Below are 72,089 nucleotides of genomic sequence, written 5' to 3' on the forward strand. Positions count from 1 at the left end.
TTTTTCATACAAACCATAGAACCTCAGCTGATAAGTCAGGTAAGAAAATTGTTCCTGAACAAATAACGTAGGCTATTTTGAGGGAGTTGTTTTGGCTTCTACTAATTTAATGAGGGTTATTTTGAAGGACATATTTTTTTATTTATTTGGTTACATCATAATTGAACTGTGTATAAAATCCATGGAGGTTTTTTCTCAAGTTCTATGTTTGCCTTTTGTATTCAGAAACCAATGATCATTTCTCTATACTTCCCCTTCCTTTTTCTGCAAATCTTGTAGCAACTTTGTACATAAAATCAATTTCAACATAATACTATAAATGTTCCATCTCCCCAAAGCAGGCCCAAGTAAGCTGGCAGGTTTTTTTTCCTACCACCCAGAAGTCAGAGGTTGCAGATCATTGACCCATAGTCTGGGACAACTTCTTTGCTATAGTGTAGGGTGAAATCAGATTAGACCAAGGTGACTTGTTTTCCCTCATTGTTAATAAGATTCACTAGGAGTAAGGTTTAAAGACTTAAATGTCCATGTCTTCTGAAGAATCTTTGTAGAAGTGGTTAAATTCTATTCCCTGTGTGGCTATTTTAAACCTGGGGAGATTGTGAGGAAGCGTGGATCTTACAGGATCTCTAGGGTGTGGTTTGGAAGGTTCAGGAAGGCATTAGAACCAATTGGCACATATAGAAGTCAGTTCTTCTAGTTCAGGGTCTGGTTTACTATCCCTTAGAGAGTGACCTATAAAAAGCTTGCCAGAGTCTAAACTGAAATCTTCCAGATAGATGCAGATCTTTTACTGAATATTTGTGTTTTTTCATTGATGATTGTTATGAGGGTTTATTTAGCAATTAATTAAGTAATAGTGTTGGACCTAGCAGGAAGGGCTGGAGGATTCCAAGATGGAATGAAGGAGCAGGAAGTGGGGCTTGTGCTGAGAGAGACTCCATTAGTGGTTGGACATAACTGTTGCTAACCCTGGGAGATCTCAGAGTTAGGGAAAAACTGCATCCAGATTCCCTGGGATCCTGAGAGGTGAAGGCTTTCAGCAAGTGGACAACTGACCTGCAGAGCTGCACCAAGTGGGGAAGTGGTTTGGGATCTGGTGGACAGAATTGCAAACTCACTCTCCCTACCTGGGTACCTTGGATCACCTGGTGGAGTTGGCTCTTGGCATTCTGTGACTATCCTTGGATTTACTGTGAGACACCAAAGCCACCCTCAGGCCCTTTAGCTGAGCTGACCTAACCCGGCTGGAACCAGGTTTGAAGGAGCTTTCTCTGTGACTTCAGTACTGCTTCCTTTGGGCCCTGCCTGGCTTAGGTCAATAGGATAGTGTAGTTAAGTCCTTCCCTGCCCCCTGTGGTTTGCCCTTAGGTTTCAAGTGTAGAATCCCCTATCCCATCCTTTATTTAGTTACCCTCGATTAAATTGTTATAAACTTTTACCTTTGCCTGCTGGTTCCATAGACCCTGGCCTAGGGTGAGCTGGGTGACCGTTGGGCCAACTGCCATTCCTGTGTCAGTTAAAACAGTGAACCCTGGTCTCCCTCTCCTGGTTGGTCCTCTCTCTCCTTCAACCCAGTGTGTGTACCCACAAACCATTTAGGTTATATTTTAATAATAATTAACATCCCTGGTGCCTCACGTTTACATGATTGAGCCCAGGTTCACAGGATTTATATTTTTGTGTTGCATTTTTACTTCTTTTGTGCCTCAAAATATATTATTCCAGTCCTTTATACAATTTCTTTTTTTTTTTTTTTTGGTAGAGATTTTAAAAAATTAATATATAGGTTTGTTGATTACATTAAAATTCCCATGTAGCTTACCCCTTCCCCACCCCCACCATAGAAGGCATCACCCAATAAAAAATTTGGTATATAGGTTGTCTTTCATGTTTCTGTTTATCATTTCTTTCTCTGAAGGCAGATATGCACAAGTTATTCTTCAACTATTAATTCTGTAGCTGTATATAATGTTCTCATACATTTTTCTGCTTGTGTCACTCTTCAGAATTTCATGTTGGACTTTGCAAGTTTTAAAAACATTATTTTATTATTATTATTATTATTATTATTTTAAAAAATGTTCTTCATTTCATATGGTGCTATACTATTCCATCACAATCATACATTACAACTTGTTCAGCCATTCCCCAGCCCCCTCAATTTCCAGTTCTGTGCTGCCACAAAGACAGCTGCCATAAATATAAAAAGACTCTTTCTTTTTCCCTGATTACCCTGCAAAACAGATCTAACAATGGTATTGCTGGGTCTAATGGTATATACAATTTTATAACTCTTTGAGCCTAAGTCCAAATTGCTATCCAAAATGATTGGATCATTTCACAGTTCCACTAACAGTGTCTTATTTTCCACATCCCCTCCAATATTTATCATTTTGCCCTTTTATCATTTTAGCCAGTCTGATAGGTGTGAGATGTTGTTTATCTCCAAGTTGTTTGGATTTGCCTTTCTCTAATCAATAAATATCTAGTGTTTTTTCCAGGTAATTATATATATATATATCTTCATCCAAAAACAGTCTCTTCATATCTTTTGACCATTTACAATTGGGGAATGGCTGATATTCTTATAAATTTGACAAAGTTCTCTATATAATTGAGATGTCCATAAAAAATTTTTTCCCAGTTTTCTATTTCCTTCTTAGTTATATTAGTTTTATTTGTACAAAAACTTTTCAATTTCAATAATCAAATTTATCCATTTCATATCTCACAGTGCTCTTGATCTCCTGTTTATTCATAAATTTTCTCTTATCTGTAAATATGATAGGTAATATATTCCCTGTTGTTCTCATTTGCTTAGGATATCTCCCTTTATGTCTAGGTCATGTATCTGTTTTGATTAGTGAACAGTGTAAGATATTGGTCTATACCTAGTTTTTGCCAAACTACTTTGTACTTATCCCAGGAATTTTTGCCAAATAGTGAATTTTTATCCCAAAAGCTGGATCTATACTTTTGTCAAATACAAGGTCACTATAATCTTTTACAACTGTTTGTTTTATATCTATTCTGTTCCACTGATGTACTTTCCTATTTCTTTGCCAGTACCAGATAGTTTTGATAACTACAACTTTATAATACAGTTTAAAATCTGGTACTACTAGACTTCCTTTACTTTTTTTATTAATTCTTTTTTGATGTTCTTGACCTTTTGTTTTTCCAACTGAATTGTGTCATTATTTTTTTCTAGCTCAACAAAATAATTTTCTTATAATTTAATTTGGATGACATTGAATAAGTACAACTTTCTACATTTTCTTCTGGATGCAAAATAGTCTTATGTCATTTGAATTTCCTTTATATTTAAAGGTCTTTTTTCTAGCCACTTGCAAAATTTGTTGTGATTAGAAGTGCTACATTTATGCCACTATATTTCTTGGCATTTGATTCTTAGGGTCTTTTTCCAAAGACAATTATTCTATGGATTCTTCTGATTTATGTTTTTAGTTTTTTTTTTATTCATGGGTTTTTTTTAACTCATGGAATCAGGCAGGTTTTTTTTTTCTGCACAATAGTGCTCAGATTTTGCAATTTGTTATCTTCTCCTAGGATATTTGTGATCTTTAAACTATCTCTAGGCAGTCTGTGTTTGAGAACAATGATATAAAAATGTTCTAGAAAAAGTACAGATCATTATACAAACCAAGGTTTAATTTGCAGGAAATAAAGCTGGTTATAGGAGTGTATAGTTGGTTCTTTTTATGTTGAATATTGTGAAAAATACCCAATATATTTATATAAATATCTTAAAATTTTTATGATTGGGGCCACATGAAATCCGTATTTACTAGAAGTATTTCTGTCACAAAGGGATTTTTTCTGCAAGAGGATTTACCTCCTGCATTCATTTAAATACCATATTCCATTAGTATATTTAATATATTTTATTTATAACAGTTCAGTGATACACATTTTAGAAGCTGTATACAAGTGGCATACATGTATTGTTTAAATTTAAATTAATCTAAGTAAATAAATCTAAAATTTAAATAAGTATCCTTTAACTTTATGTCTGACTTCACAAAACAGATGGTACAGTTAGAATTGATTGTTTTCAAGTCTTGGGTGGTCTGTGATATGTATACCATTTAAGGTTTTAAAATGTAAACATTATTAGATCTTTTTTTTTTTTTAAAGGTAGTAACTCTGCAGACTTCTCTACTTAAATTGGATCCTCCTGACCATGTTCGTTTGGCAGTTCTTGATTTTGTGTCTTCTTTAGGGAAAATTTTTATTCCACAAGCTATCCAGGTAATACTCTATAGCTCTATTATTTTCTTTGTTGTTCAAATTTAAATTTCATGTCTCTTAAAAGAATGATGCCTATAGAAGAGAGAAGTTTGGAGTAGAGTTTGTATTATTAAAATCTTATGGATTTAATGAATATGTTGGAGAAAGAAAACTATCTTGTTATTAATTTTCATATTTTTTAAATTAACAAACATTGATTTCTCTTTCTCCCATTCTCTTTGAACAACAACCAAAAAAAAAAAACCAAAACCTTCATAATAAAATAGTATAATGAAGCAAAGTAGATTCCCTCATTGGCCATGTCCAGAAATGTATGTCATATTCAAAATTTTGAATCCATCACTTCTTAGAAGAGGTGGATAGCATGCTTCATTTTCAGTTTTCTAGATTTGTGATTTGTTGTTGCATTAATTGGTGCTCAAAAGTCTTTCAAAGAAGCAAATATATTTTTAAGAGATGTTAAAATTTAAGCCAAATCAGCAAGAATGTAATAAAAATTTAACGCATGCCAAGCCCTATGCTTAAGTAGAATACATGCAAAGGAAAGCCTAGATAAGTAGGCAGGAGAATCATTTACATAGAGTTAAAGATTTTATCCATCTATGAGAGCTGATGAAAGATGGCTAAATGACATAGTGGAGAGGGGAAAGAGAAGAGAGCCAGGCATTATCTGAATGAAGGTCCAGCAAAGGAGACTGAGAGGAGCAGGCTGACAGGTAGAAGTTGAATCAGGAGACAGGAATGGCATGAAAATACACAGAGAAGGGAGTGTCAAGGAGAATCAGGTGATTGAGGGTGTCAAAATATGAAGAAAATTTTAAAAGGATGAAGATTTTGTCAATCATTAGTACTTTTGGAGAAAGCAGTTTCAGTTGAATGAGGTCAGAAGGCAAACTGCTTAATTAAGAAGAGAGTGAGAAGATGGGAATCGGAAACAGATCTTCTCAAGTTTAACCACAAAAGTGATGACAAGTATGGTGTGGTAGCTAGTGGGAATGGGTGGGTCAAGGAGGGGATACTTTTAAGGATGAGAGAAACATGAACATGTTAATAATAATGAGAATTACAGCTAGCATTTTCATAGCACTTTAAGGTTTGCAAAGAATTTAAAAAATATTATCATATTTGGTCCTCCCAGTAACTGTGGTGGTAGGTACTTTTATTCTCATTTCATAAATGAGAAAACTGAGGTGGACAGAGTTTAAGTGATTTGCCCAGAGTTACAGAAGGTCTGGGGCTGGGTTTGAATTCCAGTTTAACTCCAGATCCAATGATCTATCAACTGCACCACAGCTACTTCTTAGCTATTTGTAGTCAGTAGGGATTTAGCTAGTAGACAGGGAGAGACTAAAGATTATTAAGAGAGTGATTTTGATAGTAGTATTGGGTGGCTGGAGAAGAGGGGATGGGATGGGATCACGTGTGCCTCTAAAGGAGTTTACCTTTAAGAAGGGACGCCTTTTCCCATCATGGGTGAAGGATGAGATGTCGCATAAGGCATGTGAATGAGGAGGGAATGAGAGGGGGCTCTCAGTAATGGCCTGAATGTTTTCAATCAAATATGAGACGAGGTTCTCAGCTAAGAGAGTGGGGTAAGGGAAAGCTAAGGTTTGAAGAAGACATTGTAGTTAGTGGAATAATAAGTTAATTGGGGAGCTATGTAAGGATTAGTGGTATTGCTTGGTCAAAGGGTATGCATACTCTATATATTTTCTTTTTTTTTTCCTCCAATATAATTTAGTAGAAGGTTAGTAGAAACAAAGGAGGCAGATTGTGGGAGTAGGCTCAGCAGTAGATAAGTTCAGCAGTAGATTAAGAATAAGGAATTCAAGAAAAGCAGAGAGTTGTAAGGTTGAATTAGATCACCACTGGGTCAAGATGGGGAAGGGAAGAGTTCAGCCAGTGTAATGGTGATGGCTTGGGAAAGAACCAGAGGTAACAGTTATCTTCTTAGTATAGAAAGGATCTAAAAGCATGAATAATTTAACAGTGTCTACTAACCTTAATTTCTAGGACCTTCTCTACCATATTCTGGCCTTTGGATAATAAAATGCATTTTTGGATGTAAAAGAGTCATTTATTGGAATAAAGTAAATTCCTTTTTCTGAAGCATAATGCGTAAAATCAACTGAACAAGCATTTATTAAGTGCCTTCTATATGCTACATCCTGAACTAAGCACTGGAACTACAAAGACAGGCAAAAAAAACCCCCAAACAAAATAGTTTTTGCTTTCAAGGAGCTCAGTCTAATGAGAGAAGACAGTGTACCAACAAGTGTAGAAATCGAAACAGGTACAGGATGAATTTGAAGTCAGCACAAAAGGAAACCACTAGCATGAAGGAGGATTGTGGAAGCCTTCTTTGTAGAAGCTAGGAGGAAGGCAATTCTTGCATGGGAGAATAGCCAGCTTGTGAAAATGCCCATATAAGACATGGAGTGTCTTATGGAAAGAAAAGAAAGAAGGCTAGTGTCACTGGATCACAGAGTACTCGGAGGGGTCTAAGCTACAAAGAGAATGGACTAAGAAGGGCCATAGAAGAGAAACAAAGGTTTGTACATTTGTTCCTGGAAGGATCCACTGGAGCTGATTGAATGTGGTGATGATCTGTGTTTTAGAAAGACCAGTTTGACAGCTGAGTGGACAGTGGCCTGGAGTGTGGACAGACAGGGTAGGGAGATGACCTGAAAGCAACTGGAGCTGTTCAGGTGGAAGGAGAGGGCCTTTACCTAGGTGGTGACAGCATCAGAGGAGAGAAGGGGGCAAATACGGGAGCTTATGAAGGTAAATCCACAAACCTTCGTGCTAGATTGGCTATGGATAGAAGGAGGAAGGTGTCAATGATAACATCTACTTGTAAGCCTGGGGAACACAGCAGATGCTGGTGCTTCAACAGCCTGTTTTTTTGTCTTTTTTTTTTTTTTTTTTTGGAGGTCCTTAGAGATAAAACTGGGCCAAAGAGGCTGTGTGGGATGCAAACCTTATTCTCACCTTTTCTTGATTTAATTTCATGTTTATTTAACCAGAGTTAAGATCTTCATCAATCTTTAAGACTAGAATAAAAAAGACACAAATTCCAAAGTTTATAGCTATACATTGCTGTCAGCAAATTTGACTAAAAAAGTTTTTTGTTTTGCCCTTAATCCAAGTGCACTACAGGTTTAAATAAGAGCATATGTGTGTGTATTTATATGTAAAATCTTAAAATTTACTATAAAATGTGAGCTATTCTTTTTTTTTTAAACCCTTTCCTTCCGCTTTAGAATCAATACTGTGCATTGGTTCCAAGGCAGAAAAGTGATAAGGGCAAGGCAATGGGGGTTAAGTGACTTGCCCAAGGTCACACAGCTAGAAAGTATCTGAGCCAGATTTGAACCTAGGACCTCCCATCTCTAGGCCTGGCTCTCAATCCACTGAGCTATCCTGCTGCCGCCCCTCCCCCCTCCTCCCCCCCAGCTATTCTTTTTAAAGAAAACAGATTTGAGGTTGAGGTTCTGGGGGCCTGTTTCTAATGTCATGTACATTTAAGTGGACCTTAAAATATCATCTAAGGCAGTTGTATATAATTATAACTGAAAAAACACCATTTCCCCTAAAAAACTACAAATTTTCCCCCCAATTTTTTATTTTGCCTAAATTGTTTCTAGTGAATATAAGGATTCAACCAAGTGCAAAATTCATTATGATCCTGGGTTATCAAATGTTTATGTTAAAAATTTGGAATACTGAAAAAATTGAATATTAGAACATCTTAAAAGATTTTTTTTTGACCAACATAAGGATTAAGCTTGTAAAGTATAATTAATTACATATTTAAGCGGCAACTTTTTCGCAATGTATGGTGTTTCCTCCAGAGATTCAGATCACAAGGCTTCAGTGTCTGTGCAACTTTTGGCCTTGCAAAGTAAGTTGTAAGTTAATCACTAGGAGTCTACCAAAAAGATCTGAAGACTGTCCTTAATTTCTCTAGATATTATAAGAATACCGATGGTACACTTAGCCTTTTCAAAGGTTATCCTTATAACATGGACCAGTAATAGGCAGCTAGGTGGCTTAGTGGATAGAGAGCCAGGCTTGGAGATGGGAGGTTCTGGGTTCAAATATGTCCTCAAACACTTATGTGTGACTCTGAGGAAGTAACTTAACCCCAGATGCCTAGCCCTTATCATTCTTCTACCTTGGAACCTATTTTTTTTTTTTTTTTATCCTGGGACTCCATTCTAGGAGCATAGGGCCACAACCAGTAGGCAATGGGTCGCTCAGGGTCACCCAGCTGGGAAGTGTCTGAGCCCGGATTTGAACCTAGGACCTTTCGTCTCTAGGCCTGGCTCTCAATCCACTGAGCTACCCAGCTGCCCCTACTTTAGTAGATGTAGTTTTTACAGGGTGGGGTTGCTAGCCCCACGCCCAACCCTCCTCCTTTTTCATCCGGGCTAGGGACCGTCCTTAGCCCAGGAGTGGTAAGGGTGAGCAATGGGGGTCAAGTGACTTGCCCAAGGTCACACAGCTGGAAGTGTCCGAGGCCGGACTTGAACCTAGGACCTCCAGTCTCTAGGCCTGACTCTCACTCCACTGAGCCACCCAGCTGCCCCTCTTGGAACTATACTTAGTATCAATTCTAAGACAGAGGGCAAGGGTTTTTAAAAAAAGACAGAAAAAATAACATGCCCACTCCATCTTTTTCTTATATACATTTCTTTGATGACATCCTTTGCTCTGCTCTTTGATAATCTCTCGTTTGAAAATGTTAGCATTTACTCTGGTCTTCTGTGTCTTTTGAAAATAAGAGTGATAAAACAATACATTGTTGAACTTACATTAACTGAAGTCTTTTTTCCTTTTGTGTAACAAAGTTCTTTTCTCTTTACAGGAAAAAGTTTTACCTAGTTTGCCTTGCATTTTTACCTTGCTGCTAAATGACAAGAGTTGGCTGATAGAACAGCATACCTTAGAGGCATTTACTGAGTTTGCAGAGGTAAACAAAAGACTGATATAATTGATTGATTTCATTAGTAAACCAGTAAATAATTATGATGTAGTTTGAGAACCATCTGTTTTCATTAATTACTTGGGTTATATATGAACCTCAGCAGTACCAGTTTCAGTTCTTTTATTTAGAATATAGCACTAAGTAGAACAAGGTCATTAGTTAGGTCTTTTTCGTTTCCTCATATAAATATTGTTCCACAGCCACAGATTGTAAGCCTTCTTATATATAAATATACTCGGCCATAAAGGCTGTTAGAGGTGTGAGTATGATTAGCCAATAGCAACCTCATCCCTTTAAGTAGAAAAAAAAAAAAATTTAAAGAGTATGTTCTGATGGGGCAGAACCAAGATAGCTGAGTAAAGGAAGCATTTTTCCCAGGCTTTCCTTGCATTCCCCTCTAAATTACTTTAAAAGGCATGTCAAATTAAATTCTAAGTAGTACAATGAACAAAAAGTGAGAGCAAGCCATTTTCCCAACCAGGACAGTTTAGAAGAGTAGAGAGGTCTGCATAACTGAGTGGAAGGCTGGCTAGGAGTATAATGTAGTGGAAGGAGTGCTCAGTGTCCAGAGATGGTAAAGGGATTGAACTCCTTACAGAAAGAGATTACAAGGGATTCCTGTGCTAGCACTCCATTGACCATTATCCAGTTCTTGGTTGTAAATACAAGACTGGCTGCTTGTCTAGCTCAAAAAAAAAAAAAAAAAATTAATGTTGTGTTAAGTGTCATAATGAGTTAATGTTGTGAGGGAACAGGGACTCTATCTGGATAAGGGCCAGAACTCAAACCAGGAGAGTAGTGGCCATAACTCCTTGGATCATACCAACCAAAAATGCATCAAAAGTTTACAGTCCCCCAGAACTAGCTCTGAAAATAGTAGGACATAAAAGCCTGAAGCTCAGGACAGTTAATACCACTTTACTCTCTCACCTCAGATAGAAGCAGAGCTTAACCTGGCAAATTCCAAAGTCAAGAAATAGACGGGGAAAATGAGCAAATGACAAAATAAGATCCTGACTATAAGTAGCTACTATAGTGACAGGGAAACTCAGAACATAACCTCAAAAGACAACAATAAGCAAAGCCTTAAAGAAAAATGCAAATCAGACACAAGCCAACAGGAATTCCTTAGAAGAGCGAAAGAAAGAAAAATAATTAAATCAAATGGATGGTAGAGAAAATATTAGAAAAAGAAATGCTAGTGAAAGAAAATTATGAAAGAATTAACAGCTTGGTAGAAGAGGCACAAAAAGATTGAGGAAAATAACTTTTCAAAAAACAGAATTGAAAATAATTCCTTAAAAATTAAGGCTGGGCAAATGGAAGCTAATGATTTCATGAGACATTAAGGAACAATAAAACAAAGTCAAAAGTGTGGGGGGAAAATAGAATAAAAAACCCTAAGGGGGAAAAAACTGACCTGGAAAATAGTTTGAGAAAAGATAATTTATGAATTCTGGAAATTCCTGAAAGCCATGATTTAAAAAAAAAAAAATAAGAGCCTAGACATTGTATTTGAAGAAATTAGAAGGGAAATCTACCTAGAAATCTTAGAAGCAGAGGAACAAATAGAAATTTAAAGAATTTCCTGATCACCTCCTGAAAGAGATCCCAAAATGAAAATTCCCAGGAATATTATATCCAAATTCCAGAGGTTCAAGGTTAAGGAGAAAACACTGAAAGCAGCCAGAAAAGAAATTTCAAATGCCATAAAGCCACAATCAGAATAACACAACATTTAGCAACCACCACAATAAAGGAACTGAGGACTTAGAATATGATATTCTGAAAGCATAGAAACTAGGTTACAACCAAGAATAGCATCAACCTAACAAAATTAAGTATAATTCTATAGGGGGAAAACATGGAGATTTCATGAAATAGAACTTCCAAACATTCCTGATGAAAGGAGCTAAATAGAAAATTTGATATTCAAGCATAAGACTTAAGAAAAACATAAAAAGATACACAAGTGAGAAAACATAAAAAACTTATTGAGGTTAAATTGTTTATATTCCCAAGTGAAAAGATGATTGTGATAATCCCTAAGAACTAGTTCATCATTGGGCACGTAGGAATCTGCTTATATGGCATGAGTGTGAGTCCATTATATTGAGATAATTTCAAATGAAAAAAGGGGGGTGAGAAAGGGGGTACACTAGGAAAAGGGGGAAGAGGAGGAAGAATGTGGAAGTTTATTTTATATAAAAGAGGCACTTGAAGATTTTATAGTGGAGGGGGAAATGGGAGGGAGTAGACAATGTTTGAACCTCACTTTAATCTGAATTGATTCAAAGATAAAAGAATATGTGTGTGTGTGTGTATACTAGAAATGCTAGCTATAGCAGCAAGACAAGAAAAAGAAATTGAAGGAATAAGAATAGACGATGGAAACAAAAGATCACAAATCAAAGGATTTGCTTAGCACCTTGAATCCTGATGGTATTAATTGTCCCGTGTGTCAGTCTGCTTATTTTGTTTCTGGCCCTTCCTAAAAAACTGACCCCTGTAACATTACTTCCTTGATGTGCTTTTATTTCTCCAGTGAATGCTGTTAGGCTGGCTTTCCTATATATCAGGGTCATACAAGTAGTCTACATCAGAGGCAAGACTTGAGCCCTGGTTTTCCTGAATCCAAAGCTAATAACCCTTTAATAGATAATATTACTCCATACTTTTTATGACTTGCAACATAATGAAAAAAACAGTACTAACAACTTGTTTAAAATATTTGTCAACAGGGAACGAACCATGAAGATATAGTTCCACAGTGCCTTAATTCTGAAGAAACGAAGAACAAAGTTATATGCTTTCTAGAAAAGGTATTTTATTTATAAAGAGCCAAAATAAAGCCTATTTTGTGTTCACTTTTATATAACCTTTCTGTGAAATACTATAAATGTAATAGCTCGAATGTTTCCTTTTAGTTAAAATTTTTTTTTGCATAATGCATGCCTGCTTAACACATTATTTGTATTCTATTTTACAGGACAACATAAAAGGCAAACAAAAACTTGCTATTTTTCTTTGAAATCCCTAAATATTAGACTCTTCTTTGTTCTCAATCTCTTCTTATATTTTTTCCACTTTCTTAGAGTCACAGGAATTATATTTTTTCTGGAAAACAATTAATCCATAGTCTCCCTCTCCAGGGTCATTTGTTCCTTCTTTCAACAAGACACAGCAGCTGATTGGATGTTGGGGCTGAATGATAGGGAAGAGAGAAGGATGCCCCAAAGGTTACAGAATTGGGTGCCTAGTCAGATGGGCTTCAGTTCTCTGCCAATCAGATGGCTCATCCCTATGTATATAGCCCTAATCTTTTTCCTTCATTCTTACATTGCTAAATAGCCTGTTGGAACACTTCATCTATATTTCTTATAAATATTTCAAGTGGCTTACTTGCTAAAAGATAACCTCCCCTACATTTCCCTCTAAAAAAGCAACCAACCAAAACAAAAACACTTACCTTCCATCTTAAAATCAGTATTAAGTATTGGTTCCAAGGTAGAAGGATAAGGGCTAGGCACTCAGGGTGAAGTGACTTGTCCAGGGTCACACAGTTGGGAAGTATCTGAAGCCAAATTTGAACCTAGTACCCCCAATCTCTAGAGCCACCCACCTTCCTCCATTTCCCTTTTTGTTGAGAGTATCATCATCTTTCTCTTTACCCCAGTTTATAGTCATAATTACATGACTGATGACTCCTCTCTCCCTCACCCCCCTGATCCAATCAGCTGCCAGGTATGCTCAGTTCTGCTTCCACAGTATCTCTTGTGCCTTTCTGCTTCTTTCGACTTACATAGCCCCTCCCTTGGGGCGGGAGCGTATTGCCTCCTGCTGGTGCTATTGGAGTAGCTTTCTATTCCGTCTCTCCTCCCCGGATATTTCCCCTTTCTGATTAGTCTTCTATTTAGTTTTCAATATAGTCTTCCTAAGGCAATGGTTAGATTAGAAAAGGCCAGTGTCTCTCGCTGACTCCCAGCCCACCATTCTAGGCTTATTTCACCCTCACCTTCATACACTTCTCCTTTGAGATGGTGCTTCTGGGCACCAACAGAGGCCCCACCCTTGTTCATTCTTCTCAGCTCTGGTCAAACTCAGAGAAATACTGTCTCCTCAGTGAGCCTTTCCTTGATCCCTGCCATGTTCTTCCCATCCAGTTGTTAATCTTCTTTTCCTCTTAAGAGTCAAATTCCCTTGTAATATTTTTATGTAGAGTTTTTTCCTCCTTAGGAAGCCATAAGGCCCTTAAAGTCACAGACGGTTTCATCTGTGTCTGTATACCCGAGGCCTAGCATGGTTTCTTGTACATAGTAGACACTTGGCAAATTATTCGTTGAGTTTAAATTCTTATGAAACTTGAGGTTACCGGTTAGATTTTAAAGCTGAGTGCCATGAAAGAATGGCTTTCATGTAATTTGTGCTTGGATTGTCCTGAAAACTTTTCAGGTTGGGGGCGTGCTCTTTTTTTTTTTAATACATTTTTATTTAATTAATTTAGAGCATTTTTCCATGGTTATAGGATTCATGTTCTATCTCTCCCCTCCTCCCACCCCCTCCCATAGCTGACACACAATTCCACTGGGTTTTACATGTGTCCTTGATCAAGACCTATTTCCATATTATTGATATTTGCGCTAGAGTGATCATTTAGAGTCTACATCCCCAATCATGTCCCCATCAGACCACGGGATCAAGCAGTTTTTCTTCTGTGTTTCTACTCCCACAGTTCTTCCTCTGAATGTGGGTAGCATTCTTTTCCATAAAACCCTCAGAATTGTCCTGGATCATTGCATTGCTGCTAGTAAAGAAGCCCATTACATTCAATTGTGTCACAATGTATCCGTCTCTGTGTACAACGTTCTTCTGGCTCTGCTCCTTTCACTCTGCATCACTTCCTGGAGGTCTTTCCAGTTCACATGGAATTCCTCCAGTTCTTTATTCCTTTGAGCGCAATAGTATTCCATCACCAGCAGATACCACAATTTGTTCAGCCATTCCCTAATTGAAGGGCATACCCTTCTTTCCAGTTTTAGGGGGGTGGCAAACTCTTTAAAAGTTGTGTAATACTATAATTTAGTGGATAAGCATTAAAGACGAATAAGTATGAAAAGATAATCCTTTTTACTTGTGTCCTGAATGTGACTTGGGCCTAGTTCTTTTCTTTTGAACCACTATGTCTGCTTTTTTTAAAGGCTGTATTGTATAAAATGTATTAATTTATATAGTTTCTTAATTCAGTTTTAGAATAAATTATTGAAAATCATTTGGTCAGGATTTCTAGAATATCAGATCTTCTTATTTCTCTGGTAATCCATTAACATACATGATATACCCCCTATCTCTTCTGTATTCTTCTTTATCCAACTATGCCCAATAATGCTCATTTTTCCCATCCTTATACATTTTTACAAATCTTAATTCAGCCCAGGCTTTCATCTTCCTGATATTATTTTTGCCCATCTACCACTTTTCTTTTAACCATAGCTCCATTATATGTGCTACTCCTTTTGTATATAACGTTTTAATTGCAGCTCATCAGCGATTTCTCAGTTTTAGATGCCTCCTTTTTCTCTTCCTCTTCAGCATTATTAACAGTTTTCAAATTTTCATTTTTGAGAACTTCACATCTCTCTTGATCTGTTTTCCCCTTTTGGTGTTTTCCATGAGATCATCTTTTTAATTCTTCCGAACTTAGAGACATCCATTTTTCTAAGATTTAAGGAATGTTAAATCTATGTTAGGAAGGACCTCAAAGTCATCTAATATTATCTATTTAATAAGACATCAGTCTAATCTGCCACTCTAACAAATGGTCATCTAGTCATTGCTAAAAATTTTAAGTGATGAGAAATTTAACTTTGTGAGGCAGACCATTCCATTTCTAAACAGTCCTTAACATTTAGAGTTTTCCCCCAGATTGAGTCAAAATATGTTTCCCTGAACCACTGGCTATTCAGCCATTAAGGATAGAGCGAGACATGTTTGAGTATTCTTTCACATGACAACCCTACCTTCTACCTTAACATCAGAACAACAAAGTTGGAAGGGACTTTGGATCATCAAGTCTTAACATTTTCCTCCAACTTGACTCACCCATACATCCCCGACAGGGTGATACCAAGTACTTGCTATGAGCAACGTAATGCAAAGATATGTGATAACATATCTTCTTGCCTTCTTTGTCATTTCATTAGGCATCATTAAAAGTAAATATATGAATGTCTATTAAAATGTTGAATGACTCCAAATAACAGGATGTACATGTTTATGCTGGGTTTTTGTGGTCTTCCTCACAGACTAGATTGGTAGATGAAACTGCATGTGCTAGAGTGGCCCGGGCCAAGCTTGAAAAGGGGGTCTTCAACGGACATTTTGTTAAAGTGAAGGTTGAAAGAGAAAGCTCTCGGTCAGCTTCACAGGTATGTGCCTTTTCATTGGTCAGAGAATGTAAAAATTACAAATAAAGGAGCATTAAGTATTATTAATGGTGTCAAACAATAAAAAATATCAGATAGATACTTTTCACAAGCCACAAACTTTTTCAAAAGTGTGGCTTTCACTACTTTTTTTCACACTAGAGCCTTTTTGTACAACTCAGCAAAATAAACCTTCTTAAGCATGAATTAGCAACAGTTTAGGCTATGGTTTTCTTTAAAAATGAGTTGTAATATTGGAATTTTTTGCCATGATTCCTTCCCATCAAGCATTAAAAAGTTGGATCTTTGTACTTCATATCTATATACATTTTTATCTCTAGTGATGCAAGTACAGAACATGAAATTTTCCCACAAACTCACTTCAGCAAATAATTTCTTTTGCATATTGACTTCATTTATATTTAAAATTTAGAACATCAGTCTGCCATCATTCTAACTAAAATTTTGTCCAATGCTTTGGAAAAATGTGTCTCATAGAAAAAAATTTTCATTTTGAGGGGGTTTCAAGTATATAATTTTACATATTGCTGCTCCACATGCTTAGTATATAAGAGGGAAGGGGCACAGCGCACTTCCACCCCACCCCTAGGTCTGGAAAATCTACATAAAATTTTTGGACTCCCTTTGTAACATTTTTTCATTTATGGGGTGTTTACGGTACCTTGTTATAAAATTTGGGTTAAGTATTTGGTCATGGGCTCTATGTAGTTCTGTGTTAACTCTATGTGTTAACATTTCTAGTATATTTGTGCCATCTGTTAGTTTTCACATTCCTTTCCCAAACTAATTTTTTATTTTAACTTTAAAAAAGAGATCGTGTATATTTATGATATTAAAAGCTAAAATGTTGACATTATACAATACTATACATATATTTTATGCAATTCTCAGTTTCTAAACTTTTTCTCTGTTGGCCTGTATATGTTGTCTGTGGCTTCAGCAAAATTTCCCTAAAATTCTCATTTAATTTCTTATGCCAAACTATGATATATTGAAGCCAGAATGGCTAAAGTTGGGATGTGAAAGAGATATCTGTATATTACTTCTTGTTTCTCACTCTCAGCCTTTATGAATTTAATTATAAATATAATTAATACAGCTTTTATTGATTTAATGACAGCTTTTATGAATTAAATTTTAATACTTTTTTAAAAAATCATCATCATTGAGGCCAAATCTGGTAAGGCTGTTAAAAATAAGATGATCCAGTTGGTTGTGCTCCTTTTGGTTAAAAGTGATGTGCTATTATGAAGTGATTTTTCTCTCTTGACACAAATTCCTAGTAAATTATCAAAAATTATTGTGTACAATAGTATTGCTGAAATAAATGTATAACTGCTCCCAGGGCAACACCCTTCCCTCCTTACCCCTTTCTCTTTTTTTCCTTCCTCAACCTCCCTCCAGGTCACCAACCCCTTTCTGAATGGGTTCACCATATAACTACTAAGTTAACTAGGCCCCCCCATTCAGCTTAGTCTCCCATGGCTCCTAACTCCCCACTTCAGAGCCCCTCCCAGGAGCAGTGACACAGGCATGTCACTACCAGCATAAGGTGGCAGAGGGACACACCCACCAGCTGTGTGCTTGCTTAGAGATGTTGGCAGCCATTTAGGGGTCTTTGTACCATCTTCCCTTCTGTTTTAATATCTTTATGATTTATTTGCTTGTGTTCTGAGTTGTCTTCTTTTTGAGATTTTTGGGGGTTTGTCTTTTTTCCTGTGACCCACTTTCTGACTCTCTTTCCATTTTTTGATCTAAATCCATCTCTGTTTCCCTCTGGGAGAACAAGCCTGAAACCCAGAGGGTAGCCAGCCCCCTTTCCTTCAGACCTGGGGCAGCTTCACACTCACATTAGCATCCTGACCCAATTAACCAGTAATCTGAACAGTCTTGTCCTCCCCTACTTTCCCCTTGTAAACAATCCTCCAAAAAGGTGACATTCTCTTGTAGGTCAAACTTTGTCTCACAGATCTTGCTCATTAGCAATATGGCTTCTAGAGGTAATGATGTGAGAAAAAAGGTATGCTTTGTTACAAAAAACCCTCAGTATCTAATAATGGAACTCAGTTCTCTTGTGTCTAAGAGAAATTAAATTAAAGAGAAAGAAATGGCTTTACAAACAAACTGCTTCTGTGTTCCTTGGTACACTTTATATAAGGTTAGCCATGTGACCAGGTCTTCCTCCAGCAAAAGACAGCTAAAAAAGTTGAATTATCTGTCATACTCATCCCATTCAGCTTAAATAAGAGGACTATTTAGTTTCTTCACAATAAGGAACAAAAGAAAGCAATAGGGATGACTGCTCTGAACTTTATTATAATAAAAGTCAAAGCCTATTTATTAATGGTACAGAAGAGAGAGAACTTCCTTGTTTATCTGTACATTATAAAGCTATAACAGTTAAATAAATCATTTGTAAAAGCACTGAAAAGACTTTGGCTCATCATTCTTAACTTGGTAGCTGCTATGCTATTCCAGAGTAAGGTGAATAATTATTTAAGTACTCTGTTTTTAGAAATCAAACTTGAACACAAAGAAGCTAGGAGAATTTCATGAGGTGAAATCATTTCAAAATCCTATTTAGTGGGGGCAGCTGGGGGGGGTTTAGTGGACTGAGAGCCAAGCCTAAAGACAGGTGGTCCTGGGTTTAAATTTGGCCTTGGAAACTTCCTAGCTGTGTGACCCTCACCAAGTCACTTACCCCTATTTGTCTAGCCCATAGCGTTCTCGGTCTTGGAACCAATATATATTATATGTATGTATATATATATATATATATATCCAGTAATCCTGGTCTGCCTGTCCCTCAGGCACTCTGGCCCCTGTAGAGATTGGTGCTCTTTCTCTCTTTAGAATGTAAAGTCCCTGAGGGCAGGAACATGATTTTCTTATTTATGGCTTCAAAGAATTGAATCATTGGCTGAAATCTGAAAGACATTTTTGTTGTAATGATAAAGCATTTAAGATAGGGAATTCCCTTTACTTAGGCAGGTTGGCACCTTCTCTGCATCTTAGTTTTTGCCTGGATCACTTAGCCAGTATTTGGCAGTGTCAGACTTAAATCCAGGCCTTCCTGGCTCCAAGGAAGTTCTCTCTCTTCTGTACCATTAATAAATAGGCTTTGACTTTTACTATAATAAAGTTGCATTCTAAACCAAACAGGAGTATGTATGATATATTATTCCTCAAATTCACAGCCTTGTGCCAAGAGAATACGGCAGGAGTTTCCCCTGGAGGAAGAGTACAGATCAACATTGCAAACAGCAGAAGGGGCCTTAGAAGCAATCCACTTATTGCTACAGAGATCTCCTGCACCTGGTTGGCTAACAGTGAAACTAGAGGAGCTACAAACAAAGATAGATACATTAAAAAGTTGTGTACAGGTAGGACTTTAGCATTAAGATCATGGAAAATAAGTGTTATCATGTCTTCATTCTATTTTTTTATTGAGATGTGGGTATAATTATTTATCTATGTTTTATAACAAGCAGTTGAGAATAGACTTGAAAATAATTTTTATTGGACATGTTTAAAGAATAGAAGTGATGTTCTCATTAAGAAGAACTTTGGTGTCTTTTAGAACAGTTCACAAAAGGGCCACGTTCACATGGGACCTCATCATACAGTTGCACATATAAATAAATAAATAAATTTGCCCAATCATCTGAGATATCTCATTCAAGCCCTCAGTGAGCCATTAGCAGTGGGACTTAATTCTTCTGGCTACAGGGGAAAAAATGGCACAAATTAAGTTAGTCAGAAACTAAAATTTTTGTATTTATTATCTTCAGTTTGCTAGAATTGTCCTGGAAAAATAAAAAATACAACCTTTACTTTCCACAGCCACTTGTTCTTTATGGAATCTGGCCTCACATACAAATAGGTCCTTTCTTCTAGAATCCAGTGGTTGAACTTTATTTCCACCTATGGCTTTTAGCATAGGTCTCAGTTACTCACAGCAATTGGCACAGACTGGGAAAAAAAGCTTCCTGGTACAGGAAAAATAGACTCTGTTTGGGTCATCATGACCTCTCTGCTAGGTGCCTGCTGTTGAGGTAATAATTTGTAAAACCAATATAGAAAATATTTCTGGGGTCTGCATCATGCTAGTTGTCACCAGCTACTATCATCTTCTTCCCAATTTAATTCCTCTTCTTCTCCCCAGCCTTCAGCTTCTCCCTGCAATGAGAATACATGAAAAAAAGTACTTTAAGAAGAAGTGAATGGGTCACACTTTTATATTTTGGTGCCAAAATATAATTTGATTTTCTGTAAAGCCAGAACAACTATGATCGAAACTGAACTCCGTGTCTTTCCAAAGTTCAAACCACTAAAGATCTGAAGCAATAACAAGGTATGGAAACTTATTTATAGGGACTGGTTTTATTTTCTCTACAACTTAACTCAAGCACATCAACAAAGGAATTGTTCTAAACTCACCAATGACAAAACCATATCTATTTCATTATCAGTCCTCTCCTTGCCTAGTTTGAATCAACAAACATTGTTCTCATTGACCAGCTGATCTGCAAAAAAAGTTAACTATCATTCAGTGAGTGTCTTTTCATGCAAATACTTATGGATCCCAAAGAAAGTCTGGCTTGAGCTACTTTGTACATGATGAATGAACAAGTTGTTCTTACAAACTCTATTAAAATAATGAAATTTATACCAGGATGTTTAAAAATTATTGCATTGTGGAAACGGAATTAAAAAATGTTGATAACCCCTTCCATATTTTAAGGCTTCCATCTTCCTTCTCTCACTCCTAAATTCAATTTGTTTTCTCCATTAATCTAAAAAGTGAATTTCTACCCACTTAGCTCAAAGCAGTGTTGATAACAAAGTTGGTTTAAATCCATGTGGAAAACCTTGGTTGAAAATCCTGGATCAGTAAAAATGAGTACAGCTTGTTTTACTAAAATAAGAGGTGAATTTCCCTCTAGCACCTTATATAATTTAAGAATAAATAATCCTTACCTCTGTAGCTTCTGTTGCAGCAAATTTTGACGAAAATTGCAAAGTAGTCGAGGTTTCTTCTTTGGAGACCACCCTTTCTGTCCTCAATTCAGGTAAGATTAGGAAAGCTTCTGAAGGTTTAATTTCTGGGATCATATCAGCAAACCAGTCCAACTCTGGATCTTGTATTGGTTTTCTTTTCACCTGAATAGTATATTCTTCTCCTAAACCAAATTCAGATGGAGCTTTAGGAGGCCTCTCTTGTGGTGATTTTATTTGTTTTAAATCCTCCCAGCTTTCTGGAAGGTCAGCCTTTTGGGATGGATTCACTTTTAGAGGCTTGGTCTCCATTTTGGCTAGAGGAAGGACAACAGGATCTTGCTTCTGCTCTCTTGTAGTATTATTGGGCCCAGCTGTACTGAGGCCATTCCCTGTAGATGTGTTAGTATCAGTAGGCTCAAAACCATCCCAAGTCTCCTCCAGAGTCAAGTTAGTGAACTGAGGCCTAGGAGTGTCACACGATTCCATAGGCCATATCTGTATGTCAACCATCTGGTTCTCAGAGGGCTCCTCAGGCTCACTCCAGTCTGGCCATTCCTCTCCTGATTTTTTAGAATTTGAGGAAAAGTTTGTACCGCCTCCTGAAGCACTTCTCATTGGTGGGACTCCATTCACAGAGAACTGAACAGGCTGAGGAGCCTCGTCACCTGTGGGAGAAAATAAATAAATAACCCAGGTATTGGCTTGTATGAGATTGTGACAGGGGTTTCTTTATGAATCTCAAGGCACAGAAATCTAAGAGTAGTTGACACTTGATGCTGTTTTGGCAGAAATTAAATTCTAGGTCTTTAAATAAATGTTCAATCTTTATATGTGTCTTCCATCTCTAAATTTTCAATTAAAAACGAGTGGCACCTAAGAAATGGGTAACTACTCTATTTTTGAAATGCAGAGTCCTTAAATTAGAAAACTTCTACACTTCAGAGAGTTGCTCTTAACTATCATAAGCCCCAAAATTTAGAAATACAGTCAGACCTCTAAAAGCAATCCAGGCAACTAAAGAATGACGTGCTTCTTTGCTCCTTCAGTAAGGAAGCAATACTAACAAATGGTAGCTTGTAAGATTTACAGACTTCTTTCTGTTCATTCCCACTATTTCTGCCCAGTCAGTATAATGAAATAATATTCATTAACACAGGTGGTGGCATCACTTCCTTGTTAAAGATGAGGGAAGTTAAGTGGCCTGGCCCTGAAGACCTCCCCCCCCCCCCATCTCCCAGTTTTCACCCATAGACACTTTGGTGTATTTTCCCCTGTGTAGGAAGTGGTAGCTCAAGTGTACAATGTTAGATAGGGCTCTAATACCTATTGGTGAATTATCTCAAAAGCATCTTTCATTGTCCCAAAATCTGTCTGCATTTTAGAGCAGAAAACAAGGGTTGTCCTTTAAAGTTCTAGGTTTCATATTCAGTTGACATCAAGGAGATGAAGTAGGTCTAAAGAAGTTTCTTGACCTTGTTGACAGAAGTTGAAAACATTTAGCACACAAAGACAAGGACCTTTTTAAAAAAAATCTTTACCTTCTTTCTTAGAATTGATACTAAGTATCAGTTCCAAGACATAAGAGAGCAGACTCGCCCAGAATCACACAACTATAAAGTGTCTGAAACCAGATTTGAACCCAGAACTTACCATCTCTAGGCCTGGCTCTCTATTCGCTGAGCCACCCAGCCGCCCTAAGAGTAGGACCTTTGAAAGATTCCACTCCACATCATCTTTCACTTATTTACCTTCTGGAGAAAGATCAGCTATTTTTGTAAAACTTGGTGCTGTGCGTTTGAATATTTTGGTTCTTTCTCCTCCGACGACCACCTCTGGTCCAAGTAGAGACACCAGCACAGCCAGGCTGTGAAGGGTTATGGCTACAATGGAATCATTGGTATCACGCAAGCCCAACAAAACCTAGGGCAGAATCAAAGGTCAATCAATGTACGTGCACGGAAAAGGATTGTAATGGTTCTCTTCTCATTTCTCCTTTAAATTCTCATCTCCATCAGCCAGATTTTTGGTCCTTGTATTCCACTGTTACCTACTCATCTAGAGACATTTTGATGTCTCCCTCTTCACAGAATCACAGAATTGGAAATGGCCTTGGCAGCTATCTACTTCTATCTACCAACTTTCCCCTAAAATCCAACAGAGGCAGAATCCATGACTTCCCAAGGCAGCCCTAACTTAAAGCCTAAATCTGTTCTCATTTCTTGCTAAGTACTGCCTGCCCACTGAAGCCAACTGGTAGCACTCTCTTAGCCCTGAAATCTTTTCTCTGGGTGACCATCTCCAGTTCCTTGAACCAATCCTCATTCAAGTTATAACTAACCTACTGCTTTGGCCTCTTCTAGATCCTCTCCAATTCATCAGTATTCTTCCTAAGATATAAATGTGTACTCAGAATAAAACACAGTATTTCATGAAAGGAAAAAAGAATAGAATAGAGGGACTATTTTCTCTTTATTCCAGGAAGCTATCTCTAATATTATATCCCAATTATCATTAGCCTTTTGGCTGATACGTGCATATCAAACTAAATTTCTAGTTCACTAAAACTCCCCTTTTCTTCATCAATATTATTCATGATTGTACCATCAGGATTTTTTCCACTTCTAAGAACTTTCTCTTCCTCAATCTTTTTTTCCCTTTTAGAGTCTTGGTTTACAACTATTCATTTACTCTCACCCAATAATATAAACAATACTAGCAGTATTATAAAAGGAAAAGAGCAAAAGCAGGAGCTGTTGCCAAAGCAGCTCATAATTCCTGAGGGAATTATCTTTGGGGAGCAGTTGATCTCTGGAAGAAGTTGAGAGAGAGTCTGGACTGAATGAGTTTGACCATTTCTCCCTCTTCTTGTGGCTGTCCTGGTACAACTGTGTTCCTGTGATCCTGAGTTCCTGTTTGTGTATCCAGTTACTTCTAATTGACAGAGACTCCTACAGAGCTGTTGAAGCCAACTGTCAGTGAAATCCTCTCCCTCTGAGCCCTCGCTCCTGCTTACCATCCAGCCTTTTCCAACTCTAGTCACCATCTAAGGGGGGAAATTTGGTTAGTGAGGTATTGTAGGAGCTGGGACTTTTAGGCAGAGAGAGAGTGTTGTTAGAGCAGATAACAACTTTAAGAAGACAACTACTGGATTTTGGTAGGAGGTTTACTTTCGGTATTTAGTCAGATCATCCCAATTCACTTCCCTTCCTTTGAATAAATCCTGTTTTACGTCATTTGGGTATCCTGCTAGATTTTTCTTGTTGGCCTTCACAAACCTGTATTACTTCTGATAACTGGCCCTAAGAAACAATCTGAAACCCTATACCACCAAAAGTAACTAATTTAGGTACTTTATTTCAGTAGGCATCTTAATAATCCCTTTTTATGAAATGTTTTATAAATAAAAAGTTTATTCTAAAGAATCACTCCATGAAAAACTGATTTTTCTTGTGTAGATAAAAAATTCAGAGTTGCCGATTTTAAAATTCATAAAGTTTAGATAGCAGAGATTAGATTTAGATTTTTTTGCCCCTTGCATTCCACTGTTTCTAGTCCCAATTTCTTCCCCTTTCCTACCCACTTTTAGATAAGGATATGAAATTGTATTTATTTAACTTTTAATTCAAACAATAGTACCCTGCATTTGGTGATTTCCCACTAATGCTAGTCTTGTGCACTCTGACCTGTGGCAAGATGACTTTTTTTAGCTGCTCCTGAGTGAAGTATTTTGCATAGGCATCTATGTGAGACAGAAGCACCATCCGGACATGTTCTTCATGAACTTCAAAGAGCTTCAAAAGCACAGGGATCACTTGGGCTTGAAACAGAGCTGGTGAAAGCAAACAACCCGTCCGTTTCTCTCCCTGCTTATCTAGTTTAAGAAATGGTGAATGGTACAAATGGAAAAATATTTCATTTTAATAAAAAGTAGCCTTAGAGCTTGGTATAACTACACAAATAAACTACAAAGGACAGTCCAAATTCTTTTCTGAGATAATCTTGCTTTTTCTGTAATACATGTGACAGTGGACTAGCAGGCTCTCCCCCACTACAGATTTCTTCTCCCTATCTATTCAGGCTGGCCTGGCCATCCTTTCCATCTATGAAATAAATGATGTATTACTGCCCAGCAGCTCTGCCCCTGCTTCTCCTAACTCTACCTACAGCAGAAAGGATAGTTTTGAGGGTAAAACAAATCAGAGCATTTATTCTAAGGTCTCCTTGAGGAGAAAGAGCAGCATACTATTCCTTCATCAGAGACTTAAGGCTAATAGAGGATGACATCAAAAGATTGTTTCTTGGAAGGGAAGTTGGAGAAGTAATGAGTGCGCAGGAAATGTAAAAGGAAGGGTCCCTGTACTGCTACCAGGGGAAGAAGGAGCGACTTTCACTAGCCTGGACAGATGTAACCTGTGATCCATACCTCAAAGCTCTAGACTTTCATAAACCAGTTTCAAACTTTGGAAGCTGCCTCCCAAAGCACAGCTCTTTAACTTGTTTTGCCTCTACTTAGCCTCCTCATGGAATCTCAGACTATAGGTCATGTTTTGATTGTCACAGAAGGCCTCAGAAGGCAACAGTGAGTATTTTTCATGAGCATTCTCTTCTTTCCTATCTCTCCAGTATTGTTTCATTCTCTGATGATGTGGGATGGCCTCTGTCCTCAGCAAAGCCAATCAATCCTTTCACTCTCTTGGGAGTAATTTTAACAAATAGCTAATCATCTCAGAATAATACAAGAAAAGCAATTATTGGCTCCAAAGTGGGCATGTTCTAATAGGGTCTACCTTTACCAAACTATTTCAAAAATGAGAATGCTCTTAGCCTTTATTGTTAAAATATCCTGATACTATATTAAATCAACTCTAAAATGTTACTGATTTTTAAACTTGAAATATTTACTGTTTTTCAGACCACAATGTCTTTTGGTCTCAAGACCCTGGGAAGTATCTTAAACTCACAAGTTGGGAATTCATGATAATTGTCCTAGTTCTATTACTGATGAAGAGTTATTGTCACCTCTGCGTTCCTTAGTTTTCCCTGCCAAGATGTGAGAACAGTGAATCAATACTGGCTGTAAATACTTCATGTAAAATGAAATTTGGTATAAGGCAAAATATACCTTATAATATGTAATCTAAGCCCCATATCTCACAGGTGTGCAATAAAATTCCAGAATAATCTTTGCAAAATAGATATTGTATCATGGAAAAATCTAGCCACTGGTTCATAATAATTCAAATTTTTAGCTATCAAAAATGCTTAAAATATTCACCTTTCTTTGGGCCAAGCAAGTGAGGAAGGAAACTTTTGACAGCTACTGGTTCTGCAAACACCAGTTGGTTAAGCAGAAGAGGGACCAATCTTGAAGCTATCAGTTCCTGTGACAAGCCGCTGACTCTATCGAGAAGAAATCTACAGACCAAAAAAAGAAGCTTGAGAAAGGGTTGGTGACATTTGATCTACTCATTTAGGTTTTCAACCTCAAAATTTCCTCATTCTGCCTGATGCCATCTGTGAAACTTAGCTGTGGAAGAGTAACAATTTGCTCTCCAAGGACTTTATTAAAAAGAAAAAAAAATACATGCTTCCTAGAGGCAAAGTACAAGATAAGCATTTATGGACACTGAAAAGTCCAGAAAAGAAACAGGAAAAATAACTGCTATCTTTTCTTCTGAATTGGTTAATTGCTTTCTAGTCTAAAAAAAAAAAAAGATACTTCTTCAAATCTGAACAGATTAGGATATAACTTTTTAAAGAAGTCCAATATGAAAAATGAGTAAAATTAAAGTGGTGGCTCATGGTATAACACATAACCCATGTCCTAGAACGGGGATGGTGAACCTAAGCTACATGTGCCAAAGATGGCATGCGGGTTTTCCCCCGTGGAGTTGCTCCCTTCTCCTGAACAGAGCCCTCGGGCCACTTCCCTCCCTAACTCCCTCCCTTGTCCTGGGACTCTCTTCCCTTCAGGAGAGAAGGCTGAGACTGAGGGGGAAGACTCAGTGCCCAGGCCTTTGAGGAAAAGCAGGCTGAGCTCCCACCACAAGCTGTGTGCAGCCACCCTGGCTGGCAGGCAGGCAGGCAGGCAGGAAACAGCAGTGGAGGCTTGTGCTGAATACCCCATTTCCAACCAACTTCTAGCCTGTAGCTCCTCCTTCGCTTTTAATTTCCAAACTATCCCAGGGAGGGCCCACTGCTATACCAAGACCCCCCCACCCCCAACAGAGTGTTATTGAGTACACATGTGCTGGCTCACTGAAGGGAAACAAAGTCCAAGACTCCGCCCCCTCCAAGACTTGGGGGGAGCACAAGGCCCACTGGCAGTGCCACCCTCACCTGGAAGACTTCAGGCCAGGCAGACTGCAGCCAGGCCACAATCACTGGTAAAGCAATTCTTGTAAACCCAGACTTGACCTGAACCCAGATCAGGATTGGGTGCCCCACAGGACAATTTTGATTTAAAAAAAAAAAAAAAAAAAAAAAAAAGGGGGAAGCTTGAATATTCTAGGACCCTCTGGAATAAAGCTGCCTCTCCTCCCCCCAGTCGAATGGTGGCGGGACTTGCTGGCCCAAGAATCTCTCCCACCTGGCTTTTCCTGAAGAGAGCTGCCTAAGGTGGTCAACAACATCCTGAAAAGTAGACCCTCCTTCATACAGGATCCACCAGGGTGGGGTGGGGGGCCTGCAGGGCATGACATGTCTCTAAAGATTCCTAAAAGATTTGCCATCACTGCCCTAGGACATGTCTTCCCCTATAGCCCTGATTTTACATGACTTAAAGAATTTAACATCTCACTTTGTTTTACTTACTTAAAAAATTCAGTTTTTTCTTCTTCACTCTTTAATGTTAAACTCTTCAGGAAATTCACAATTTCTAGGAAATCATTTCTACATATAAAAAAATTAAAGATAAAGGTTATATAAAGGGAGAAAAAATAGAAACTATACAATAATTAGTTTCAATATATGTCTCTCAATTAAGTATTATAGGTCAGGAGGCCTCTAGTCTTTAGAGAGCTGTAGAAAAATCCCATAAAAAATGAATACAAAGGAATGCTATCCACCTTCAGAGAAAGAACTGTTGACATCAGAATGCAGATCAAAGCACATGATTTTTCACTTTAGTTTATTTGGATTTTTATTTTGAGGTTTTGGTTTTATATTTATATTCTCTTAGAAAAAGGAACAATGTAGAAATATGCTTTGCATGATAATACATGTATGACCCAGATCAAACTGCTTGCTAGTTCTGGGAAGGGGAGGGAAAGAATAGAGGGAGACAATTTGGATCACATAACTTCAGAAAACTTTTGTGGAAATTTATTACTTTATTAAACAAAAAAATGAACACAAAGGAAACTGAAAGGAAGGCCAGGATTTTTTGGGTTTAAGTTCTGGATTAGCTGCCCCAAAGGACAATTTTGTTTTTTTAAAAAACTGTGCCTTGCCACTGTGACCTTGGGCTAATGATTTTAATTGCTCTGAACCTCATTTTTATTATTTGGGAAATGGTATAATCATAACACCTGCTCAGCTCACCTCACAGGGTTGTTACACAGAATCAAAAAAAATATGTGAAAGGCACTTTACAAAGGCAGTGTAGTATTCATTAAATTTCTTTTTCGTTTGCAACTATGATTTTCAAGACATGGTTGTAGTTAATTCTATTGAATGATCATGCACAGAAGCAGGCTGCAATTTTTAAGCTCAGACCCTCAGAACAGTACTACCTGCCAAGTTAAAGATGCTAAATCTCCATGCCTCGAAAGCTCTGTTTTCCTCTTCATTGGTCCCTGATGACCTCTGCTAAATGAAGATTATATTTTGGTCTAATGTGTTTAATGATCTCCAAACCAATTACATAAACTATATAAAAGGAAGGAGGCAATCAGTAGAATCAGAGATTTCCTCACCTAAAGAAGTCATGAGACAATAAGGTACAGAGTGCCGGCCGACCCTCTGGATCAGGGTTCAAGAGTGTTGAGCGCAAGGTTTGCTGGAAGCCCAAGAGGCTATCTGTTGAAACTGCAATTCAAATCCACAGTTAGTTTCCATTCCCATCTCCCCTCCTCCTTTCAAATAGATGCCTCTAAAGCTGACTTACAGGTAGCAAAAACCCAAAGTCCTAGCTTTTTGCTAGGTAGCTCCCATTGAGGTCATTTTGGCAGCAGATGTTGCCAAATTCACTAAAGCAAGAGGCAGTGTTACAGCACAGTGCACCCTCCGTTTCTGTGACTACCATGTTACTCCTCATTTCTCTGGTCTCGTTTACATTCTATCAGTTATATACAAAAAGGGTGGTGGGAGAATGAGTGAGCTTGAGAATTATCAAAGATTTAAAATCTGGAGGTTCTAATTTAAAGGTCTCAGCAGCTTCTGATGTCGCCACATTAGGGAACACGGCTCTGGCACTGGCCGGAGAAGAAATAACCATTCAGTTTCTGTCAGGGAGGAGACTGACAAAACACAGGCCAACAACGGTGAATAATTAGCAAACGTGGAGGAGTTGCAGGCCAGGGAAGACTGCTACAGAGGCCCCAAAAGCTTACAGAGAGACTAGGAAGGACAGAAGAAAATGCAATGGCCTAAACAGTTAAGCTGAAGGGTCAAAAGGGAAGAAAATGGCAAGATACAGCAAGAAGAAATCAAAAGGATCCGGAGAGAAGGAAATCAAGAAAACTTCATCTTGGTCTAGAAAGATTTTTTTTGTTTGTTTGAAAAGTTTAAGCTTTTGCTTCAGTCTTCAGATCCTGCAACTTCTAATAAGGCCACCTGCTGGTTGGTGTTGAGTATTGACCCATGACTAGGTCTTGAGTCTTTCTACCCCAAACTGTGTGGGTCACTTACAGTATTAACAGCTTGGCCATCTTGGTTTTTTCAGAATTCCTACTTACCACAAAATAAGAAAATGATGGGTTCTGCACTATTAAAAATGCTACTAATTTCTACTCTATATGGGTTATACTAGAGATGAAAAGTTATCTTATGATGACTATAGATTAGACTCCCATTGGAAACACACAAAGAAGAGTGACTACCTACCTATCTCACGGAGCCAATAATGCAATCTCAACTCACCCTGTTCACCTAGGATTGTGAGCACATTTTCCACCATTATTCCAAATGAATAGGCATCTCGGGCATGTCCATTTTTCTCCGGCAAAATTCTGAATTCTGCAGACTGAAAGTATTAAAAATCCTCAAGCCAGGATGTCTGCTTTGTATAAATCAGACACAAAATCTTTGCCATAGTACCTTCACTACTGATTACAAAAGAACTGTTAGAACCAATTTGATTCATTTCAAAGCTAGCTAGAGTCAAAGGGCTGGGCTTCTATTGCCTATACAATACTGTATTATGTTGTTGGGTATTCTATGAGCATTATAGAGAGGAAAATATGATAATTCAGCATAAAAACTATTTGCTTTAAAACTTACTATTAGGGGGCAGCTGGGTAGCTCAGTGGAGTGAGAGTCAGGCCTAGAGACAGGAGGTCCTAGGTTCAAATCTGGCCTCAGCCACTTCCCAGCTGTGTGACCCTGGGCAAGTCACTTGACCCCCATTGCCCACCCTTACCAATCTTCCACCTATGAGACAATACACCGAAGTACAAGGGTTAAAAAAAAAAAAACTTACTATTAATAAGTAAATAAATTAAGCATCTACTCTATGCCAAACACTGTCCTATATGCTAGGCAAATAAAACAAAAGAGCTTACATGGAAAAGCTTTGCAAAGAGTTTACAGGTAAACATTCCCCTTAGAGAAAACATGACATTTCCTATTCACATACATCTGCAATTAATCCCTAAAAATCAACATCCCATTTAGGTAGATGAGTGCCTGGGCAAAAGCCAAGTAGGTCTGAGAAAATTCCCTAATTTGTGACTTTTCGTAAGAAAACATCCATAGGACTGGTTTCAACAATCAGCATTATCCATACTCCAAGGTCTTCTAAATTTAAACATATGTGTCAAAAAAGAAATCTTGTCCCTTCTTTTCATCTTCAGCCCTAAGAGCTGCCCCAAGAAGCTATTTTAAGCCAGTAGGAAAAAGGCAACGACAGCCCAATTAGAGTGAAGTAAAGAAATATGAAGTGCTTTTTGTTGCTATTATTGGTTTTAACTATAAATCTCCATTAGTCCTAACATATGTAAACGTACCATTTCTTCAGGAGGGACAGATCCCTGGTCTCTCAATGACTGAATGCTTCTCAGAAACTGAGGAAAAAACAAAAACAAAAAATCAGGGCAAATATTTCAAACACTCAGGGACATGCTTAGTGACCTTCTAATCAAGCTAAGAAATATGAGCAAAGTAATGAAAAACAAGAAGCAGTGCCCAATCTTCAATAACTTCCATTACCTACACAATTAAAACTGGTTGTAGACTGAACAGAAAGTTCTTATTTAGCTGATCCTTTGGAACCCTACAGATGACCAAGAACCGTAATTCTGGTTTTTATTAAAGAAAACAAGACTGGAAGATAAATCAATAAGTATTTATTCCATGCTTACTCTGTGCTGCCAGGTACTTTGCTAGGTGCTTGAGAGGCAAAGACACAAAGGAAACTTTATTCTGTTGAAGCTTCCCTGCATCTTACTCTAACACTTGTAAGTTAGAATATCACTTACCCTTGCCCCTACCCTACCTACTACCTTATGGCCGTAACAAATGTAAGAGGATATTTATGGCATAAAGCTAGGCTACAATAAGCTTTCCTGAATAAACTAATAATTTACACCATAACTATGACGTGCCTCGTATGAAGCTAAGCCTTGTAAGAGTATATAAAAGAAGGGGGCAGCTGGGTGGCTCTGGATTGAGAGCCAGGCCCAGAGACCTGAGTTCTGTATAAATGCAGATTTTGAACCTTGGACTTCATCCCCCAGAAGTCCCTTAGTATTTCCCAAATTTCCCTTTAATCTCTTCTGCGCCTCCACGTTTGCATAGTCACGTTAGCTCCTCCCTCTTGCTCTCTTCATGAACGCGGCTGAAGTTAGTTTAGCACCTTTTCACTCTAGTTTTTTTATTAATATTAATTATTAACATTATTAATAAAAATTTATAAAATATAATACTTAGTTACTGGATATTAATTTTAAAATCCGTATTTCGAATCTGGCCTCAGACACTTCCCAGCTGTGTGACCCTGGGGAAGTCACTTAACCCCCACTGCCTACCCTTACCACTCTTCTGCCTTGGAAGCAAGACACAGTATTGATTCTAAGATGGAAAGTAAGAGTTTTTTAAAAAGAGTATATAAAAGAAGTTTAAAGCATGATCATACATGCTAATGAATCTCACTGTCTTTAACTAAGGAGAAACAACCAGGATCCATGAATTACGATGATTTAGTATGAAACCATGGAACTGTCATATAAGTGCAAATTAGAAGACAAAGATGGATTCCGGCTAATACTGTCCCAGAGGACTGCATGGAGGAAGCGATATACCTCTGAGTTGAGGTTAGGCAAGCAGAAGGAAAAGAAATCATTCCAGAGATTGAAGACACGAGGATGCAGGAATAAGCACAGACTGTTCTGGTAAAGTGAGCCAACCTGCATGAGGAACCAACACTGTAATGCTGAATGGTAACAGGGTTCGAGAGATAGAGTAGAGCCCATCTCTGAGGGCTCTGAAGGCTACACAGAAATTCAGACTCGACACTAAGAGGATCCCTAGACATCTCTAGGATCCATCAGTGAACTGGTGTGAGAGAAAACTGCTTTCAGAAGATTAATTTGGCAACATTGCAGAATGAATTAGAAGGGAAAACAGAGTTAGAGCAGGGAGTTAAAAACGCTAGAGAAACCAGAAAAAAGCTATTACCCCTCAAAAGATGAACCAGCATGTCCTAACCTAAGAGTTCGAGAATTAGGTTTCAATTCTAACTGTTGCTATTCTGTGACCTTGGGCAAGTCATTGGTTATCCCCTCTGGCTCTCAGGTGAACTAAGTTATCTTTAAAGTCCTTTCTAGGTCTAAAATGATATAATCTTCTATGGAGAAGAAGGGTTGGTCAGAAAAAAACATCGGCTTCTCAAGGGTAGTTGCTGATTCCAAAGGAAAGATGATGTAAAGAAATTAGACCACTAACGTCTGTCATTGTTAATAAAAATAATTATACTTAGCTAACAACCAGAAGCCTATTCTTCTTAGTCCAATATAACACAGTCTAGTCTTTGGCTCTTACCTCTGGTGTGGCTTCAGAGACCTTACAGACTGTTTCCATTCCTCCTAGCTTCCAGTGCCCATCCTCACTTACAAACACAGATGACAAACAGACATTGTTGTGCGTTAGGTTTCCCTAAAAGAAAGCACATGAGGATGGAAGACTGAAACAGCCATTTTGCAATGAATGACCCAAATGGTAAAGAAAACAGAATTACAAAAGGAGTCTTTGCCAGGCTGATAAGTTCTGAAATGTCTTCATTTAATTTAGTACATGGGTAGAAGTCAGTGAGAAATATGACTGTACTGAGTGATAGTTATAGAACCGCTAATGATGACACTAAACTCAAAAATTGTTTTTGTTTTTCTAAAGCAGTAACCTATGATCCCCCTTATTCCAAGGCAGTGACATGGTCTCAAGAAAGGTCAAGTTGAATGTCTGCATGACCTGAATAAAGATGAAAGGAAAAATGCTCCTAACTGGCAAGATGGGTCTGGACAGATATTCTAACTACTAGTATTTCTCAATAACCACATCCAGATTTATGGTAATTCTTAGGAGAGCCAAGAGTATGCTAGCTAATCTGCATGCCAACATGGACAGTGTTTATTATCAAATGTTTTCAAAGAAAAATGTTATTCTTCTAAAGGCTTTGATTTCATAATTTTTCTTCACCATAGCATAGACCCTGGTCAACAGGACAAAAAGAACAAGAACCTCATGAAAGATGACATAAAAAGGGCCACTAGAAATATTTACCAGACAGTGGTGTGGTAAAGACTGGATTAAAGGACTGTGGGAAGAATAAAGTCAAATAGACTGATAAATGCATAAGAACATAATGCAACAACATACTCATTTTAAATACCCAGAATTATTCCAGGAGAATGTTTTTGTTGTTGTTTAGTCGTTTTCAATTCATGACTCCATTTGGGGTCTACTTGACAAAGATACTGGAGAGGCTGGCCACTTCCTACTCCACTCATTTTACAGGTGAGGAAATCGAGGCAAACAGTTAAGTGACTTGCCTAAGAACACATGGCTATTAAGTATCCAAGACTGGATTTGAACTTAGGAAAATGAGCTTTCCTGACTCCAGGCCCAGCACTCCATCCACTGGGTCACCTAATTGCACTCAAGTAGATATGACAATCACTTAAAAATTTTGACCCACTGGACCTTTAACAATCCATGTTATAGAAACTCTAAAGACACAGAAAATATGCTTGTACATCAAAAACCTGATGTGACATTATAAGAAAAGTCCTGGATTCAGCAAGTAGAGAAAGCTAAATCTAGGGATGATCTGAATGTCATTACTTGGCTCTGTAAGGTATAATGCCCAAGACAGTATCCTAGGGAAGTGCTATCAGCAGTGATGCATCTCAGCTGGATGTCATGAGTGAGCAAAGGACCTTACTACAAATGCATTAATGGTGTTATTGCAAAACCAGGACAGCTCAGAGAATCAAAGTTACAGAGGTTATGTTTGTCAAAAAGAGTGTGATGCATGCAGATCTACCTTTATAATCCATTTTCTGCCATTTATGGGCCTGTAACACTGACTGGTCTGTCATTTAATGTCTCTGGATCTCAGTTTTCTCACTGGTAAGTAAAAGAAACCAAACGAAGTGATGTCTAAGGCCCTTCTGACTCTAAAATACCACAATTCCTATAATCTTTGAAACTGCAAGGAATTGTCAAGAACTTCATGTTGCAAGTCTCCTAAGAACAGAGTGAGTACAACCAAGTACTGGACAGAAGCATTTTCCCAGAATCCCTTTAGTACTGATCATCAGTGAAAAACGCACAGGATTGGGCCACTTAGAATCCTATCTGAGGCGGCAGAAGGCTGTACCAAGAGCTATGGATCTGGAGCCCCAGGGCCTGGTTTTGACACTCAGTGGCTACTTATTGCCCACCTATGTGACCTAGGGGTGAGCTACCAATTCTGTAGCTTCATTTTCTTATATGTAAAATCAGAGTCAAGCTAAATCCCTGCAGCTGTGACTGAGAGGGAGCCATTCTACTTTTAAAACATAGTGAAGGCTGTCATGTGTAAAACCAAGGTTTAGGAAGTAATTGCCTGGTTACTAGATGTTTTTAATACGAGCTCCTGGTTCTGTAGAATACAGGAAGCCATTCTCATCCTAAAAACACTACCCTGAGGGTATCCTTGGGAGACTATCCACAGTGTCACATCCTGCCCAAAGCACTTCTCTAGCAGGCTCAGGCTTTGCTAACTTCCTGGGTGCTTCGTACTCACTCGGTCATGAAGGAAGATGAGAGCCAGCAGTACATCGTAGATGCCGGCACAGAGCTCTGCGGCAGACAGCGTTTCCAGAGCCACGTCAAGAGGCTGCACTCTTTCTGTGACCAGATGGATGCCGTTGGTATCCACAGTGCAGGACAGGAAACGCAGCAAGCACGGATGGCGCAGAGTCTTCAAGTGCTTTAAAAGAGGAGAGAGACTGGATTGATTGATTGAATTTAATCAATTCTTTGACAGCCTCTTCCATCACTTGCAGGTTGGAATCAGTATAGCCAGATGACACAAAAGGAATCAAGAATTCTGGATTCTGATGATCCACAAACGTGGTTTTGTGGACAGGCAAAGTGCTTTATGCTCCTTGGTTAGTCCATTTTAGGTCTCCATCAGAGTTGTTGCCTAACCTCAAGGAGTGGTACAATGGAAAAAATACTGGCTCTAGTCACAAGGCCTGGGTTCACATTCTGCCTCTGATGCTACCTCTATGACTCTGGGCAAGTCACAACCTCCTTGGGCCTCAGTCTCCTCACCGACTAAATGGGAGTCGTACTAGATCAGTGATGGCAAACCTGTGACATGCAGAGCGCTCTCTGTGGGCACTCGGCCACTCCCCTTTCCCCAGAGTTTGTTACTAGAAAGGCAGAGGGGCTTGGACAGAGCTGCTCCCCTCCCCTCTCCACCCAGCAGCCCAACAGGAACACGCAGGGTAAGGTGGACTCACAAGCAGCAGAGCTGGAGGGGAGCAGTGCTAGAGCCATGCCCCTCCCCTCCCCCTCTCTACACACACCAGGACATCCCTCACTTCACCTGCTCCTCCGCCCAACAGCTCAATGGGAGAGCTTTCTCCCTCCCCTGTGGGGTAGATAAAGGGGGGAGAGGCCCAGTTGGCCTCTGGGGTATTGGGTGGGGGCAGGGCCCAGCACTCCCTCTCTAAAAGGCTCACCATCACTGTCCTAGATGATCTCTGAGGTCCCTTCCAGTCCTAGATCTGTGATCCCATGAAGTTTATTTATCTCAATTCTAGTTTAATGCTAGGGATGGTCACTACTTTTGTTTAAAAAATGTTACAGGCTAGTATCAGTTACTAACTATTGTTCAATTCTATAAAAGAGATGGCTGTCCGGACTGTTTAAGGAAACACATAGTACCAAAGATCAGACAAGAGCTTCTCCCCCAAAAGTTTACTGTTTTATAGAAGAGCATGAAGCCAACATAAATGTATTGCACACAGTACAGTAAGAACACAGGCCTGGAAGGGGCCCACGAGGACATCTAGTCCAACCTCCTCGTTTTTCATTTAAAAAACAGAGACCCAGACAAGTTAAGTGAGGGTCACAGGTAGGAAGCCAAGATTCAAAGTCAGCCTTGAACTCACAATCCAGAATTCTTTCTCGGCGGGCGGGGGGAGGGGGAGACCCCACTGTAATGTTGGTGGTGCAGAACAGATTCATCTGTTACGCTTGGTGATAGCCTCGGTTAAGAAGTAGCTGCACTAACAGCTTCAGCACCGAGTGGGAAGCTCTGTCACATGCTATTTCCTTTATCCTCACAGTAACTCTGTGAGGAAGGTGCTGTCACCCCCCTGAGGACACGGAAGCGGAGGAGCCCAGCGCCCAGGCCCAGCCTTGCATCTCCTGTCCTGGCATCGCAGCATTTATACTGCACTTTGGGGTTAGTAGTCAGATACAGGCAGATGTCGTCTCACTGGATCTTCCACGGTGCTTTTCCTTCCACTGCTATTAAAATTCAGACTCCCTAGATTTGAGTCATTCGAATGGAAGCTCATGAGGACAGGGCTGTGAACGTTGGCATCTGAATCCTCAGCACCTAGCACATGCTTTGTCCTCCCGGGGGAAGGGGGAGATGGGAGTGGAGGGAGACCCTGGACTAGTTATATCACTGATACAGGAAATTTTATTTTTTAACCCTTATCTTCTGCCCTAGAATCAATACTGTGTATTGGATCCAAAGGAGAAGAGTGGTAAGGGCCAGGCAGTTAGACTAAGTGACTTGTCCAAGGTCACTGAGCTAGAAAGTGTCTGAGGCCACATCTGAATCTAGGACCTCCCTGCCTTGGGATGGTTTTCAATCCACTGAGCTGCCTATCTGCCCCCAGATCAGGAAACTCCCTCTACCACTGTAGATCTGAATCTGCTTTGTAGAGTAGGAAGTGCCTTTTCCACCAGGGCCATGTAACCAGTTATGTGTGAAAGGCAGGCCTGATACTGAGGCCAGCTGTCTACTACCCCAGGCATAGAGCAGACAACACATGCTGAAGGCTCAATTTGAGTCCTCATTCTTACTTGCTTTATGACCCTGGAAAAATTCCTTAATATCTAAACTTATTTCTTCTGCAAAAAAGGCACTAACTTCTTGGTTTTCAATGAGTATGAAACAAGTTGTCAATGAATTTCTTCCATCCACATTTAAAAACTAGATCACAGCAACATTGTTTCTGAGGAACATACATTTAAGGGATATCTTTTTAAACTAAAGGTACATAATGTTACAGAATCTTGACACCTATTCTACCTACACATGAAGAGAGATCCTTTCCACAACATACTTCACATGTCTATTTTGCCCAGTATAAGATTTAAATTAATATCCAACACTCCAAGAATTATATTTTATAGTTTATTAATAATCACTTGAAGTAGAAGGAATAAAAAGGAAATAGAAGTAAAAAACCAAACCTAATTATCTAACAAAATTAAAACCACATGAGCAAGTTCTCCTGCCTCTCCCTCACCTCACCTCCACAGTGCCCTATCACCCAAAGAGAGAGCAAGAGGCAAGCCTACACCAAATTTATATCCTCCCTACGCCAGCACACAAGGTGAGAAGGAACATGGGATGCTGGGAAGTGTAGTTTTTAGGGTAACAAATTCTAATTACACCTCAGTTAACTCCAGACTAAACATCCCCAGATGCTCCAACTACATATCTCAGAGGCCTTTTTCTTGAGAAACTTCACCATGCTGGTTTCCTTCCTCTGGAAGCTTATCAATGTCCTTCCCTAAATGTGCTACTAAGAACTGAATAAGGGATTTCAGGTGTTGTCTGACCAGGCCAGAAGGACCATCAACACTTCCCTCCATCTGGCTTCTCCCAAAGCTTCACTGAGATCATATCAGCTTTCTCAGCTGCCATATCTGCTGCCATATGGCAAGCTTTCATTCTATACAAACACCACATTTCCCCCCCAGACTGCTATCTGACTATGCCTCCCCTATCTGCAGATTTTTTTCAAAGTATAAAGACTATTCCCCCCCCCCACCCCCTGCTAAATTTCATCATCTTTTTAGCTTGTCTTATAGTCTACTTACCAAGACTTTTTTGGCTTTTGACTATCAATCCAACATGCTAACTATTCTCTCTAGCTTTGAGTCATTTGCAAATTTAATAAGAATGCTTTCTTTGCCTAATTCAACTTAAAAATTCTATTAAAAAAAGATTAAACAGCACAAAGCCAAGAACATATCCCAAAGACAATCTACTAGAAACCTGCTTTCAAGTCAATATCAAACTATAACCACTCTTTGGGTCAATCACTCAGTTCTAAACATATCTAGCCATATCATCTAATCCATTTTTTTCTATAAGATTAGCATAAGAGACTATTAAATACTTTACTGAAATCCAGGGAAATTAGCTACTACATTCTCTTGATCTAGATCAGTGGTTCCCAAACTTTTTTGGCCTACTGCTCCCTTTCCAGAAAAAATATTACTTAGCCCCCTGGAAATTAATTTTTTTAATTTTAATAGCAATTAATAGGAAAGATAAATGCACCCGTGGCCATCACCGCTCTCCTGGATCGCTGCAGCACCCACCAGGGGGCGGTAGCGCCCACTTTGGGAATCACTGACCTACATCAATAAAAATTGATCAAAAAAAAGATCAAAAAAAAAAAATTCCAGTCAATAAAGGAGGAACAGGATTTACTGGGCATTATCTGAGCTTGTTGAAAATTGACTTGAATGCTCTTGAATGGCACAATCTTCCCAGTCACCACAGTTCACAACCTCAGTGTCATCACTCTCACCCCACATGTGGAATCAACTGCTAGGCCCCACTGATTCTACTTTTCTAACATCTCTTGGAGACAGTTCCACCTCTCCTCTGACACTACCACTGCCCTAGTGTAAGCCCTCAGTACTTCACACCAACATCCTTACAATCAAGCCTTTTGATTAGTCTTCATGCATTAAGTCTCTCCTCACTCCTGTTTATTAAATATGACCACATCACCTCCCTATTCGATAAATTCCAATGGCTCTATGACTTGCAGAATCAAATATAAAAACTTATTTGGACAAATAACTTTGTCCCCTTACTGTCTTTCCAGTCTTCTTACACAGTATTCATTCCTTAAAACCTTAAAACCCAGTGATACTAATTGACTTGCACTTCCTTAAGACAATCCACCTCTTGAAACTACATTTTTACTGGCTATGCTCCTCCATCCCCATAATCTGAAGTCTCCCTTTTTGTTTCCTATTTCCTGCTCATTCTGGTTTTCTTTAAATCCCAGCTAAAAGCCCTTCTTCCACAAGAAATTCTTGGTCTCTCCTAATGCTGTCTGCACATAGTTGGTGATATGTTGTCTCTCCCAACAGACTTTGAGGTCCTTGAGAAAAGGGACTGATTTTTACCCCTTTCTTCATATTCCCAGCTGTGTATGGGCAGAGTACATAGCACTTAGGAAAGCCAATGACCCTCTAGATCCTGAAAGTCTTATAGAATGACATGGTAAAGAGCCCCTTCCATTAATACATAATGGTAGAGTCATATCTACTATCTTTTCCTTATAGCCTATAAACATGCCCAGATCTTCTCAACCATTGAAGAACCTTCATTTGCCATGTCTATTTCTCTTCCTTTATAAGAGCTAAAATCCTAAAACAAACCTTTCTTACCCCAATTTCCTCCCACTAACTTCTCAAAACCTTCAGCCTGCCTTCTGAAGTTACTACTCAATTAAAATTGCTTTCTCTAGGATTATTTACTCTTAACTGCTAAATCCCAGTCTTTTCACCCCAGCCTCAACCTTTTAGACATCCCCAAAACACCTGACATTCTTGAGTGCCTCCTTATGCAGGATAGTTTTCAAGCCCCTACTCTCTCCTGGTTTCTTCTTTTACCTGAATCTCCTTTTGTACATCACTGTTCATGTTTTGCCCTCAACTAAGGCTTCACCTTGGGCCCACCTTTCCATATCCTATCTTGGTGGTATGGTATCATCATTTTTGATGGATTCAATTAGCATCTCTATGAAGATTGACTCCCAAATCTATATGTCCATTCCTTATCTCTCAAGTTCCAGTACTGTATCCTATCAGCAGCAACCTACTGGACATCTTCCACAGGTACCTCAAACTTAACAAATGCAAAATTTTCCTCTTCCCCCAAATCCATCCTCCACACTTCCTATTTCTATTGATGTTATTATCATCAGCTTTCTAGTTACCTAAATCTGCCATCACTGACTCTGCCTCTTCCTCTATCGACAACTGATTAGTTGTCCTATCCTGACAGTTTCATTTCCACATTTTTTGCCTTTATCCTAAATCTTTACACTTCCACTATAATCCCTATAATTGAAGTTCCCATTCCTTCACCTACAATATTGCAATAACATTCAAATTAGCCAGCCAACCTCCAACTTTAACCTGAACGATCCATTCCCTATACAACTATAAAATGATTTTCGGAAGGCTTTTAAGTTTGTCCACAGTATCATGCTTTTCAAGGACCTTAAGAATTTTTTATTCAAAAGGCCATTGGAAACAACTCTCTGGTCCAGGACTTAAAAGCCCTTCATGACTGGAGTCCAGTCTACTTTTCCAATCTTGTTTCTCATTGCTCACTTCATGTATTCAACAGTGAAATTGTTTCCCATTCTTGGCACTTCACCTCCCACCACATGCCTTTTCCTGGAATGTCCTCCATATATCCAAGACGTATTCCAATCCTCATAGAACCTGGATCTTTTTATAAAACCCAGCTTGTGTGCCACTACATTGACATGATTTAGCTGTTTATATCACAAAAATAGATGGTAAATGCTTTGAAAACAAGGACCACTTTTTACACAGTACCTTGTATATGTTAGGCATTTAAATATAGTCCAGCAAACATTTGTTATCTCCATATATAAATGACACTTACTGCCCATCCTTCAGTGTAGCAGAGTGGAAATAATACTCAACCTGGAATGAGAGGACCTCAGCTCCAATCATGTCTAACCCTTTATTATTTGTGTGGTCTTGGGCACTTCATTCTTCTAAGAGGTTCAGACTAAACTGACGTTTGGGGTTCCTCCTAATTCCAAATATGGTCTCTTTGGCTGCCTAGCATATAGTTCCAAGGAACTGGTTTTCCAGATTTTCCAATGTGCAGATGACACAAAGCTGAGAGGTACCCCTAAGACAATGAATTAACTCAGGATTCAAAGAGATCTTTATGGGACAGAGCATTAGGCTGAATCTAATAGAATGAAATTCAACAGGGAAAAATATAAGATTTTACACTTAGGTTAATAAATTTTTTTTCCCAAGCATAAGAAGTAGAGTCTTGAGGTATGATTAGACAACATTTTATCTGAAACAGATCTTAGGGGTTTAGAGGATTTCAAGCTCAATGGGTCAACAGTGTGATATGGCAGCCAAAAAAAAAAGAAAAAAAGGGCTAAAATGTGATCTTAGGCTACATTAAAAGACATAGCTTTCAGGAACAAGAAGGCAGTAATCCCATTGTGCATCTGAGTAATGGGGTCAGTTATGAATTTCAGAGCTGAGGATGGAAACTATTAAACTGGAGAGTGTCCTCAAGGCAGGCAACCAAGATGGTAATTTAGGACCCTAAGATCATGTCACATAAGGGGAGATGTTTATTAGGGATAATGATAATAATCATTCAATCATGTAAAAGCTATGTAGAAGTGGAATTGGACTTATTCTATTAGTCCTAGAAGGCAGAACAAGGTGGAAAAAAAATGAATTCCAGGTTAGGCAAAACTTTCTAACAATTTGGGGGCAGCTGGGTAGCTCAGTGGATTGAGAGTCAGGCCTAGAGACGAGAGGTCCTAGGTTCAAATCTGGCCTCAGACACTTCCCAGCTGTGTGACCCTGGGCAAGTCACTTGATCCCCATTGCCCACCCTTACCACTCTTCTGCCTAGGAGCCAATACACAGAAGTTAAGAGTTTAAAATAAAAAAAAATAAAGTTTAAAAACTTTCTAACAAGTAGAGATATGCCAAAACAGGATGGACTATCTAGAGAGTTTTTCCCTAACTAGAGATCTACAAGCAGACTGAATGGTCACTTGTCAGTTTATCAAAAGGGGTTCTTTTTGCATATGGGTTAAATTAGATGGCTACTGAGGTCCCTCTCAATTCTCAAATTCTGTGATTCTTACCTTACCTGTGAAAAGATATAACAAAGCACTTCAAATGTGTCAAGCCTCTGAAACTGAATGAGAATTCTGATTCCATTATTCTGGTGAGCTGATAGAAAAAAATTAAAATAATAGTTGCATAATATATATTACTGACCACACTCTATTCACAGATAGAAAAAGTCAGGGGAGGGTCAGCAGACTTGATGAAAATCCCATGTTATTCTGTAATCGGAGAGCACAAATGATTTGATATTATTTCAAATGTCTACAAACATTTATACTATGATAGCTATACTTCCCCCAACTCCTAAATCATATGGAACAAAGAACCACTAACCAGGAATACTCACTAAGGAAAGCAAGGGATCAACACAGTATATGCTAAGTAAAAACAAACATGTTGGAATTTCATATCAAACTCATTGGGAATAGGAACATAAGATCAAAGTTTTGTAGCTAAAAGGAACCTTGAAGGTTATTTTGTCCAGTTCCTTCATTTTACACATAAGGAAACAAAGGCCCAGAGAGATTGAGGATGATGATGATGACTATAACAACATTTACATCGTGCCTACTATGTGAGAGGCATTATGCTAAGTGCTTTACAAATACTATCTTATTCAATCCTCATAACAACCTTGGTTTAATGATCAAAATCATACAGATAGCAAAATAAAAGTCAGAATTCCACGGGAAAGTAAATTATTCAACTAAAAGTAAGTCAATGGTTCTGAATCAGGCAGTGATATTTTAAAAATCATCTAAAGAGTTACTTAGGAAAACAAACCTCTCTTTTTGAACATTAAAACTGAACTCTGGCTAGAGCTGCCAAAGAATTTGGCCTAAACCTATATTAAGCAATGGTCCATATATTAATGAATAAGGGCCTTCTACAGACCTAATTTTGTCACCTATTGTTAGAACACTCAGGGAAGGCAGAATATATAAGGGTTTTCCACAAGTACCTTGGCATATACATTCACCTAATTTTTAACTTGGCTAAATGCTATCATTCATGAAAAATTTGCCCTCAAGTTTTCACTTCCCCTAAAACAGCAATTTTTACATTTGTTACAACATATATGGTTAACATGGAAACTATAGCTCTAAGTACATATGACAAAGCTACAAGTGCTTTTTATTTTTCCCACAAATTGGATTTTATTTATAACACAATAAAAAGGACTTGATCCTTCTCAATAGTATAGAAATCCTTTAGCTCACTTTTAATTTCTTTACTGATAATGAATAATCATATTCAAATTATGCACACTTTGCCAGCATTATGCCTTCCCAGAAAAGAGCCATAAGATATAAGAATTATTGATCTTTCTTTGGATATTTTGACAATGTGGGGCCAATGTTATGAATGTTTTTATGGTTGTTTCTGCTCAAGATATTAAAGTGAAATCAGATATTCTGGTCATCCATAACTAAGACAAAAACTAAGTCACAAAACATTTTACATGCATTTCTTTTTACTGCCCAGTAGCCTGTCCTAAGACGTATTAAGTCGCTATCCATTAATTTTGGAAAATACTCTCAACCTTTGGTAAAAATATCAAATTCTCCTATTGCTGTTTGTACAAACTCTGAGAAAAACATGTTCATCGAGTTAAAAAGAAACTTTATACACTAAGGATATATTTCTTTTCCCCCTTCTACACACATTTGGTTTAGAAAAATTAACATTTTAAAATCAAAGTACATTGCAGTTTTAGAATGGATCTTAAAAAACAAATCATTATTCCTATTTCAAAGAATGAGCTTCATTAACTCTGAAGATAAAAGTAAAGAATAAGAGACAATGATAAATACTTCATAAGTGTATAGCACTTTTCAAAGCACTTTCACATATTCATTTGACCCTCACAACAACCCTGTGAGGTAGGCAGGAGTAGATATTATTATCCTCATTTTACAGATAAGAAAACAAAATCAGGTCAGAATGTTTATACAACTAATAAGTGGCCTAGACAAGCCTAGAACTTAGGTCTTCTGCTTTCTATTCCAGAAGTTTTTACACTAGACTCAAGAAGTATTAAATCAGAAAAATATTAGCATCTTGCACTGAGGAGGGAAGTCAACATACAATGCATTTTCCATAACTTGTACTAAATTATTAACAATATCTAGATTGGGACAGAAGGGAAGCATGGTTTCACTAAAAAGTAAATTATTTAGCTTTACCATAGATAATCCCCAATTTTACTGTAACTGTGAAACTATGTCATAAAATGGATTGTTATAAACCGAATCATGATTTTCCATAGGAACAACACTTTAATTAGGGAATTATGTTCCTAATTAAAGACTCAACATGAAATGAATCATATATAACAAGCAGTATAATAATAAAATCAAAGATACAACTACAAACTTCTTTAAGTGTTAAGAATAGTAACACTATAATCAAAGTCCTATTAAAGAGAAATAATCATACAAGGGATCTCAAATTATATGTAACATTTAAAAATGCAATTGAGTATCCAAAACAACATGCTTGCTAAAAAAAAATCAAATATTTAAGTAACAATAATTTTGCTCACTTAAAGTTTAATAATACATTTTTGGGAGGAATAATTTGTTTAGCTCAGATCTTTATAAAAAAGCTGTCTGGGGATATCTCATTTAATGATTAGCTTTTCCCTCTAGGAAAAACTTTACTGTAACACAAAGGCATTCAAAATCAATTCACTTATTATGGAGTGCCATTAAGAGATGGAATTACTCAAAAATTGCCTTATTAGTTCCCTGGATGACAAACTAGTATACTTATAAACTGTTGAATAATTTAACAGAAGTAGTAAAAGTAAAATATAGTAATTCCCATTTTTTTCACTTTTTAGTTTAGGCTCCAAAGTTTCCAAGGGCCAATATAGTTTCCATTTCTACTTGCAAGGATAAATTAAGTTTTACAAAACATATTTATATTTCAATATTTCCCCTAAGACAGACCAACTTGTTACTATAACTGAGCAAAATAAAATTAGCCTCACAAAAATTTTCATTTGAAATCTCAAAAAAAAGTAAATGACAAAATTCATCACATTGATTTTTATAAAGCTGCTTTATTTGGAGATTATACTAGGCGATTTCCCACCAGCTGGAGACATCCTCACAAACTGATAATCATTAATTTTTTAAAGTAGGCTCTGAATAAATCCCTGGACCCTCTCATCTCATTTATTTCAGATAGAAATCTGTCCTTTCTTGGGTTCAAGTTTGTTTTGTTTTGTTTTTAAATAGAAAATGATAATGGAGATAGTAGCAGGTGCTGGTTATTAAGTAAAGTCACCTCCTCTACAGTACCTTAGCAGCTTTATTAACCTTGTCTTCATTTTCTCTCTTGTATACAAAAACCGAAGCGAGCTTGCCATCTTGTAGCACAGCTGGGTAAACAGCCAGTCCAGCAGGGAGGCTAAAGGGTGGCTCTTGAAGGGTGTAGCTCTTTAAAGCACTATTCTCTGATCCCATCCCTTGAGCAGTGAAGTTGAGGTGAGGTTCTTTTCAGAAACACAGACCTAAAGGGGAGAAGAGATTTCCAAGTACATTAAATCCACCCATACAACAAAAAAAGAAAACAGAAAACTCATCTTAGACTTCTATATTGGAATTATAGGTTTTTAAAAGCCCTAAGTCTCTCCTTTGGGCTTTTTAGAATCCTTTGAACCCTGGACACTTGTGATTAAATAAAAACTGAGTGCTCAGCAATGAGCCACATCCCAGACTGAGAATTTTGGAATAAGTTTATTCAGCACACACACTCCAGGAATCTTTGTAGGAGAGTCCTGTAAATGAAATAAGGGAGGAGTTTGTACTAAAAGTACCTTTTGTTTGATATTTCTGTTGATTTTAAAAACAAAACCACTATTTCCAAGTAGCCTTCCAGATTGACCATTTGTTCATCAACAAAGCATTTATTAAGTTTCTATTATGTGTCAAGTACTATGCTAGGTGTTGGATAAGTAAATTATAAAAGGCTCTCAAGGTGCTTACATTCTTGAGGGGTCATAACACATTTATAGACAATTAAATACAAATATTTATAAAATAAATACAGTGGAGGGGTAGTGGTAGAAAAGGACAAAAAGTAGGAGAATGTAGAAAGGATTCCAGAAATGAGCCCACTGCTTTCCAGAAAAGGAAAAGAGCTTATGCAAAGGCATAGGGGCAGGAAATGGACTTTCATACATGGGGAACAGCAAATAAACTAGTTTGGCTGGAACCCAGAAGATTTTAGAAGGAGTAGCAGAAAATATATTTAGGAAGACTGGCAGGAGCTACATTATAAAAAGGGCTTTAAATGTCCATTAGTTTAGCAACACAGAACTAAAGCTTCCAGAATCAGGGAGGGACATGGTCAGATCCATGAATCAGCATTGTTAATTTGGCAGCTATGTAGAAGATGAATTGTAAAGAAGATGGATGCTGGAACACGAATTAGGAATTTATTGTGATGATCCAAAGGAGAAGCAGTAAGAATGGATGGGGTATGAGTAGAGAAGGAAACAGATGTGAGATACTGAGGAGGTAGAACTGACTTTTTGAAAAGGCAAATTACTTCTTTACATCTACTATTTTGTGAGGCAGGTAAATGACACAATGGATAGAGCATTGCAAGGATCCAGAGCAATGCTGAGGGACTTATGAGAAGGAAAACTAGCCATATTTGGAGGAAGAATTGTGGGAATGGAAACACAGAGGAAAAACAAATGCTTGAACACATGGGCTGATGGGGATATTATTGGGGTCATAGATGCTACACAATAATTCTAATCCAACTATCAATAATATGGAATTAGGTCTTAATGATACATGTAAAACCCAGTGGAATTGCTCATTGGCTAAGGGGAGTTAGGGAGGTTTGGGGGAGAGGGAAAGACCATGAAACATGCAACTATAGGAAAATATTCAAAATAAAAAATTTAAATTAAAACAAAAACAAAAAACAATAGATAGAGCACTGGACCTGGAGTCAGGAAGACTAAATTTCAAATCTAGTCTCAAACACTTACTAGCTCTGTGACCTTGGGCGAATCACTTAACCTCTATCTGCTTCAGTTTTCTCATCTATAAAATAGGGATAATAATTCTCAGGGTTGTTGAGGATCAAATGAAATAATATTTGTAAAGTATTTTGTAAATCAGAAAGCAGGAAACATTATTCTTTATTCCTAAATAAATAACATGCAACAATTTCCCCAAAAGGACCTAACATTTAACATTTCCTGCTTATTTCAATAAATAGTTCTCTAAACAAAAACCCAAGTGACCTAGATTCTCAGCAACCTTCAATAAACACTAATAAACATTAAGCAAGAAACAGGAGGGCAGAAGAATGCCAACAAAGTGGTACCTAAAATATTTAAAATAAAGTTTTTCTGGTTAAAGTTATACCCCTAACTTTCTTTTCTTAAGAACAAATAAAACAGGGGGCAGCTGGGTGGCTCAGTGGATTGAGTCAGACCCAGAGATGGGAGGTCCTTGGCTCAAATCTGACTTCAGACACTCCTAGCTATGTGACTCTCTGCAAATCACTTAATCCCCATTGCCTAGCCCTTACAATTCTTCTGCCTTAGAACCAATACCCAGTATTGATTCCTAGATGGAAGGTAAGGGTTTTTATTTAAAAAAAAAAAAAAAAAAAAAAGAAAAGAAAAGAAAAAAAACTCTTACTTTCACTTTCAGAATCAACATTAAGTGTCCATTCCAAGGCAAACAAGCAAAAGATTGGGCACCTGGAGTTAAGTGACTTCCTGAGGGTCATGTAGGTAGGAAGTGTCTGAGGCCAAATTTGAACCCAGGACCTCCAGGTCTGGCTCTCTAGCCAACTAAGTCACCTAGCTGACCACCTCCCCAAAACTTTAATGGTTTCCCTGCCACTATCCCTAAAGTATGTGCAAGAAACTTTTTTTTTCATAATGTCCAAAGCCCCCAAAAAGATTCTTCTCTAACTTCCATTTTTACTAAATGACTTCCATGTATGCTAAGCATGAAATGGCATTTTGAAAAGTTCTTATGAATGAGAAAGGTTTCTTTGAATTATTTAAGAATTTGCTTCCAAATATATTTGTTTAAAATGCTACATATAGGTAGACCAATCAGCAAAGTATTTTGTAAGCACTTACTATGTTCCAGACAAAAGCAAAATACTAAGTGTGTCAATCACATGTTAAAAATATTAAATTTCTTCTGGCTGTCATGTTAGTAGTGGAACAAAATGCCTCTGCAATTTGCTTGGAAGTTTATTTCTTTAATTACTGGATGGCATAAAAAACTAGTATAAAATAATAATAATTATCTCTTCCTAATAATTCATGTGCAGCATCTACCAACTTGGGTCCTTTGGTCTTTAGGCCACTACCTCTATGATCCCCACAAAAATACACTTCCCTCTTGCCATGTCATGATATACAATTAAATATACTTCTGCTTGGTTATGTTTACCTGGAAAACAAGTCAGAATGAAGGAAGAAACCACATAAATGTAATATAGAAAATTATCCAAAGACTGGCTTCTTCCCATAAATGACAGTCCATCTATCTCCTACCCTATACGTTGGCAAAAGCTGTCCCCCATTCCTGGAAAACTGTTATACTTAGCCACACAATGGTGCCTTCCCAAAATAAACCTGGGTCAAGGAGAAAGAAGGCTAAGGGGCTAAGTCTTAGGAAAGCCACTTGACAAAAGTCAACATTTCAGAACACTCTTTAAGAGCACAAGCTCTGAGAGGGTACTGTGTCCCCAGGACCAGTGGTTACCCAAGGACAGTCACCAGGTACTAACCTCTACACTAATTTCAGAATTTTTATTTTAAAACAAACACTTTAAAACAACTTTTTCTGACACTTCTTAGCTATATGACCCTGTGCAAATCACTTAGCCCCTCCACTGCCTAGCCCTTACCATGCCTTGGAACCAATACTTAGTATTGATTCTAAGAGAGAAAGTAAGGACTTGAAACAAAGCAAAATAAAACCTTCAAGATTGTAGAAGGCCGATAGGAGAAACAGGGTCAGGATAGGCCTGTTATCTGGATTCCCTACATGACCAATCTAGGCTAAGGCACTCTTTGTGTTTGGTCCTGGTCACCTGAGCCCTGAAAAGCTCTGGTACCAGCAGGTTGGTTAATCCAAAAACAATTTGACCCCTCCAGGAGGCTATTGGGAGTCATTTAGAGAAATAGAGTATGTAATAGATATTTTATCTGAATCCCATTACAAAATCATTAGCAAGTAAAACTGTGTGTATGATTTTTTCTGCATTGCATGTCAGGTCACAGACAGAATGGGTCATCTAAGGTAAAAATCTGAGACTCCTCTTTTGACTCCTTTTAAGATCTCCACCTTTTCTTAATATTCTTATTGGAAAGCTTTGAGTCCTTAGCAGACCAGCAGCTACTGAGTTAACCATTTTTCTCCTTGATAATTAAAAAGCCTGAACTCTAAAAAAATATAGTCAAGGCCGGACACAAGCTAGACAAGACTTTATCTGACCAGGTGCAGTCCTATAATTCAAGAGGATAGGACTCAATTAGTAAAAATCTCTATGAAATATATTTCTGCTCCCAGAATTAGCTTCTTACTAATTGGTGGTTGGAATTCAGCATTGGTCTCTGTTCTATCTTTACTCTGAAGCCTCCAAGGATTTTCTTTTATGTGATTTGTAACCCCTTCACAGCTGTGATTCTTCCTCTGTGTTCTTTGTTTGAAACCAGTATATAATAAACTCAAAACTCCATGAAGTTGAAGCAGCTATGAGCTAAACATTTAGTCTAGCTGTTCTCAGTTTTCCGTTTCCGGTCTTTTCAATCCGGCGCCACTAAATGCCACTCAGGACCCCCCAAAATATAGAGCTGGCTCTCTATACAAGATAACTTGGTAGGAACTTTGGATTTGGAGTCTGATGACCTAGGGTCAAACATTTAAAGTACCTACTTTATGTCAAGCATTGGGCACACAAAATACAAAAACCAAACAATCCTTGCCCCTGAGATGCTTCTATTCTATTGGAGAGAACAACATGTAAGCACAGAGATACAAAATATATACAAAGTAGTATGGAAGAGGAAAGCACTGAAAAAAACTGAAGGGGAAGAGAAACCAAGAGAGGCCTCAAGTAGGCGATACTTGTCTCAACTTTTCAGATCCCAAGGCTTGAAGTATCTGCCAAAGACACCTAGATTTATGTATCAAGCTCTAGTCTTTTCCCTGAACTACAATACTGCATCACTAATTGACTATTGGACATTTCAAGCTGGGGTTTCTGGAGATATCTCCACAAATCCAAACTATAACTTATCTCTATCACTCCACCCCTTTTCCAAACTTCCTATTTTGTCAAAGGTAGTTATTTCCTGGTCTCTTAGTTTTGATATTATCCTCGACAATCTTTCTCTAATTCTCACATCCAATTATTTGTTAGACCTTGCTGCCTCTACTTCCACAACATCTCTCATATGTGACACTGCCCTTCCCTTGATTCAGACTCTTATTAATACAACAGCTTCAATTCTCTTTCCATTTCCATCATCTTTCATATGGTTGCCCAAGTGTTTTCTTTAAAGTACATATCTGACCATGTTACTGCCTTAGTCAATAAATTAACTCTAGAATCAAAAAAACTCCTCTGTTGACCTTTTAAAGTTCTTCAAAACCTTGCCTAACCTGTCTTTCCTTCTCCCACACATGGTAATCCAACTAAACTGGTCTCCCTCCTCACATGATTCTCATTTCCAATACCTTTTCATTCATATTTCCTTATATTTGGAAGGCACTCCCCCCCCCCCCTCCTCACTTCAGCCAAGCAGAATCCTTTTCTTCAAGCAGATTTGTTAGTGATAGATCCTGGGACCAAAACTTCTTTTCCCCTTCCCCAATCCCTGCCTGAACCAAAGCCCTTTCTTCCCCTGCACCTGCTGGAACTCCAGAAAAAAGCAGCTGTTCTACTCCATAGGACACTGTTACTTCCCATGTTGTGACCTGACAAAATGTCTGGGAACCAAAAGCCCCCACCCCCAAAGCCAACCCCCTTAGGGACATCCAATCATCTGGACACAAGTAACCAATTTTGCCCAATAGTATGTATTGCCCAATAACTCAGATTACCTAATGTCAGCCCACCACTCTATAAAAGATTGCCCCCTTGTCCACTCAGGTGGAGACCCCTGGCCATCCATTGGTTGCAGGCTCCCACCTTGCTCTCTCTTCCTCTCCCATCCCACAGCACCCACTTCCTTTCCCACAATAGTCTTGTCGTGTTATTCAATCTGTCTCATTAGCCTCAAGTCTAACCCCTGTGAGTCAGTACCTTTTAATTACTATTTTCTTTATTCTATTCTTGTATTGCATATACTTAGATATGTCCCTCATTAGAAATTAAGCTCTTTATCACATATTGTTACTAGTTCCTATAGGAGTAGATTGATTGAAGAATAGTGATCAAGGTGTATACTCCCTTCATTAAAGAATATATATGGACCTTGTGTTTTTCATAAGTAAAATAAAAAGGGCTGAATTAGGTCCCTTTCATTTCTAAATCTATAATGCTATGAACTCTGATAAGAGACAAGGTAGTGTACACAAAGAACTTTGAATTTACAGTAAGAGAGCCTGAATTCAAAACCCAACTCTGTTATGTGGGTAAATGAAATAACCTATGAGCCTCAGTCTCCTGATCCTCAATCTCAAATGGATGTGTGATCTCAGCAGATGGTAGGCTTCCTTTTCCAATACAACCAACCCATCTGGTGCAATTAGATGTCCTTAGATAAGGTATCCAAAGATAAGTACCTACCCAACCAGCTAGAGGCCTTCTTTAAAGTAAGGTAGTAATATTTCCATTGTCTGATGGATTGCTATGAGGATAAAAATGGGTGCATGTATATAAAGCACTCTGTAAACCATAAGGCACTGCAAAAATGTACTCAGGCACTCAAATAAATTATATTCATTGATATTAATGCATTATTTTGTTTATGATTTTTAGCAGCCGGTCTGACAAAGTTTTAGTTAGGCACAGGAAAAACAAAATGAGTTTTGAAAAGCAGTATGTTTTTGCCATGAGATCCTAAGGAATTTCTCTTAAAATATACATACACAACAATACATATTATATACACATATATATGTATATATAAAAGAAGTCCACATTTTTCATGTGATATGTATTTTGCCTTTAGGGAATTCACTCACATGCATACAACCCCTTTATTGCTGGTGTCTTCACTCTGGGTTTAATTTCCATTTTTTCCTGTAGATAAGTTTATTTCTATATAGCTGTTAGCATTCTGTTTCTCTCTTTAGACTGTGAACTCCTTGAGAACAGGAACTGTTTTTATTCTTTCTTTGTATGTCCAGTACTTACCACAGTGCTTGACAAATACTAAGTGCTAAATAAATACTTGCTGGGGGGACCTTAAAGGACCTCAAACTCCTCTCTATACATAAGATACATCTTTTTAATATCAATATTCTATGCCTACTCTTTGACCCAGCCATTCCACTGTTGGGTTTGTACCCCAAAAAGATAATAAGGAAAAATACTTATACAAAAATATTCATAGCTGTGCTCTTTGTGGAGGCAAAAAACTGGAAAATGAGGGGGTGTCCTTTGATTGAGGAATAACTGAATAAATTGTAGTAACTGATGGTGATGGAATACTATTGTGCTGAAAGGAATGATGAACTGGAATATTTCTATATGAACTGGAAAGACCTCCAGGAACTGATGAAGAGTAAAACATTGTACATAGGGACTGATCATTATGGCACAAATGAATATAATAGACTTTTCTACTAGTAGCAATGCAAAGACCCAGAACAATCCAGAGGAACTTAAGAGAAAGAATGCTCTCCATATCCAGAGAGAGAACTGTGGGAACAGAAACACAGAAGAAAAATATATAATTGATTGTGTAGTTTGATGGGGATGTGATTAGAGTTTTGATGTTAAAAGATCACTTCACTGCAAATATGAATAACATGGAAATAGGTTTTGAACAATGACAAATGTATAACCCAGTGGAACTGTGTCAGCTCTGGTAGGGGAATGGGAAAAGGGGGGGGGAGGATCATGAATCATGTAACCATGGAAAAATATTCTAAAGAAAAAAAGAAAAACATATCAATATTCTAGTATTGTTGCATAGTTATGAGGCATGGAATTGAAAATGAATGTTGCAAAAATGGTGAAGATATATAAAACAGACTACAAAATATTACAAACGAGTTAGCAAGCAGTTTGGTAAAAGATACCATTAAAGAAATTTTGCTTGAAATAGATGGGCTCATCACATGGTAAAAGTGTTAACTGACAGATAACCTCTGTGCTCCAGCAGGATTACAAAGGAAAGTGAGGAAGATCACCCCAGTATGTGGCATTGACCCCACTCATACAACTTTAAGGTAGGGACAAGAGACCTAAAGAACAGATGTTTTAATCTGCCTCAATTAAGGAAACATCCAAATGAGGAATTCATATAGCCCCTGAACATTTATATGGCTCCAATGTGAATTTGCTAGTTAATATGACCAGATAGAATCAATTAATCAAAAGCATTAACAAAGAACTTATTATGTGCCTGACAGCAAGAGCCACATCCAGTTTGCCAAGTCAATTAGTATTAATGTCAGTAACTGCCTGATGAAATCATCCTACCTCAGAGAATGATGCTACATAGCCAAGGAAAGCCTTTACTGTATTAAATCTTTACTACTGTTATCATTGTCAAAGAAAACTATCCATTACCACAGTTTGCAGAGAAGCATATCCACAAATTCCTAAAGAAAATAATACTAATGCTTTGCATATTTCTGTTCTAGAAAGATGTCCAGATAATGAAAACCAGTACTTTTTAAAACATGCACCATTTTGGTTATTAGAGGGTAAAGGGCAAGATTATTGACTGACGATATAACCACATGTCCTTTGGACTTTAGCTCCACATTGAGAATTCGCTCATAGCTCCAGAAGGGGAAAAAAAACGTTTATTAGCTTTGAAGTAAGACAGCCAGACTAGCTTCCTTAAAAATGTGTATTTTTTTTCTTTTTCATTCTTGACCTCACTAATAAATTATCATAAACTTCATAATTAAGGCAATACTACTGAGTGGAAAAAGTGAGTGAAAATTTAGTTTCAGAACAAAAACAAGACAACAATTCTCAATTTCTATAGTAATGGAACTGCAGTCAGGAAAACTTGATTTCAAATTCTGCCTGGGCAAGTCATTTAACCTCTCTACCTGCCTCAGTTCCCTAATCTATAAAATAGGGGCAAAAATAGTACTTACTTGTCAGGACTGTTGTAAGGACAAAACCATATATCTGTAAAGCACTAAGCAAACTAAAAAGTGCTACATAAATGCTAGCCATTAAGTTATGAAATACTTTGTAAAAGTTCAAAATACTATTCTGAAACTTGGGTTGAAAATGTTAACGTAACTCCTTTAGGGAAAATCTTAAAATTTATACAATTAATGGGATTCTGAAATACTACAAGATCAGATAAAATACCAGACAAGTTCTAAATGAGAATCGTTTTAATGTTATGTCACTATCCTCTTAGGGTAGGGTGATAGCACAGTGGATAGAGTGCAGGGCCTGGAGTCAGGAAGCTTTTTCTTGAGTTCACTATGTGACCTGGTCAAATCACTTAACCCTGTTTGCCTCAGTTTCCTCATCTGTCGGATGAGCTGGAGAAGGAAATGGCAAACTGCTCCAGTATCTTTGCCACATGGAGTCAAGTAGGTCACGACTGAACAACACAATCTTATTTAATCACGTTATTTGCTTAATCTATTACTCTATACTACTGCTTCCCTGAGTAGCTTGTAATATTTCTGTGGTTGAGTTGCATCTGCCTCCTCTCTAGCAGAGGCTTGATTCAACTCAAGAATCAGTCTTCCGGACTCCAAGCCTGGGTCTCTATTCTCAGAACCGTCCTACTGCCCTAACTCTTCCCACTATATACATCCTAAACAATGCGACCCAAGTTTCTGGAACAGGGCGGCTTGTATCACTCACTCAGCTGACAGGGGCAGATTTAACCCTCATTGCCTATCGCTGTTTTCCGAATGTAACATGTTTTTCGCCTTTTGGCTAACCTTAATTCCAAACTGACTAGACCGAGACTGGTTAAAAGGAAATGCCAGGTGTGCCGGCGTGGTTCAGTTTTAGGATTTTAAACGTGGAAATACTTAGTAGTTCTTAAAAACAGACTTAAAAAGACTTTCAACTCCTACAAGCCCGAGAAGCAGGAAGCACAGACTGGGCTTTAGGCTGCAGCAATAAGTCCATACCGGCCCCGAGGGCTCCCAGGGAAGAGGAGACCAGGCGGGGTCCTGCCCTCCGCCCCGCCTCCCCTCCCCCTTCCACGACCAGGGCCGAAAAAGTCAACCTGAGGACCCGTCCCCAGGCTCCTCTCGTGCGCCCCAAGCCTTCAAGGCGCGTGGCTCTCTCGTCCCCAGAGCTGCGGGATCCATGTCCCGCCCCTCGGCTCGTCCCGGGTGGTGTCCCCACCCACCCGCCCGGGTTACAGATCCCCGACCACAACCTAGACGGCGAGAGGCGGCGAAAAGCAAGGTCCCCTCACCTGCGGTGGCTACTGCGCCTAGAGGCGGAGGGTCCCGGTTCGGGTCGGCCTCTGCTTCGCCACCACACCACCTATGACCCCTGACCTTCCCTCCGCCCCGCCAGGCTGCTGCCCCGGTGTCCGCTGACCAGAGTTCGGTCCAGCCGACACCATAGAGACGCCCCCGGAAACGGGACAGAACGCCGGCCTCGGTCCCTCCGACTCCACCAGAGAGGCGGCTGAACCCGGAATCGTGCTAGAGCGGCGTTCGGCCTGCAGCCTTCAGACGTTGGCGCCAAGCTCTAGGAAGAGCGCCATCTTACTCTGTCCCTCACCGTGGGCAGCGGAAACGATTACTCTTAGTCAGGCCTCCGCCCCGAAAGGCATCTCCAAAGACTTCTTTACTACAGAACTAAAAAGCCTTGCCACTGTTCTTGGGATCTATTGGCCAGTTCCGCCCGAATCCAATATGGCCGCCCGGCTACTTCGCCTTACGTCGTACAGGAAGAAGGCGGGCCTTAACGTACTTTCAGCCCTCCGATTGGTTCCTCTGCCGGAACCAAAGCTCTGTGGGCAATGACTGACGCTTTGCCCACCATGATGGATTCGGGCTAGCGCTTGAGGCCAATTTCGGGCTGCGCGAGTACTACTAGGCCTGGTTGGGCGGGGCATTCCGCAGGTAAAACTGGTCCCATAGGCGAGGCCTCTTCCTCTTCCCCGCCACTACCTCAGCACCTCGATTGAGTGTTGAGTTCAGGGACCTTTTCAAGATACTGAATTTAAAATAAATTAAAGAAATCAAAGTCATGAGCCGCCTCGAAGACTCGCATGCCTTGTGGCTCTGAGGCCGATGGTGGGCTCCATTGAAGCCCTGCTACCCCGATGGATTCCTCGAATCCTCAGCCTGGTCACCCCCGGGGACATTGGTACACAGCTGGCCTCTGCGGGTTTCCTGAGAGGAACGGGAATATGGACCCTTGCCCATGCCGGCTTCATAAATGTGGCATTGAATTTTCTAAATGAGGAAACGGAGTCCCGGAGAAGGTAAGCCACTTACCCAAGGACACACACATAATCCGAGTAACAACTCTAAATCCAGTGCACTTTCCCTAATTAAAAAAAAATTGTTTCCTTGGACAGGGGTCCACTGACCAAAAGAGCAAAGAACCAGTTTCACCCATAATACTTTCCCAGTACAGTGACATCCTAGATTCAACCCAGTCTTCAGAGTGAGATGACACCTTATGCTGAAGAATGGGGTCTCCTTGACTCAGGCACTTAGGGGAACACTTAGTAGCAAAACATTTCTAGCTACTTCCAAAAGAAGAAGAAGCATAAAGTAAGTAGATTCTTTAATGGTAACTTTGAAAATAATGTTGCCTTTATACATCAAAAACATTTAAACTTGAAATTCAGGAATAATAATAGTGTACCTGACTGAAATCTCTGAACAACAACAAAATTCTTATTGCTCATTTTCATGACTACTTGATTGGGCAAAGGATAATTGTTCTCTTGAGAGACATGGGAATCCCTTGGCCATTTGGCCTAATATATACTATCACTCAATGCTGCACACCACAAATATTTTCTCCTATTTTATATTTTATGGCTCCCATTTGTCTCAAATTTTGGCTCTTATGCGGTTTTCCTTTCTGCAGACTTCAACATCTAAAGGCATATTTGTCAGCCTAGCCCTGGCAAAAAAGATAAATACACTTCACTCTTATTTCAGGTGCTTTGATAATGTTGTTTTTCTTTTTTTTTTAAACCCTTACCTTCCATCTTGGAGTCAATATTGGCTCCAAGGCAGAAGAGTGGTAAGGGTAGGCAATGGGGGTCAAGTGACTTGCCCAGGGTCACACAGCTGGGAAGTGTCTGAGGCCAGATTTGAACCTAGGACCTCTGGTCTCTAGGCTTGACTCTCAATCCACTGAGCTACCCAGCTGCCCCCTTTGATAATAATGTTTTGAATTATTTTTCTAGGTAGGACTTCAGAAGGGATAGGGCTAGATTTCTTCATGACTAGTACAAATGATCCATTCATGATCCCAAACCCTGGATATATAAGGCATTTGTTCTTAATTCCACAAACATTCCATAAGTATGTTTTCTGTCACATTGGAATGTATTTCTCCCTCCACTCTGCCCATCTAAACCACTCTTTTCTAATGCAACATAGTATGGGGGAAAGAATTACCTCTGTTGGAGATGTTGGAGAATGAAAAGGAGAAAAGGATTCAAGCTGAAAGCAAAGAAAACTGTGGGTTCTGTGAGATAAGACTGAAGATAAAGAACAAGTTCAAATTATTAAAGAGGATTAAGGAGTAAGGTTTGAAGAGAAATTAAATAGAAAAGCATTTATTAGTGCTTACTCTTTGCCAAGCACACCTAAATGCTGAGGATACAACTTGAAAAGCAAGGCAGCCCCAGCTCTCAAAGGGAAGACAGACAACATGGGTTCATCTACAGATCAGAAGACAGTACCCAAAGATAGGTAAGGCATCGTGGTCAGTCAGATGATAAGACATGGTATATGTTAGAGAGCAATAGAAGGGCAGATGGTGAGATCCAGTGACCCACCATGCCAGCAGAAAGTTTGTAGCTGATTATTCCCTGCTCATCCAGCTGGTGTAAATGTTTGTTCTTAATCAGCGATCATTGAGAAATAGATAGTAGAACTGAAAATTGGAATAGATATCTTGGTCATTTTCAAATAGGTGTGGATTAGGGGTCAAAATAATCATCTGAGGGGGGTGCAGCTGGGTAGCTCAGTGGATTGAGAGCTAGGCCTAGAGATGGAAGGTCCTAGTGGCATGGGCATGGAAGGGAGATGCCATGGACACCAGACCCCTTAACTCAGGCAAACTGTAACAGGGAAATTCCCTGCTCCCTTCTGTCCTTGTGACTCTAAGCCAAGAACTTCTGATAGTTTCTATAAGACCCTGATATTACTATCATCCTTGGATCTCCTTTAGGTTGAGATGGACAAAGACATACACCTCCAGGCTACACCTTGATACCATAGATACCATCAGGCTGTATCTCAGGCTTCCATCTGTTCCCCAAACCATGAGGGTCTCCAGGCAGACCCCACAGCCCACCAGGGTTGTTCTACTCATGCTGTCTTGCTGGCCATTAATCTTATCTTACTAATACATCTCTCTTTTTAATTTTAAGCTAAGTTTCAGAGTCTTGCATTCTTGCAAAAGGTATCCTTCCCAAACCCAGGGGTTCACCATTGTACCCCACAACACCTGGTTGTAACCCCATAACCCTAGGTTCAAATCTGGCCTCAGACACTTCCCAGCTGTGTGACCCTGGGCAACTCACTTAACCCCCATTGTATAGAGCAGGTGTCCGCAATGTGTGGCTCTCCAGCCATATCTGGCTCCACCTCCCAACCAGTGTAAAAGTGAAATTTGGGAAATGTATCAAACTACATTTCCCGTGGTCCAACGGGTTTCCGTTTCCGGGTCTTTGGGGGCATGGGGAGGTCTACATCAACGCAGAGAGGGTTTAAATCTCCTGGGTTAGGAGGGAGTGGCCTCTTTTGCGAGTAGGCACTTCCAGGAAACAGGAGACAGTAATGGAGGCAGCGGCAGTTTTGAATGCTTACAAGCGCGTGGTCTAATGATTTATCTATCAACATGGCTTTAATTAAAATACTAATTTATATATTTATCACAGCCTTTATCATTTTTAATATTTACACCAGCCAGTCTGGGCAGAGCCCCAAGATGTGCCCCAGGGGGCCCTTCAGCCCCAGCCCCATATTCCAGCACCTTCCCCCCCCTCCATCCTCCTCCTTCCACATAGATTTATGGCTTTCACAGCCAAAAAGGTTGCCAACTGTTGGTATAGAGGTCCAGCTCTATATCGACAAGGATTTTGAATGGCATTTAATGGTTTCGGACAATAAGAATGAAGCAGAAAATTGAGAACTGTTGGCTAATGGATAGCTCATGGCTGCTTTGTCAGACATGGAGCTTGGGGTTTATTTTATAGAGTATTCAAAAGCCATTTCACACAAAGCACAAAGGAATTTGCAGTTACGCAGACAATAAAGGTTACAGAATTACCTCACATGCAATTTTTTTCACATATAGATTATGCCAGGATGAGACAAGGGTCCAAGGTTAAAATTTGAGACTTATTTTATTTAACATTCTATTTTAATAAAAGTTTCCATACTTTGAAAGCTACATTAAAGAATGAGCCTTTAATATTGTGTGGGATACGGGGTATGTTTAAGTCACTGGAAAGTACCCAAGGGAGAGGTAGCTGTGTCTGCTTGCAGTGTCCTTGAAATGTCTGGAAGCAGGGAGAAGAGATACAGCTTCTGCAAATTTCTGCTTTTTTCTTGGCTTGGGAAAAAAATAGTTAACTCCTTAACTGCTGGTTTACTATGCTCTACTTAAAAACTTAAAGCTATCCTAGAAAATGTATAATGCTTTCCAGTAAGAAAAGGTGTAGATCCCAAAAGGAGTCACAGAGAGGAGTCCAGATTTTTATCTTAGATAAAACCATCCTGTCTGAGTCCTGACTTGCAGGGCAGAAAAATCAACCCTAGGCCTTGCCTGGCTGCATTGATCTTTTGATGGGGTCCAGATAAAAAAGCTCTATTAAAGGACCCTGTTTCTCTCAGTGGCTTCCAACACCATTGCCTAGACCTTATCACTCTTCTGCCTTGGAACCATGACACAGTATTGATTCCTAGACAGAAGGTAAGAGTTTAAAAAAAAAAACAAACATCTGGCATTAGACAATAGGCACTAGTGTGGGGAAAGGGAAGAATTACGAGAGACTTTTTCTTGAGTCAGCTGAGAAAATGTATGTGAAAAAATTGGATAATAAAATGAATTGAAAGAAATGGGAAGAAAAAATTTAAAGTTGGTTTAAGGGGAAAGGATATGATCCTGGAAGGCTTTTAATTATTTATAATCTCATCTCACTGTGCCTTAGTCTACCAAATTGAACAATAATGAATAAACAAAAACAAAAAATAAAAATCTTAAATATGCATACAATAAAACAAATTTCCTCATAGCCCATCCCTGAAAATAAGTCTCAGTTTTAGGATTCACTTAGCTTTTGTGTATTCTTCCAAAGTACATTGGGGTAGGGAATTGAAGTCTCTCTCTCCTCCCCAACTCCACCCTCAAGACCCACTAAATCCTTGAACAGCAAATGTGACTCAGCAGGGAAACATGTCAGGGAGACATGAGTCCCTTGCTCATGTAGCCCAAGGGCTTCAAGGACACTGTTCCTCAAACTTCTGCTTAAAGCATGATTTTAAATATCCTAGGTATTATGATACTAGAATCTAGCCTCTAGCAAAGATAAGAAATTTTTCGAGGAGTATCAGCTCTGAGAGTTCCCTTGTGGATTAAAACCCCTAATTCAGGGGTTCTTGACCCTGAAATTTTAGATGTAGAATGTTTCTGATAGAGAGTTTCTAATGCGGCAGTAGGAAAGATTAAAAAATAACCATGCTTCTTCAAGAAAGAATATAGTCTACATGGTTCCTGTCTAGCATGCTATATGAATTACATGGACATTTCAACTACAATAAGATGTTTTGAATATTTAGCTAGCTTCAAAGCCCTTTTTCAGGGAAATTTAAATCACAGAATTGTAGTATGAGTCTTGAGGAGACTATATAGTACTCTATAAAAGACAGATTTGCTGGAATGAAAGAAATTTTCTCTGACAGAAACCCCACATGCAGTTTGTTTCTGGGAGTCAACTATTGGATTTTCTGATGCTTTAGGTTTGTTAACTTGGAAATAACACAGAACTACTAAAGTGTAGTGTCTTTAATCAGGAAAGGGATAGGTCCAATATTCAACCACTACACAGAGCCTGGTGCCAAGAATTTTACAGGACCTACACCCTGGGACTCTGGGAACTTATCCTTGGGAGAAGACACCTCATTAGATGCTTTCTCCAAAGAGTGACAGAACTTGGGGGTCTTTTATACCATCTGGAGAACTTGGTACAGCAAGCATGCATAGACAAACTGCAAGCAGACTGCAAAGAGGAAGCAGGTCAACTATAACAGATACAAAGGAAAGGGTCTAACCAAGAGCTAGGCTTCCTGAGAGATGGCTTTAATACAATGGGAGAAGCTTCTAAAACAAATAAAGGTATTCAACATTTGACTATGTCTACTGATCCCACCCAAACTAGGGTCCCCAAACACTTTAAGGTCTATAGTTCAGCCCAAAACAGGTATGGCTGGTACTTGATTTCTCAAGGACCAGAGGCAAACTTGGGGTGTCCAGTTTTCAAATTGACAGGCTTCTCTATTCTTGAGTGCTTGTGAACAATGTCATATGAATTTTTTCATAGAGTAAAATAAGAACTTTTTCCATAACTATTGATTATATGTTGAATGCCTGTGTAATATTTAGGGACTTAGCCACCCACATATGGAACATTCTACACACAGAATTATCACCTAAATTTTTTTGGATGATCTTCTTAGATTAATCTAGGTGGCTTTACTAAAGGTGTATCTTGTTCTGATCTCCTTAACCATCCCCTTTTCTAGTCAATAAAATTTAACAGGAAATTAGATAACAAAGGGAAAGATCAAAGGAGCATAATTTACAAAATTTTAAGATATTTTTACTAAAAACCCATGTAAGCACTGCTGTCAAGGGTTCTGGTCATGATATGTAAATTCCAGATCTCCACAGCTCCAGGGCAGGCAAACATCATAAAAGTGGGGATAACTGAGATGACATGTACTTGTAGACTTTGAAGTTTTACTGATAACTTTGAAATGGTCTGGATATGTTAAGTGAACTAATCCCCCCACCCCAGCACCTAAAAGAGTTTGTCTCTTCCTCTGCTAACCCTACAGAAATGAGCCCCCACGCTTCTCCGCACCCCCTCCCCCCCCCCAGCTCTCTTCCATCTACACTGGGTGTGTTAGCTTGGAAATAACACAGAACTACTAAAATAGTCAGAAAAACCAAGTCTTTAATCAGGAAAGAGATAGATCCAATATTTTTGCCTCCATAGGAGCCCAGTGCCAAAGACTTTTACAGGGTCTAAACACTCTGGGGACAATATCCGTAGGTGACAGCTCCAGGGAACAAAAGAATTTGGGGAACTTATATACCTTTTGGGGGACCAAGGGACAGGGAAATATCATTGACATTACCATGGCTACCAGGAAATGGTAGTGTCAGACTATACTGACAAGCTTGGAAAGGAACCATAGCCAGAGGCTAGGATGCATACTTTACCATGGATACTGTGGGGAAAAATCCTAACTAGGATTGGGCCACCTGGGAGAGGGCTCAGATACTACTGGAAAAACTTGGAGGACCAAAGGATATTTAGCATTTGATTAAAGCCTGCTAACTCCACCCAACTAGTGCCATTAAATATCTTAAGGTCTTATTTTCCAGGTGAGACTGGGAGAATCTGTGACCTCCCTAGAGGCAAACTCTCACAGGACAAAAGGACAAATTTGGAGTCTCCATCTTTCAAGCTGACTAAACTTGGTGTTGCTAGATCCCAAATAGACACAGACTTTGGGGTACCTAAGATTACAAATTGATGGGTGCATACTGCAAAATACTCCCAAATCTAATCCATTGGTGATGTGAGTGATATTCTTTGCCTCTCCCCTTTCCCATCTTCTTCCTCATGCTATCTCCTTTCGCTATCTCATACAATTCAATTATACAGATATTTATTAAATGCCCACAATGTGCTATGCTAGATATTGGAGATACAAAACAAAAACATGAATGCCAAACTTCAAGAAACTTTCATTTTTTGAGGAATAAACCAAGACAAATTTGGGAATGAAGAGATCTAGCAACTTATGTAGAGAGGAAGGGAAAGAATCAGGGGAGGTTTCATGGTGGTGGGGAGACTGGACAGAATCTGAACCTTGAAGAAAAACATCGTTTCTAAAAAAGGGTGATTAAAAAAAAAGGCCATTCCAGGAAATGGGGTGCTTTTTATGAATGTTTGTTAGAATGTTGTAACTCAGATTCCACCCAAGCCTGAGGGCAGTTTTGCCAGCTGTTGTCTTGGCTTTTTTTCCTTAAACCCTAACCTTCTGCTTTGTAATTAAAATTAAGTGTAGGTTTCCAGATTGAAGGACAGGCAATTAGGATTAAGTGACCTGTTCAGAATCACAAAGAAGATTTTATAAATACTTATTGAATCAGATTCAGAATATCAGTTTCCATCATTGGTTCCTCCACCATTGAAAGATGGAATTATCTTTGAACTAACAAAAATAATAATAATGAATGTTCTGCTTTGAAAGGAGAATGCTCTAGCAGAAGTCTGGATAACCAGTCTCCCATCACTACTATTTTATGTTTCTGTGGGCAATGCTTGTTATCTGTTTTTCAAACTTCATATTATGTTTCTGTCTAGGTGGTGGTATAATACACTCTGGTGACAATATTGCTTCTGCCTCTATTGATCTTCAACCAAATGTTCTCCATGTTTCCTAGCTTTGGCTCTTAGATTTCTACATGTAAACACAATGTCCTCCTGATTCCCTATAGAGATCTTGCTCTATAACCAGAGACTAATCTGAGTAGCCTAGGGTGGTCTTTGGATGCAAAGAATGAAACAGATTGGAAGCATGGCTTGTTAGCTCATTGTACTTCAAGATATACTGAAGTCGCCACTTTATTATAAAGGAAATTAAAGATCCCCTTCCCCCAAAAGCCCAAGAAAGTTTCCCACAGTTACAGAGAGCAGTATTTTTACTATAATAAAAACAAAAGCCTTAGAAGCCTCCAGGTGTAGATAAAAATCCTATGTTAAACTATCAACTATATGTGTTATCTTTAAGTGGAGCCTGGGACATCTCCTTAGGCCGGAAAGCCCCTGAAGTTCTCAGCCTTGATGGTATTAAACAATTTTTTTTGAGCCTCATTATTTTACTTTAATTCTGGGCAAAACACCCTGCCAAGGGTTCAACCTTGGCTGTGCCAGCCATCTATGTTCTTGGTCAAAGGAGAACGGTGTTAGCCCCACTCCTGCTGGAGTGCTGAGAGCCCAAAGCTTTTTCAATAAGACTATAATGCATTTTGAAGGAAAGTGAGAATTATGAAAGGAATCAAAAGAGGAATCTCAGATTTTTATCTTAGATATCCTATAGGGGGCCATGCCTCTATATGATTTTTGGGGGTCCTGAGCGGCGTGGTGGCATAGGATGGTTAAAGCAGGAGAAAGAAAATGAGAACAACTAGACTAGTGGTTAGCCCATGCTGTCCCGAATTCTGTGGGCATGGAAGTTTATTATATATCTTTTTCAAGTAAAAAGAAGTCACAGTTGGTAAGGGGCAATAAGTCACGCATAATCCATTGAAGTCAAATTCCAAACCCCAGTTCAGGAGGGGATAATTCTGGGAGAGGAAATATCCCAGGGAGATGCTCACCAGTCAAATCCTAAAGGAGCCAGTTCTAATCTGAATATGCACTCTTATCTAATTAACATTTGTTAGGAAAGGAATCATTAACTCAGTAGATGCTGGTCTGCCACTTCGAAGCTCTCCAATAAGAATTGTAAAAAAGGTGGGGATCAAAGACTGAGTCAAAAGAGGAGCCTCAGATTTTTATCTTAGATGGCCCATTCAGTCTGCATCCTGACATGCAGTGCAGAAAATCATACACACAGTTTTACTTGCTGATGATTTTGTAATGGGATCCAGATAAAATATCTGTTACAGACTCTGTTTCTCTAAATGACTCCTAATAGCCTTCTTGGAGGGATCAAGTTGATTTTGGATTAACCTACCTGCTGGTACCAGAGCCTTTTGGGGCTCAGGACCAAACACAAAGGCTGCCTCAGCCTGGATTGGTCATGTAGGGAATCCAGATAACAGGCCCTAAATTTGATCCTATTTCTCCAAAGGCTTTAATACATAGAACGGCTTCCCACAATATCCCACTCCGGTTTCTCGACCCGAAAGGGAGAAAAACCAATACATGGCTCTACCAGTCTGTATTGATCTTTTGAGGGGGTCCAGATAAAAATATCTACTTGAGTTTCTAATTTCTCTTAATAGCTCCCGACATATCCCCCTTCTCTTCAAAATAACATGATTTATTAGACAGGAAATTTTTGAATAATGAAAGAAGTTAAAATTGGTTATAATCATCAGTTATAGTTGGATCTGATAAGAATTACAGATCAAATTGTTTGTTTATGGCTCTCTACAATTCCCCTTTTACCTATCCTGTGCCTTATGAATAAAGTAGCTGTATTAGAGCTATGGATCTCATCCTATCAAGTCTCAGTGATACAGATGGATCGAATTTGTTCTTTTGTTTTAGGCTCATTAATGTATTTTACTTTGAAACTCAAGTTTAGTGCATTTGAATGTAGATTTCTGAAGCCATTTGCTTTCTCTTCTTTTGGATACTGTGTCTCCTTTAGATGTGCACATATTTGAAGGTGTCTCTACTGTCATTCTTCCTATTAAATTATAGCTACTAGCTATGGTTTTCAGTATGGTTTTTCATTTTAAATTCTCTAGCCCTCATTTTTGATGGTGTGCAAGTCTTGTGGCAAATGCATTTTTACCAACCTTTGTTAAGCTTACTCTACCCTTGACTGAGAATTCATCAGTATCTCCCTTTCACACCATGGATAAAAAAATCAACATCCTTAAATCCCATTTTTCAGACTTCAGTTTCTTAATCAGTTACTAACTTACTAAATTAGCCATTTTTTTGAAGTCCTAGCTTCTATCATCAACAGCAATAAATATCACCCATACCACTGAGATAATCAGTTTCTTGTCTGAGACCTCATAATCCTTAGTGTTATTTTTAAAAATGATGAAGGCCAATATTATAAGGGAAAATAGTATTTTAATTAACACCATGCTGATAGAGATAAATCGACCACGCACCTGTAAAATATCTATTCAAAATGCTTGCCAGTACCTATCTTCTACCATCTTGTCTATCTTGTATACCAGCGAGCCTGCTCAGGTAGCAAAAAGAGAGTGCGTCTCAAGCCTGATCCTCCAAATTTAAGTCGAGCTCAACCTTGGTTCCCGTTCTCTGATGTAATCACATCACATCAGAAACCAGAAACCCATTGGATCACGGGAAATGTAGTCTCAAAGTTCCCCACATGTCCACAGGAAGTTTGTAAGATACTTTTAAATGGCACCTCCCTGAATTCCAAACACACATTAGCAATACTTTAAAGGTTTCTTTTAACGATATTATTTGTGCCCATCTGGATTTCATAGTAACCTCATTTCAATTTTTTATAGGGTACCTACATTAGAAATCAGGAGGACTATAGATATAGTTTATCCAGAATTAATCACAACATTTCAGCAAAAAGTCTTTTGTTATCCTCATAAACAACATGGGGATATGCATGTTTTTTGATATTATGTAAACAGTAGTTATTAATAATTCAATGTCAGTTTGACTTAAGGTGTCTAACAACTTGGTTGTATGCTTTTTAATATTTTTATTTATAACTTAAATGAAGACATATACATGGAATCAGCATCCAAAAGGAACTCAATTCAATTCAACTGGCATTTATTAAGTATCTACTACGTTAGGCACTGGGGAAACAAAGACAAAAGCATAAGTCCCAGAATAAACTAAATTGAATGAGGCAAAATTTAATTGGGATAAATGTAAAATCTTATGCTTCATTTAAAAAAATTAATTCCATAGTTTAAGATTTTTATTTCATCCTTAGGTTCTGCTTTATGAAGACTGACAGAGATCAAGTTCAGTTTCATAGGACCTTTGAAAGTTCATCTTCGGGAAAACAACCACCACCACCTCTATCACCATCACCACCATGCTTTGGGGGGCTTTTACTACGAATTTCGTCAAGGTATCTTAGTTTCATTTCACATTAAGTCCTTGACTCAAGTGTCAGTAGCTCTACAGATGTCTGTTAAAGCTCAGACAGGTCTAATAAGTTCTTCCTTCCATCCTATCCCCTTCCCCAGCTAAGAGTTTTTACCTGGCAGTGTCATTTGGGCCACAAAGATCAAAAGAGGGATGACAGCATGTTAGGGTATAATGACTAGTAGTTTCATGTGCAATTCATTAAAGACATATCTAGGTTTTTTCAGTTAAAATAAAAGAATGAAAATCTGTATCTGTAAGTTGCTTCATTTTATTACTGTTCTGAAATGTTGAGAACAGGAAATTCATGTGCTTTTTTAATGCTTTCTTTTATTTTACTTCTACCAAATATTCTACTTTAAAAAAACAACAACAAATATTTTCCTCTTCCATTTTTTTTTTTGAGTTTTGCCATCACAGACTTAATTTTTCTTATTTTGTTCATTTTATTTATTCAGTTGAATGTTCTAGTTTCTGTGTTCGGAGTTCCAATTTCTGACTCAAGTTCACTCCTAATTTCTTTTGGATATTCCATGAACTTGGGTTGGGGTTTCCACAGTATTCCTTCATTAGGCACGATTGCTTCACTTTTCTTCATGTTGTAATATTTCTTCATTCTATCTTGCAATTTTCCTCTCTTTTCCTCCAGATTTTTAGTATATTCTTTGTTGGTTTATCTCTTTTTTTTTTTCAAAGAGCTTTTACAGAGGTTTTTGTCTTGGGTGTTTTGGCCTTTTGGAGGGCATTCTCTGTTACCCATTCTCTGGCTCTTCCTGGGATTGATGCTGAAAACTATGTGAAGATCGATTACAGAACGCACCTCACTTGCCTTGGTTGGAAGGACAAAGGAATCACTGATTTGAGATCCTGCACTAAAAAAATCCTCAGAGGTGTAGGACTGGTCCCAGCCTGGTTTCCAGCTGCCTTTCTTAAGGCCCTAAGCAGTCACCTGTGCAGACCCATTTTCAGCCCACTCAATTCCTCCTTTCATTCTACCCAGCCTTTATGTGGCTGGGTCGAATTGTGTTCTGCCACACTTGTAGGGCGGGAATGAGCAAACACGTTTGAGTCCCCTGATGCCCCAGAGTTGCTGTCCTAGAGATGGCCCCAGTTACAAGGCAGCTTGTTTTGGGCCTCCATAATTTCTCCCTCTGCTCTCTTTTCCTTCACCTGGCTGAATAGTCAGCACCAGCTACTACTTTCAGGGAACAAATGATGGGTGTTTGGACGGAGTTAGGGCATTTGGGGGTGTGTGGGGGGGTACACGCTCTATGCTAAGGGTAAAGACTGCATAAACTCACAGGGTTGGTGGGGGGTGGGAGCAGCACTGAATAACTTCAATCAATTAAAGATTTAAAATTTCTTCAGTGTAAATTCAAAAGATTTCAACTTTACCCAGGGCTTTTCTGTCTTTCTCTCTTGAAGATTTAGCTCAATTCACTCTGACTTTGGCATCGAAACCTTTTGTTTTTAGAGGTTAAAGAATTGAATATATTTGCAGAGAACTTAAGTCACCATATTGTAATTGGTAGCAGCTAGTCCAGTTCAGGCCCAAGGAATCCTCTTGTGCCCCTCTGGTATCCAGTGACACTAGGGAGGGCCATTAGTGCTTCTGTACATCAGTCATTTTACCCATTCAGTGATCTCTCCACTGAACTTTTTTTTTTTGCTTCCAAGCTTCTCTCCCCATACTTATAACCCTTTTTGCTTCCTACAAAATGTCCTTACAGCCTAGACTCTTCCAATCTTTTAAAAAATTGACAAAGAGCTTATAATAATAAAAAATAAACTCATTTGAAAATGCTAATGGGAGAAAGCCTGAGAGTTGCCTTTTTTCCTTCCTGAAATTTCCAAGCTACAAGTATATTATAATAAGGGTCTTTGGGAAATAATATAGATTATCATATTATTTTGTCTGTAACATATTAATTTGCATAAATAATAATAATGCTTCAACTAGGACAGATGAGATGGTGTAAAAATATTTGACACCCCCTGAAGAATAACATTTTTCTGTGTTTGTACATTTACACCTATATACACACATGCACACAAATGCAGGCTTTCAAAAAAACTATATTGTCCTTATAGATGATGATCAACTGTGAATTGTAAGAGGGAGATTTTAGGTATTTTATAGATATATATTTAAAGTGTGGCCGCCAGGAATCAATCATTCAGATTGATTCCATAATTAAAATAGACCCAAGTCAGGATGGGACTTAAGGTAGTTTATTTACAATTACGAAGGTAAAAGGTAGGGAAATAGAGAGAGGGAGAGACTAGTTCAGGCCTGCAGAGGCCTGGACGGAGAGAGAGAGTTAAAAGGCTAAACTAGGCTACAAGCCACAAGACCTTAGCAATCATAGAGGCTATAAGCCTACTTAAGGCAGAGTTTGGAAAGGCCAAGGTAGGCCAAGGAAGTCAGCCTAACTTACCCACGTGACCATTCAGAGTGGAAGCAGTCTGAGGTCTCACCCGAGAACCTTCAGCACCAAGTTCAAAGCGGGAACTGCCCCAACAGGAAGTAACCCACATACTTGAAGAGATTGTGTCTCCCATCACTTCCTGTGGGTCCACCTCTAATTCAAGTGGACAAATGGCAGCCTCTACACTGATTTGAACTACCCAAAGGGCATCCCTTCTTGATTTTTTACTTATTGTCACGTGTGGGTAACTCATCTCCCCTCCCCACTAAGGGAGGTGGGGATGACATCATCTCTGGTAAGTAGAGTTTTGACTATGAATGGGCTAGAGCTAATTCCATTTACACAGAATGACTTAACTGTTACCAACCAGGGAAGGATCCAAGGGACTCAGGATGAAAAAGGCTATCTATCAGCCCAGAAGGAACAGACGCAGGCCCAATGCTGATCCAAACATATCGTACATCACCTTATTTCTTCCATGAGTTTTTCTCTAGTGCAAACAATATGTATTTTGTTTCCTAACATGACAAACAGGGATATATGTATTATATGATAATATGTATACAACCTGTATCATAGAATCTGCCTTCTTGGGGACAGGGGGAGGTGGGAGGTGGGGAAAAAGAATCAGACATAGAATTTTGGACATAACTACGATGAGAATTTGTTTCTTTTGAATAAGCATATTACAATTTATTATACATGTATAGCAAATAATATGCATTATATTGTCATGTTACATGTTATGTTTTGCTTTGTATGTATATAAATAAATGGTAACTCAAAACCCAAACTATTAATAAAATTTATATCTTCATGTTTAAAAAAAACCATATTATAAGAATATTAACAACCAAATAGGTAAGTGTCTTCTATGAGTTAAGTGCTGGGAATACAAAAAGAGGCAAAAGGCAATCTGTGGCCTCAAGAAGCTCCTAATCTACCGGGGGAGACAACAAGCAAACACATGTACAAAGCAGCTTTATACAGGATAAGTGGGAAATACGCACCAGAATGAAGACCCAATTAAGAGGGGCTGACAAGGCTCCCTCCTGTCAGAAGGGCGGATTTGAGTTGGGACCTCCTGGAAGCCTCAGCAGATGGAGCTGAGGAGAGCGCAGGGGGCACCCCAGCGAGGGGAGCCCACACAGGGGGTCCTTTTGTGAAATAGCCCGGCGGTTTTATATATTATATATATATAATGGCTTTTCCTCAAAATGCTACTCTAGCCTGAGAAGGAAGCTATGCCGAGCTGCCCCCGCTCCCTGCTAGCAGGCAGATGCTCAGCGCTGCTTCTTAGCCGGCCATGCAGGCAACGTCCACCTGGGTGTCTGCCTGGAGCAACTTCTAGCAACTGATTCGGGGTTATTTTCACGGACTGCGCTCCAGTCTAAAATGTTCTGGCGTCCTCCCTGTCTCCGGCTTCCTTTTTCTCATCCCAGCTGGGTGCGGACCCTCCCTTCAGGCATGCTGTAGCAGCCCTTACTGGCCCTGTGCCCGCTTCCTGTCTCCTCCCCACTTTGGCGTCAGGTGGCCGCGGGGAGGCAGCCCCCACCCGTGGGCCTCGTCACCAGCGAGCCCCTCTCCAGACCCCCGACGCCCCCGGCGCTCTCATCTCACCTTGCCACCTGCTGCTTCTTGTG

General features: G+C 38.8%; 1 protein-coding gene across 1 annotated transcript; it reads right to left on the reverse strand.

Moving 5' to 3' along the window:
- Positions 1–19,221: 19,221 nt before the first annotated feature.
- On the reverse strand, positions 19,222–56,423 carry SCYL3 (SCY1 like pseudokinase 3). The gene is made up of 13 exons (XM_044673714.1): positions 56,156–56,423; positions 45,873–46,084; positions 35,153–35,338; positions 32,908–33,021; positions 30,876–30,932; positions 29,791–29,893; positions 28,626–28,737; positions 27,523–27,600; positions 25,985–26,124; positions 24,393–24,580; positions 22,458–22,629; positions 20,689–21,374; positions 19,222–19,887 (listed from the first exon to the last, which is right to left on the reverse strand). The coding sequence occupies exons 2-13, from the start codon at positions 46,035–46,037 to the stop codon at positions 19,822–19,824; spliced, it is 2,067 nt and encodes a 688-aa protein (XP_044529649.1). The 5' UTR covers positions 46,038–46,084; positions 56,156–56,423; the 3' UTR covers positions 19,222–19,821.
- Between the last annotated feature and the right edge of the window lie 15,666 nt (positions 56,424–72,089).

Source organism: Gracilinanus agilis, chromosome 4 (genome assembly GCF_016433145.1).
Source record: "Gracilinanus agilis isolate LMUSP501 chromosome 4, AgileGrace, whole genome shotgun sequence".
Taxonomy (NCBI): domain Eukaryota; kingdom Metazoa; phylum Chordata; class Mammalia; order Didelphimorphia; family Didelphidae; genus Gracilinanus; species Gracilinanus agilis.

Bases quoted from the DNA above. Each gene is read 5' to 3' on its own strand.
- SCYL3 (XM_044673714.1), bottom strand. From the start codon at position 46,037: ATGGGATCAGAGAATAGTGCTTTAAAGAGCTACACCCTTCAAGAGCCA. The intron at 35,339-45,872 runs GTACTGTAGAGG...CCTCTTTTAAAG, and splicing joins AGGTTAATAAAGCTGCTAAG to CACTTGAAGACTCTGCGCCA. The intron at 28,738-29,790 runs GTGAGTTGAGAT...TTTGAATTGCAG, and splicing joins CACAATCCTAGGTGAACAGG to TTTCAACAGATAGCCTCTTG.